The sequence below is a fragment of the Benincasa hispida genome, chromosome 7 (assembly GCF_009727055.1).
Source record: "Benincasa hispida cultivar B227 chromosome 7, ASM972705v1, whole genome shotgun sequence".
NCBI lineage: Eukaryota > Viridiplantae > Streptophyta > Magnoliopsida > Cucurbitales > Cucurbitaceae > Benincasa > Benincasa hispida.
Window position 1 is genome coordinate 22,846,354 of NC_052355.1, and position 72,089 is coordinate 22,918,442.

The following is a 72,089-nucleotide window of genomic DNA, read 5'->3' on the forward strand; positions in this document are numbered from 1 at the left end:
TTAAATATCCTTTGTGTATTAAAAAAATAATTTTTTTTAAAAAAAAAAAAAAAAAAAACCTTCTTTGTTCTATTCAAATAAGTCTAAAATATATTTTTTCAATATACTTTATAAAAATCAATACATAATTAACTACGTTAAGTTGAGCCAAGACTTAAAAGTTATTCTTTTGTTATAATTGTTATTGAATAATTTAGAGTTTAATAGAGACTGACAATTATATCTAACTTGTTAGATAAAAGAATGGTTATTGATACTTCCACGAGAGGTAGAGAGAAGCCAACAGCGTAAAGAATTCATTAAACTATTTCGAATAGAAGAGCGAGAGTGTAATTGGCCATCTATGTTTAGAGCTGTGAATGTAATCCAAATTATAATGAGCTTACATATGTGAGACGACGCCTCAATATTGACAACTAACTTGAATATAGAGGTCAGACAAATACAATAAAAATCTTCTCACAACAATCACGATAATATGGACAATGGAAAAGGTGTGGAACCCGCCATGTATTTGGAGTAGGATGTTTTTCCTAAATCATAAAAAATAAGCCTAAAATAGGTGGCCAATTTACATTAGAAAAAGATGTGAATCATACCAAAATATCTCCGAAGTTGAGATTTTTTTTCTCAATTCAACATAAGTGGAGTTACCGTTGGAGCTGACCGACAAAGGACGATGGTAGCAAGGGCAACCATAGCAAAAGTAGGGCAGAAGATTAGTAAGGATATTTTGGTAATTTTATATATTATCCAAATTAGAGAAATATTAACAATTTAAAACACTCAAAACTCCTTTTTCATTTTTATTTTTTAAATGATTTTAAATTTCGCTCTCCAAACTTATTTTATAATCTCATTTTTTTAAAAAAAAAAAAAAATAAGTGGGTCATTGTCAAACACTACGATGATTTACATATACAATGGTTGAATTCTTAGTCAAATTTCAAAAATAAAATAAAAACTAGTTTTTTAATTCTCAAAATTTGACTTAGTTTTTCAAACCATTGGTGAAAAGTAGATAATAAAGAAAAATTTTTGAAGAGGAAAGTAGTGTTCATAGACTTAATTTTCAAAAACAAAATAGCTATCAAACGAGATCAAAACGATACACATTTTAATTAAATATGATTCATCATCTTATTCATTTCTTTTCTAAGATATATATATATATAATGTAGAGTTGGATCTATGTAAGTGTGCCATATTTCTAGGGAATTATGAGTGATTTCTCCATGATCTATTTAAGTGAGGCATATTTCTAGGGAAGTATGAGTGATTTCTCCATTCTTGTACATTATTGTTCTAATAATTTGCCTAACCACCTGATGTAGGATTTAAATATCTCTATTTTAGATACATAGGATAATAAGTTGTACTCATGAAAAAAAAAAAAAAGTAATTTAGATTATTAGTTTCAATTAAAATGTATGGTAAAATCGAATAGTTCAAAACCCGCAAAAACACCCATAAAACAAACATGAATCTTTTATATCTCCAAAAATTAATCTCAAAACTAATAAAACCAAAAAAAAAAAAAAAAAAAAAAAAAACCAAGTTTATGAGATATTTCCATCCTTACATAGATCTTAAAATAAACATTCCTGAAGAAAAAAAAAAATTGAACCTAGGTCATGTTTACTAAATCATAATAACAATTAGTATAATCAAAATGAAATTTTATTGATGAATCAATGATAATGGACATGAATTACAAACATAATTAGATTGTTTTATGTTTAAGAATTATAAATGTCATATTTTTTATTATTATTACCAATTAAGGTCAAATAGTAACAGTGACAAATTCATACTTTTCATAACAGTAACGGTAACAATAATGTAATTTTCAAACGCAAATGATTTAATCACCCACCGTTCCTCAATTAAATTGGGTTTTTTTTACTACAAATTTGAAAGTGGACTCCATAAGTCAGATTGGGTACAAAACTAATCAACACCAGAGATAATCAAATGGAGCTCACTTTTCAATTTACCATTGATTTATTACCATTCACCAGAGGTAAACATGACCTTAATACAAAATTTCCTCTTCAAACCCCAAATCCAAACAAAGCATAATACTGTTAAAATAGACATAGAACATAAGGCTTAAACTTTAGATCTCGAAGAAACTTGATTTCCCCACCCTCCATATTAAAGAAATCATTTTACGATGAGATTTTCTCCTAGTGGATACATATGCAAAAAGGAGCTTATTGATTTTTATTTTTTTTCCCCTTTTTAATTGTCATCTATAGTAATTTGACTAGTATTTGGAAGCTTCCATTTATGCAATACACATAACACAATAGTTGTATCAATAAGATTTGTATACAACAAGAAACTTGAACAGCATAAATCAGTAACCTACAGTTCTGGCAACGAATGCAAAGATAGAGATTATATAATCTATGAAGCCCGTCTAGATTGACTTTTATAAGCCCCCTAAAAAAATATATATACTTGAAATCTCACCACACCAAAAAGAGCAATCTTTAGACGGGCAGAATCGACACAAGCTTACTTGTATGCTAAATAATAACTGTCAAATAATGATATGCCCCAAAAGGCCAAAACCTCACAACAAGAAGTAAAGCCTAGCATGAACGATCAGATCATTTCATATCATTATAAACGAAGACGAGATCAATCTTTAAACACCGAACACTATACGACGAACATGTATGAAAAAAAAACGAAAAGAAAACTAACTTCAACTCATGCTTGTTTATCCGTTAGAATGTTAACTTTATAACCCCTATAAACCCCTCACAAGTAAATCCCCTAACATGTGTGTACCTTCACTTCTTTTGGTCCTTACCAAGAGTTTTCCCAAGACACATAAAGGTTAACTCCCACAAAATGTGCTTTACATTAAGGTGTTTCCGCGCGCTACAGTCTTCCTCTCTTCGTGCTGCAAGAGGGGCATTTGTACTGCTTGATGTTTTCTGCTTTGGCAGGTGTTATCCTCACACATTTTCCATGGAACCACCTCTCACAGATGTCGCATCCAATCCAAAACTCGTCTGCATTGTAGTTCCCACCACAGCTCCCACAGAGTGTATCACCGTGCTCATCTTCATCCTCTCCATAACTCTCTTCGAGTAGCTTTGGATTGCTGTTTCTGATCGACCCATCTACTGACCTCTGCAAAGATTAAAGAAAAAAAATTGGTTGCTATTCCTAAAGTTCTCAGTCAAGGAAAAAGTGAATAAAATAAAAATGGCAGTACTCGTTGATTTAGAGAACGGGGATAAAAGTAGGGAAAACTTAGACTTCACCTTTGTGCTGTTTCTGGATTTACTTCCACTATCCATGCTGGGTTTGTCTTTAACAGCTTTCCTTCCAGACGCAACTTCAAATAGAGTGGGTAGATCATTGATCATACTAAATAGTCGCTTCCTGTGGAAAGTCAGAGAGCACAAGTTTTGTACGATTAGATCAGATCAAAGCAATTGTTCTGGTTCTAGTCACATGGATGGCAAAAGAAAGTAACAATAAAACGTCACATAGACCAAGGATAATGATAAATTGCCTGAAAAATATGCATGAGGCTCTACACTAGTTTACAGACAAATCTTTAGTTAAATAAAACAATTTCTTTTACCCACAAAAATAGAAAGCATCTAATGTTGGAACTATTTTGTTAAACTTCATGACATGGTACAATCACAGCAATGAGAGAGCACAATGAATCAGATAAATGGCTACAAATATTGCTCTTGAACTCCTACTATAGCACAAAATTGTTAAAACACGGCAAACCAAAAATATGCTGGAAAGTCGAGAAAAATATATGCTTTTAAATGATGCTTGAGCTAAAAAAAATGAACCTTTGCTCATAAATGCAAAGTGCGAGTTTCACAAACTGATCGAATTCTTGCATTAAATATTACAAACTATCAAATTTTCAAGAGGTCTGCTTCCATCCCAAAACACTCGAATATTTCCTTATCTTCTCAATTCTTGTTCTCCTATTTCACTCCCATACGAACATCCCACATGCACACACCACCTATTTCCCCTTTCTTATTTACATGTCTACTCCCATCATAAACGTGGCTATATTCACACTTCTTACTGTCAAGATTCACCTTTCCTATTAGAAACAATGTGATGCACTAATTCTACACCTCGTCTAAAACCGTTAGTGGAGCACAAATGCAGTTCTAGGCATAGTTCCACGCTATTTCCTTAGAAAGGACTTGGATATAAAATTTATTTGGTTTTACAAGGAAAATCTATTGAAACATAAATGATTATATACTAAAACATAACTACTGTCCTCTCATCTTGGATTGTTTTTGTAATTCATTTAACAAGAGAGGCACCTCCCCCTTTATATTGCATGGAATTACATATAAAAAAAAACCATCGAATGCCACATATATAGAAAAGAAATCATACAAGAATTACATATTAAAACTCGAAAGCAGAAATAAGCAAGTCAACTACATCTTTTCACCCTTTTTCACTAGAAGTTTAATATGACCACCCAAACAATGAAAGATGATTAAACTTCATCAGGATAGACCGAAATTGTACGTGATGGAAATGCAACATTGTAGGAAATGTCCTGGTGATTGCTAATTGCTATACTCAATATCCACTAAACAAAAATGTTCATGTAATTAACAGTAATCAAAATTATCAGAATAGTAGTTATTCATCTAAGACAGAATAATTAAAATAAATACAAACTTCAGGGAAAGGCTTTGCATAATATGTTGGTGTAGGAAATACAGGGAGTCTTGGAACAGGCAGGCAACTAGGTAGAAAGCCGATAGCAATAAACTTTGACTTAAGGTAAAGTGAATAAGACATTCATGTAGGCAGAGTTTTATTGTGGAAAAGAAGTATTGAGAAACAATGAAATACTATTATTATAGATATGTTTTGTCTTTTTTTTTTTTAGTGAACATCATAGATATGTTTCTATATGGTCATGTCTTATGTTATCTTATTTTTCTATTCATTAGCCTTGTCAACTAGTCCTGACTACATTAAATCATGGTTATCACAGGGACCCTTGATGGCCCAGGACTTCAAATGCATGGTTGTCTCAGTAAACGAGGATTTTTATCTGGAGGTTTGTGCTTAAGTTTGTTGGATAAAGAAATCTAGTAGGCAGTCTTGAATAGCAGGCTGGATAGTGGATATTATTCATGTTTCCCTAGTGTTTATTTGGAGATCAAAGCTCCCAACAAAAGATTTTACTGTTGCAAATGTCCTACAAGATACTGATAAAAGCAATGCCATTCAAAGAAAAAAAAATCATTTCCCACGGGTATATGTTCAGTAGTGTGGAAGAAGAATCAGCACATCATTTATTCTCATAGTGCCAGTTCACAAGACAGCATTCATTTATTCTCATAGTGCCAGTTCACAAGATGGCCATGCTGGAAGCCTTTCAGCCTGCATAAAATAAGCTTCATCTGGCCATATAAATTCAAGGACCTCATCTTGCAACCACTGTGTTTTTCAGATGCCGTAAGAGATGTAACGTTGTGTTTTTAAATGCCAAAAGATGAGATTTTTGTCAGTTAATGGAATTATTGCCATTTTCAGGAGGTGTAGATGGAAGAAAATAAAAACTTTTTGGAGCTGAGATTTTAGACACGTCTAGGAAATAGGCTCGGGACCACCAACAATTATGTATGTATGAAGTGTGCAATGGGAAGAGGAGTTTATATTGTGGGTTAGAATGGGGGTGGGATCACTATTGTAAATAAATGATGTGACGTATAAGTTGAGAGAAGTCATGGGCGAGTCTAACAAATGTAAGTATCAGTAAGGGGTGGGCTCTTTGTCAGGTCAGGTTAAGGCTGGGGGAGTGAGGGCACTCTCTGATCTACTCCAGGACTGTACCTTTAGTTAATAAATAATATCATCTCTCTAATCATTTTTACAATAATTATTTTTGTAATCATCCTCCCTAGAAGAAATCCAACAGATGATGAAATTGAAGAATGGACCAGCTTACTACTTCTAATCCGCACCCTTGCTCCCACCAATAGGGAGGATCTCAGATGGTAGAATCTCCATCATATTGGGGAGTTTAGTGAGAGAGCAAATATCCCGCAGGTTATAATTATGATAACTTGGAAAGCCAAATTTCCCCAACAAAAAAAAAAAAGGCTTTCAAATTCCTTAATTTCTCGCGACTAGTGTGTTTTTCTTTTAAATATCCGTGAGTGATCGGGCCAACTTACGCACACTTCAACTAATGTGACTGGCAACCCACCTAACCCTACAACATTTGGGTGTCAAGCAAACTCTAGGATATTAAATCCTAGGGAGGTGGCAACCATGGATTGAACCCATGACCTCTTAGCCGTTATCAAGGGGATGTCCCCTTATTTACCTCGACTAACTAGTGCATTTTGTTTACACCCAATCTGGAAAATCACCACCTGTTCTTTAATCATCGGTTTGGCAATGCAAGTAGGGCCACCTTTCTAAATACTTTCAGTTTAAGTTGTTGTTTCCCCTTTGCCTACCAGAGATGCAGAGCTCCTGCACCTGGCTTGTTCTCCTTTCAAGGGGCAAACCTTAGTTCTATGGATCAATTCAGTATGTTGGACTTCATAGGGGATATGGCTTGAGAGGAATCAAAGAGTTCTCGAGGGTTTTTAGACCATATTCACAGGCTTTTGGGACTTGGTGACTGTCTTTGCTTCTACTAGGTGCACTCTCCAGCGTCTTTCGGAAACCTTTGTTGGACAGATTTTGAGTCAAATGAGTGAGTACTAGAGCTTATTTTATTGATGAAGTTATAAACCAAACTTCCATGGAGAAAAAGTGGATGACACCATGGGCATACAAAAAAGACCCTACAAAAAGGAGCCTGACCATGAGAAGGATCCAGTCAAGAGTAGGGTGATCATTCAACCGCAAAAACTGAAACGTTTCTAAAAACCGAACCGAACCGAAAATTCAGTGAAACCGAAAAATTCAATTCGGTTCGGTTTCACTTTCGAAAACAAATTTGAAACCGAACCAAACCATTTTTAATACATATATATTTATTTATATATTTAAAAAAAAAAAAGTAAAACCGAATTTAAAAACCGAACCGAACTGTTTTTAATTAAAAAAAGAATATAATATGGATTTTTTTAAAATGCCAAAACCGAATTTGAAACCGAACCAAACCGCATATATGTGGTTCGATTCGGTTTGACCACCGAACCGAACCGAACCGAACCATTTCCACCTCTAGTCAAGAGAAATAAGATCTGACAAATAATTACAAAATAACTTTGTAACTAATGCTCAAAGAGAAATATGGAATCTAAGGAAGGGAAAAATATCATCACCTAGGGACCTCTCCAACTCTCTAAAGGTTCTATTGTTCCTATCATCCCAAAGATGACCTACAAAATAGCACAAACACCAACATGCCCATGATTTTTTCCCATGGTCGGGCAGTTGGAGAACTCTAAAAACTGACAAAGCATAAGTCAAAACTCCCAAAATAATTTGGAGCCGGAATATTAATGTTGGCCCAAATAGTGTTGAACAGCCTTCCTATATATTTCTCCTCCAGAGCTCCCAAAAACTATCTCTAGCATATAAAAGATGATTAGAGAGTTCGTTTGGAATGGAGGTATGGAAGAGTTGTGTAGCCATCTCGATAAGTGGGGTGAGTTACTGCATCTTATTTGTTATAGAGGACTTGGTGTAGGGGTGCTCTTGCAAAGAAACACAGGACTCCTTATGAAATGGTTGTGGCCTTGTACACAAGAAAACGTCTTATGAAGAAATGTCATTGCTGGTATTTATGGCTTGAAGTTCCATTAATGGCTGCCATCTTTTAACAAAGAGCACAAGGCTGTGCAGAGAAGCACAAGGACCTCATATACAATAATAACACATCGTGCAGAGTTGGGAGTGGTGCTTCCACATTTCTGGACCGCTATATGGAAAGGTATGTCTCCTTTTAAAATGGTTTATCCCCGCCAAAACTAAAAATGCTGAAGTTTGGAATGGAGCCAACTTCACTTACCTATTGTCGAGGATTCAACTCACTAGCCTGCCAGACACTTGGTTCTAGAATTTGGAGGCCAATTGTTTTTCCATAACAAAACCTCTTCTGTATAAACTCTCTCACAGACACATCCATTGATGACATTTTCAAAAAGCTATGGAAGCTACCTTGTCCAAAGAGGATAAAATTCCTATTATGGGAGATTTGTCATTCTTGCCTTAATGGTACAGATCGGCTATAAGTTAGGTGCCCCAGGATGAAGCTCTCTCCTCATTGTGTCCTTTGTCAACAAAATAGTGAATCTTAAAGTCACATTTTATTCCATTGCCCATTTGCACTGTTCATATGGGCCCAACATCTTTAGCAGCTTCAATTGGACATTGATTACTCCTCATGCAACCAGGAACTAGATTAGAATGAATATTTTGGAACATTGTGATGTGGTCTTGCATCATATGTGTGATTTTATCAAAGATTTGGGAGGAAAGAAACATTTGGATCTTCAACAATGGCTCAAAATCATCAAACAACATCCTTGAATCATCCATTTTTAATGCTTTGTTTTGGTGTAAACAATTACCGCCCCTTAAAGATCATAGCCTATGTTTCATTGTTGCTAATTGGAAACTGTTTTTGTAACCCCACTGAATGGGCGCTTTTGTATATACATGGGATTATCTCATTCATCAATGAAATCGTTTCTTAACCCAAAAAAGAAAACTTTTAACAAAAACTTGAAGGATAATAGATTGTTGAGAGAGATAATCAAGGACAAAAAAAACTTCCTCATGTCTAACAATTCCAAAGGTGGATTATTGAAGGAAAATTCATTTCTGATAAGGCTGTTGGGTTGACTCTTTTGGTTTTTTCATTTCCAAATCTACACACAATTTTCCTTAATAAGAATTCCTAATGGCTAAGTGTTTGGTGCCGCAGCAGCAGTCTTCAGACCTTAGGTTGAGAATAGGTCCATTTGACTCGACTCTTACTTGATAAGATTAATGGTTTGATGTTGGGTGGGAAAGAAAAAATGGGGTGGAATCTTGATTCAAAGGGCTCTACCTCAAACTCAGCCTTTATGAAAATCACATACTCCCTAGGAGTGTTTGCTCAATTTGATTGAATTTGAAAACACATGATACCCAAAAAGGGGAAAATGTTTCTTCCGTGACTAGCATATAGAACCCTTAAAAGAAGGACAAGATGCAAGAGAAGTTCCCTGGGTGGAATTTGCCCCCTAGAGTTTGTGTTTGCTGCTTTAAGTAAAATAAGAATTTTGATCATCTTTTCTTGCATTGTCCATGACCTACAAGGGATGGAATTCTTTTATGGAACTTTGTGATGAATGAAATCAGGGTTAAAAGCTTGCATTCCCAAACGAATAGAACATCAAATGAACAAAGCCTTAGGTGCTTAGGAACCTCACAGGAAAGTCCAAAATCCAGCAAGAGGTCTTCTTTGGCACATTGGAGAAAAGCCAAAGAATTTTTAAGATAAATTACTAACTTTTGATTCCTTTTGTAATAGTTGTGATGCAAGTGTCTTGGTGGGCTTCAAAACACCCTAAAGTCTTTTTAGATTAGGGCTTATTTTCATCCTAAGCGATTGGAAGGCCCTTAGTCATTAGTTTTCAGGCGGGGTTCCCTCTACCCCAGCCCTAGGTTGTTCTTGTGTGGCCCTCGTCTTGGTCTTTTCTAATATATTTATCACACTCCTATTAAAGGGAAAAAAAATCCTTTTTTATAAGAAACCTATATATATTAACAAGGGAATATCAATTTTTTTTTATAGAATCAACAACTTTCATTGAGAAAAAATGAAAGAATATAAGGGCATAAAAAAAAAGCCCACAAAAGCACCTCTTCTAAAGAAAGGACTTCCAACTAAGTAAAATGTTACCTAGAGAATGAATGCAAAAAGATTTCAAAACTGAAGCCCAAAGCGAAACATGAAACCTCACCAAGGACCAAACTTCACCTGGATCTCTGTCCAAACCTTTGAACACCCTATTGTACCTCTCCCCCCAAATATCCCATAATAAAGCACACAGCCCAACAAACCACAAAAAATGGCCTTCCTCTCTAACAAGCGGGTGGAGGAGGAACTCCCCAATCACCACACAAATATTCCTCTGGCGACAACCATAACCTCAAACTCTTGCAAGAAACAAATGCACAAAAAAAAAAGCCCACAAAAGCACCTTTCTAAAGAAAGGACTTCCAACTAAGTAAAATGTTACCTAGAGAATAATTGCAAAAAGATTTCAAAACTGAAGCCTAAAGCGAAACATGAAACCTCACCAAGGACCAAACTTCACCTGGATCTCTGTCCAAACCTTTGAACATCCTATTGTACCTCTCCCCCAAATATCCCATATAAAGCACACAGCCCAACAAACACAAAAAAATGGCCTTCCTCTCTAACAAGCGGGTGGAGGAGGAACTCCCAATCACCCACACAATATTCCTCTGGCCGACAACCTAAACCTCAAACTCTTGCAAGAAACAAATGCACAAAAAAAAAAGCCCACAAAAGCACCTCTTCTAAAGAAATGACTTCCAACTAAGTAAAATGTTACCTAGAGAATAATTGCAAAAAGATTTCAAAACTGAAGCCCAAGCGAAACATGAAACCTCACCAAGGACCAAACTTCACCTGGATCTCTGTCCAAACCTTTGAACACCCTATTGTACCTCTCCCCCCAAATATCCCATAACCAAAGCACACAGCCCAACAAACCACAAAAAATGGCCTTCCTCTCTAACAAGCGGGTGGAGGAGGAACTCCCCAATCACCACACAAATATTCCTCTGGCCGACAACCTAAACCTCAAACTCTTGCAAGAAACAAATGCACACAGCCCTCACAAACTGACAACCCCAAAGAAGGTGATCCAGATCTTTCTCCACCTTCCGACAAAGAATACAACAAAAAGAACCCATTAACAAAGTCATCTTCCTAACAAGCCCATCCAAAGTATTCATCCAGCCTAGCAAAACTTGCCAGGTAAAGAACTTTAGTATCTTCATCCTCCAAACCACATCAAAGACCAACTCACTAACGGGAGAAGGATCCAATAACCACCTAAAGAAAGATTTACACGAAAAGCCTTCAAAGAAATATCATTGCCAGCTTGGGCTCTTTTTTGGTAATCCCGTCGTTGTGTGGGATAGCTCATTCCCTTTTTCTTTGCTTCTTTTACATATAGAAACAAGTTTCATTGAGAAAAAATGAAAGAAAACAAGGACATACAAAAAGACCAAGCCCACAAAAGCTACTCTATAGAGAAAGGGGACCAAAAAGTAAAATGTTGCCCATAGAGTAATTACAAAAAGTCTTCGAAATCGATGCCCAAAGGGAAACCTTAAACTTCACCAAGCCCCAAAACATCACTAGGATCTCTTTCCACCCTCTAAAAATTCTTATGTAATGAGCCTTTTCTTATCAATATATTTTATTGTTTCCTATTAAAGGAAAAAAAAAAGTATTCTATCATTGCCAGCTAAGGCTCTTTATCTTTTTTATAATCTAATGGCTGTTCAGGGATAGCTCATGCCCATCTTTCTTTGTAATGAGCCTTTTTTTTATTAAAATATATTTTCTTGTTATCAATCAATAAACAATAATAAAAAAAATAAAAGGAAAAAGAAAACTATTTCTATGATCGTGACTAGTAGGGAAGTCCCATAATAAGAAGCCAGGGGCAGGTAGACTTTGGCTTTTGAATATTTCAATTATCTATGAAATTTATTTTCTAACAGGCACAAAAAAGGGCCTTGAATACAGCCTCAGTTTTTGAACTAGATACCTTGTTTTTCACAATGCTCTCATCATTGCCTCCTATCATTATCCACTTTTACCCTACCTAAATTGGGTGTCAGATCTTTCTTTTCCTCTTACCCAGCCCAAAACCCATCGGCCATCACAGATAGACAATGACCTTCCTTTTCCCCTCATAAAATGTACTATATCTCTACGAAGCCTACGAATTTGGAGCAGGAAAACATCATAACTTGTATCCATCCCTCCCTCCCTTCCAATGGCATTCCCCCACACACACACACAAAAGAGGGTGAAAAGAGCTTGAAGAAAGCTTTGGAAGGGGAGAACCACATAAGAGCGTGAAAATAGCTTGAAGAAAACGCAATACAAACAAATATCCTTCAGTTCAAAGGAATAACAAAAAATCAATACCAAAGAAATCAAAGATGACATCAAAGCATCCATAGGCGTTCAAAGCCAAAGTTAAAAGAACTGGATCCCTCAAATTGGGGAAGACAAGGGCATATGAGAAGATCTCAAAGAAGACAAGGGAAAATAAGACAATGGAGGGCCGTCCTTTTTTTTTTTTTATGGTGATAGAAATCACAACTTTCATTGAGAAAAAATGAAAGAATACAGGGGCATAAAAGAAACCTCTCAATTAAACAAGGACGTAACGTCCTACTAAACTATCGACTATCTTCCAAAAATGAATAACCAGGCTATCCCTACCAAAAGTTATATAAATTTAGAAAAAGAATCAAAACCAGAGGAGATGCCCTTCCAAGGGTTCCTACAAATGCCTTTAGCTACCACCAATTTGTTGGAATACAAAAAAAAATTAGGGGACGCTGATAAAGATTTATTGAAGAAGATTAAGATGACCATCCTTTGAGATCCAAAAGTGATTACCAAAAAGTGTAATACCAATGGTTTCCATTCCATGGAGGCCCCAAAGAAGTGTTGGGTCAGTTCGCAAGCTTGCATCCAAAAGTAAAGAACTGTATCCAAATAAAAAGCTTCACAGTTGATCTAAATTCATAGTGTTGAAAAGATTCAATTAAAAACAGCTTGCCTTGCATAAGAGGATAAAAGGATGATGCCAGCAAATACTGTATGACTGCATGACGAGTGAATAGAGATTAGAGAAGCATCTCCAATTGAAGCCACTGGTCAAACAAAGGAACCATGTAATATGAGTCTGCACACTTAGTGATAAGGGAGGGAGGAGAGTGGACCAGCCATATTAAGACCCTAGGAAGAATTTTGTCTCTAGCTTTGGTTGATGACAAAAAATACTAAAATCGCCTATACTACTGATACAATCCCCAATCATTTTTTTCCAACAATGTCCAAAGCTCTTTGCAAAAGGAATCGCACCTAGGACATCTCAATCCATCACGGTCCACATCAATTTTTTAAAGAGAGTTTGATTGCAAAACTCTTTCTCCTCTTTCTGAGGTCATTGGCAATGAGAGATTCATGCATCCAGCCCCAAAACAAAACATCAAGCCACAAGCTTAACTAGAACACTTATTAGGGAAGCTACAAGAACAATGTCATGAGCCCAAAAACCATACCGTCCATAAAAAATAATTATGACCACTCATAAGAAAATGAAAATGAAAATAGACAATATAGCCATCTATCTCAAAGAGCATTTTATTGGTTGTGATCATCAAGTCAACAAAAACACCAAGACCCTACCAAATAGGCAAATACAAATTCAAATGGCTGTTTTTTCTTAACTTGCAAAAGAAATTTTCTGATATGATTTATGAGTGTTCGAGACAAGGATACATACACACACAGAGTGTGTGCAAGAAAAGGTGGAAGAAGTGAAGCAATTTGGAAGGAAAGATCGCATGCTTGTAACAGTTAACTCAGGGGATTCTATTGCTAACATCTTAAACAAACACATAATGCAACCTGTATAAGAGAGTTTTCGTCACAAGGACATGAACATGATCTTTTCACTTTCCCAACTGACGGTATACAACAACAGAATAATAGATCAAACCCAGGATAAACGGACCTTAATCATCAAACAAATTAGGATAACATAAATAACCAAGGTGCAATTAATTGGAATGCAAGAATGCTATACACATTGTACTAGTGCAGAAGGATGTGAGAGATAATTTTTCAAATAAGAGACCATTAAGGCCACAAGTGGCACACCAAACAGCCTACATGCTTCATCGTGAATTTAGGATCCAGTAGATTTTCCTATATTTACGAAATTATATAACTTACCGCTCATTGCGGTTGAGTTGAGCACCAAAATAGAACGCCACTGAAAGCAACCAACAATCGCTGTGAACAGCCACCAACGAAAGCCAGTCTCTACGCTTCATCCCATCTCTTGCAAAATTGATCCCCAACGCAGGTTCAGGGAGCTCGGATGGAACTTCCTCGGCAGGCAGAGTCACCTCCCAAGACTCATTCGGATGTCCATATAAACACAAATTCTCCTTCTCTGGAAGCGGAAAAACAAAAAAAGAAATTCATCATCAACCAACCCCAACAAAGTTAGGTCAAAAGGCGCACAAAACCACAAGTTTCCCTCACTAATTCCGAGTAATACCCATCAAACGCTCGTCCAAACAAAGAACATGGCAGAACAAAAGGAAGGGGGGGAGGAAACCCTATTTCCACAAAAGAAAACAAAATCCTCGTCGTAACAACGCTACCATTCGCGCTGAATTCCCAAGTCAACCGAACAGGAAAGAAAACAAAATCAAAGAAAGCAAACACTCACCAGGATCGCAAAGCGAGTAGAACTCATCGACATCTGCAAGAGAAGACACGAATGGGAGATAAATATCAAGACCCAAATCATCAAACACATTAAGAAAAAGACCCATCAAAAGATTGGGGTGAAAAAGCAAGAAAGAGAGATCGGAAATCAAAGATCACCCACCATAAGTGAGGGCTCGCACAAGGCCTGTGCGTCGAGCGTTGTAATCTTTGAAGATGTCTTCAACGGAACGAGGGCTAGAAGAGATTGAAGCCATTTGAGTGACGGAGTAAATTGGTATGGAAATTTGCAGAAGTCGAAGAGATCGGAGTGATCACTGCCCAGTGAGCAGCATCGATAAACTTGGAACCTCTTGTACGAATCGTTGTGTTTTGCTTTTGGTTTTTGGCTTTGGCTTCATCCCACTCTATTTATAAATTTTAATCTACTTTTTAACTATCTAATCTCCAATTATTAACATAACCATTTTCTCTCTAATATAATAATATAATTAATAAAGCCTAATCTTTTTTCAAAAATTTTTTCTTTTTTCTTTTAATGCAATTTTCGTAGCCTAACTGTCCGATTCCTATTTTTCATTGATTTTTTGGTTAATTTAGACAAAAAATATTCCTAAATTTTAGGGTAACTTGTAATATGGGTTATTCTAAAATAAAAATAATCATCTATGTTTTAGTTTGGATTATAAGGTTTCTCGTTTGAAAAAAAAATAGAATTTTGGGAACTTTTGACTTTTAGATAAAGATTAAGTTCTAGGGTTGCATTGTTTTTTTATATATATAATCTTTAACCAATAGGGAGATTTGGATTTTCGAAGCTAAAGATTAAAAAAAATTTTAAAAAAAACAAACAAATAAAGAAATAAAATTCTAGAATCTCTATCAATTTTAGTGATATTAGATGAATTTAGAGTAATTCCGACCTAAATTCATTGATTTTCGATTTTTCGATGAATTGATCTAAAATGATGAATTTCAACTAAAAATTAGCCGTGATTAAAATAGGTTGATTTTCTTTGAAAAAAGAAAAAAAAAGTTTATGAATATTTTTCCTATTGTATTTAATGAATGAGGGCATAATCTAATTTTACAATTATTTTTATATTGACATCACTTTTATGTCAAAAAATTAGTTTTGTCAAAAGGCAGGTCTTTTTTAAAAAAAAATATTTAAATATTTAAAGGACTAATTTTTACAATAACCTGTTTTAATAATATCACAACACTTTGAAAACTTTCCTTCAGTTAAACAAAAATGACTTGTAAAACCGTGTTACCTGCGGTGATTAATTACAAAAATAACTTGAAAAAATAATTATAAAATAATATCAAATATTGATGATTAATTACAAAATTAAAGGACGTGAATTATTTGTATACAAAATAATTACAAAAAATAAAAAAATCATAGCATTAAACTTAAATAACATAATATAATAAGGATATAAAAACCATACCATTAAATACAAGAAGATATAAAAAGCATAACATTAAATATAACACAACATAATGAAAAGAATTTAAATATATATATATATATATATATATATATATATAGAACTCGAGAGAAAATGAAAAAACTATTAGAAAACCTCACATCAATTCAAATTTGAGGTGAAACTAAGTAAAATTCAATAGAAGAGATTTTGATGAAATTAAAAATAAATATATGTTATTTTTCTCAATTTTGATTTCTTGGAAATGGAAGTTTTTTTATAGTAAAATAAACAAAAACTCACATCAATTCAATTTTGAGATGAAATGATGTAAAAATTAAATGGAAAGAGTTTGAATGAAGTTAAAAATAAATATGTTCTTTTTCTCAATTTTGATATCTTGATAATGAAAGCTTTTGATGGTAAAAGAAACAAAACTCACGTTAATTCAATTTTGAGATAACATAGTGTAAAACTTCAATGAAAAAAGTTTGAAATAAGTTTAAAATACAAAATAAAAATTTTTATGGTAAAAGAGAAAAAACTTTCATTGAACTAACATAACTTTTGATAATAAAAGAGAAAAAAAAAATCATTGAGCTAGCCTAGCTAATTGCTAAAAAAAATTAAAAAATTCGATGGAAATATCAAAATGCTAATGAAAATATTGGAATTTTGAGAAATTTTGAAAAACCGGGGAAAATCAAGATTTTTCCCTTACCGAAATTCCAAGCCTATCTAAATCTTGAAATTTAAAGATTTCAACCAAAAATTTTGATTATGATTATGGGTTGAAAATGAAAATTTTTAAATGATAAGAGTATGATTGAAACCAACAATATTATCTGGGATGAAATGTTGTTTTGAAACAAATTTAAAGTTTTAAGGGAAAAATCGGCAGTTTAGGAATATTATTGAACTTATCTTAAAGTTTTAGATGAATTTATAATTTTTACCATTTTTAATTGATTTGAAAGGTTTAATTACTTCGAGTGATTTTATCTTTTAGGGTAAATTGTAAAAAACATTCCTAAATTTTATGCTTTATTTTAAAAATATATCTAAACTTTCAAAAATTTCATTAATATGCTTGAAAAAAAGTTCAAAAATACCCCTAACATTAATTTTCAATGGAAATCATTTGTCTTTTGTTAAATATATATATCATTAGTTTTTAACGAAAACTATTAGATTTTTTATTTCAAAAATATCATTGAACTTTCAAAGTTTCATTAATGTCGTGTAAAAAGAAAAAGTTAAAAAAATGTATCGTTATTATTCTCTGTGGAAGAAAATTCTTAGTATCTCGATTCAGCTTTCAAAAGTTATATTGATATCTATAACTTTTGAAAGAATTTTTTTCAAATAAATGCTCTTTTTATTAGTATATATACATACATAGAAATTATTTATATGCACCACCCCATTTCTCTCTCTCTTTTTTTATATGAAAAAGAGTCACTAATCTATGGGTTTTTTAATGATTCTCTATTTTCACTCTTTCTCAAATATATATTTTTTTATTTATAAGGATGAAAACTTTGTTGATTATTTTTAAGTTTTAAATTTGTTTATTTGTTGTGATTGGTTAAGACGGTTATTCATGATTAAATATGATATTTTTTTATCAGCATTTTTTTGTAGTTTGCGATTTATTGTCTTGTTATCACATTCAAGTGTTTTGTTGACTTCTTAACTATTGTTGTAGGTATCACTTTTGTCAATAAGCCTTCCAAGTCGTCTTTTGAAAATTCGTTGAATCGTGATGTCACCACCTTATGCTTTATTGCCTTCATCTAACAACATTTTTTGTTAGCCTCATTAGGATTTCAACATGATTTAAAGTATAAGTTTTGTAATATGCTTCATAAAATGGCATAATATTAAAAAAAAATTATGGTTCAATTATGATTCTTCAAAACCTAAAGTTCCTCATTATCTTTTTGAGATTTGATGATACATCATTTTCACGTAAAGCGAATAAACTACCATATTAGTGTTCAATGATAATAGTCAATATAAGGGATCGTTTGGTTTAAGGTTTTCTAGATGTCTATAAATAAAAGATGTAGAATAGAATGTTTAGAAATCAGAGATGATTGTGTTTGGTTGTTAGGGATAAAAAAAATTTCTCGTGGAACTCCAATCGAAACGGGGCGGGGAATCCCCAATTTGACCGAAGAAAGTTAGACCCTCATCCCTGCCCTGAATATTTTTTTTGTTTTTTAATATATTAATATATTTTAACAACATTTTATATATGTATATATACTGTTATGGATTAATTTTATTTTATATAAAATTATAATTAAAAATAGTTTTAACTCTTAAATGACAGTATATTTTTTAAAGAAAGTTGTAAGTAGTTTGTTTTAGTGTTGATTTTTCTTAAATAATTTTGTAATATAATAACTTTAGTTTTTAAATTTAAAATAAAAAGGCTAAAATATTTGTTAATCATACATTTAAATAAATGAAACGATAATAATATTAACTTATTGCATCAATATTCACAATTTTAATATAAATACCAAAATATAATCGATTTTTAAATAAAATTATAATTAAAATAAAAATAAAAATAAAATAAACGGGGATTATTCCTCGTGTGGACCTGATCAACCAAATGTGTGAGTAACAAAAATATATGGATAAGTTAGGTCTACGTGCAAGCATACATTGTCGAAGAAGTAACAAACTTTGAAATATTCCAAGAATCGAATCCATTGGACTAGTTTCTAAAGTTAAGTTGCTTATGACTATAACTAAATGTCACCAAAGGTAACATATGACAAATTGGGTTTTGAATAGTTGAGAATTTAGATTAAAAACAATAAACAATTATAATTGAACAAGGGTTAACAATGCTTCAACTTTCGAACTTTGTGCCAAAAGTGATGTGGTCGCATCACACCAGGACAGTTAAATATGTATGGGTAGAAATTCACACCTATTCGATCTTGTGTCAAGTTTCTATAGGAGTTCTAAGCAACTACTACCTATGTTCCAATGGGTAGCTGAATATTAGATTAATTAAAGATTGGTTTCTTTACCCTATGGTATCTCTTATGCCTAAGGTGACATGAAACTCCTATGCCTAGGCTCTTGGTTCCATATCACGTGACCTTCGTTTATACCCTAGCCTTCTCAACATTAGAGCTCCATTGGATTGCCAAATTAAAAGCCCAATTTAATTTACCAATGCTAACTTTAAATTCAACAAAAAGAATGCACAGAATCAAGTTGGTGTGAACTGCAACATTACTTAAGCCATAAAGATTCTAGGCATCCACAACGCTGAATCCCTAGAGAAATTTAGCTTATGATAATTGATAAAATAATAAACTTTATGAAATCAAAAATCATAACTACAATATAGAGTTCGATTGGGAGAAAGAAAATAAGATAAGTACAAGAATTAAATGGAAAATAAAAGCTAGAATAATACAACTCAAATGAACTTGGGATGAATCCTCAAGTCTCAAGTCTTTCCCTGGGTAGATCCCTCTTCTTTCAAGGTGAAATCACCCCTCAATGCACACTTTCGTAGGATGAGATAACCTAGAGCCGCTATGCCTCAGAGGAATTTTCATTCTTGAGGCCATTGATTTGAAACACTGAGAAAAGTCTCAGCGGATTGCTGTAAAAATTGAAGAAACTATGAAGGATGGTGATGATTTCAACTATGGCGAGTTGATATCGTGAAAAGAAGGGTTTCCATCCCTTTTGTAGGCCCTAAAATGGTTGGGGCGAATAGGATTTCGTGCTCTAAACGTTTTCGAAGCAAAAATGGAGCTGTCCAACTGATTAAAACATGAAAATTGCAACTATTTCGTGCTCTAAACGTTTTCGAAGCAAAAATGGAGCTGTCCAACTGATTAAAACATGAAAATTGCAACTATTTTTTATTTATTCAAATTCTAAGAATTTTGGGCTCGCTGATGCCAATGCATCACTTTACTGCTGCAGGCGCAACAGATAGAAGAAAATATGTAGATATAGTAAAAAAGAAAAAAAAAAATTGCCAAAATTCACCAGATCAGCACCAAATTAGCAAATAATATCTTTTAAGCATAATTATCCCCTAGTGAGCTCAGTTTAATAGATTATGACTAAAATTACAAGGAAACACATGCATGAATCCATTTTTAACAATAAAAGAGCACCTATAGAAGCTCAATTTCATGCATTTCATGGCATGAATCAAGATCAATCCCCTAACGGGGATTCCCTGATCCCGACCTCGACTCCTCAAAATGAGAAATGAGACAAGGACGATGACGAAAGTGTTAGGGTTGATGCTCTAAATCTTGTGGTCTTGTAGTTTCTGAACTTTATTTGTATAAACAGATTATTTATTTAATAAAATAAGTGTTATTTTTTTTAATTCTTAGTTGCATTATCCCAAAACCAATAAACTAAGATCTGAGTTTATTTGATGTAGCTTAAACATGTACGTGGTGACATACAGGTGGATCATGTTTAAGTAATAACCTGAACGGTCTGTAGTAGATGGATAAGGTTAGGTACCTTATTCTAGTGACACTACGAACACGGCTCACTTTGTAATTGTTACAATTGTTGCAAAGTGTTATAAATGATCTGATCCTGATCATTCATGTGAAGACATGTGTGAGAGAGTATCATATACAAAGTGTTCGTATAAGACCAAACCATAAAATGATTAGTCTCTCTTTATAACGACGTTACTAGAAGAGACTTACATTTCACCAGGATAGCCGTAAGTGACTTGACATTAATCCTGAATAAGTTGTGAACTCCTGCCTATGAGGACGATACTTTGATCCGCATGGGTGAGAGTGGTCAGATTCACCGACTCAATATGCCTACCATCTTAGGGAGCTGGGAACACAGCAACACAAGAAGAAATTCACTTCTTCTGTAGATAAGTTTCTCCCTTAAGGGCTGATTTTTCCGGGTCTTGAACAATGAGCCGCTAAGCCCTCTCCTGCCTTGAGAGGGGTTCAGTTATAATTGGACTATGATTAATTGTTCATTAGAGGGATTAGTGGCACTTGAGGAGTTAGGTGTACCTACAGGGATAAAACAGTAATTCTGACCCAATTGTACTTACGAGCAATTTGTGAAGGACTCACACACTGTTGATTGGTTATATCAAATAGACACAGAAATATATCTATAGTGCGAAGAGTGCAGTTGTCGGTCTTTAATGGAGTGAATGGAAGTTAATGAAGATCGATTAATTTAATTAAAGAGTTTAATTAATTAATCTCGTATCATTGAATCTTCGATCTATAGGTCTACAAGGTCCCTTTATTAGCTCAATAAGGATTAATGAGAATCAAAGTAATCTTTGATTAATTTGAATTGTTCACATTAATTGAAAGGAATTAATTGTATGAGATATAATTAATATAATATATGTGATACATTATAATATAGAGTCTAATGAGAGAAATAAATATTTGAATATGATTCAAATATTAATTAAATGAATTTGATTCATATATAAACTATAACTTAAAATGAATATGATTCATATTAACACTAAAGGTTATATGAAAGAATGTAAACTATGAATTATGTTATATAAGATATAATATAAACTATAGGTTATATATTATATAGGATATAATATATTATTCAATTTTGATAATATCAAATTAGTTAATATTATTATTTGAAAAATTAACTCCTAAGGAGTTATTTTCAATTTATGGAGGGAGTTATCTATTTATGGAAGGAGTTAGCTAACTCCCTCATTTTCTCTAAAAAACGTAATTGACGGAAGGTTGAGGATCACTTCAACATTGGAACAAATTTTGAGACCAAATAGTTCTCTAAAAATCTTGAAATCTTTCATTTGCCATTTTCACATAAGAACTTTCATCTTCTCAATCACTAAAGTTAATCAAGGAAGCCCATACAAACTCCTTGATTCTCACTTCGAGAATAATAGGTAATAGGGTAATCATCGTGGTGGTATCCCATTGCTATCGGTGTTCGAGGTTTCTGCATTCGAGAGAAGATCTGTGTTCGAGGGAGTAGATCTTGCTATTCGTGATCATTCACTAAAAGGAAAATTGAGAAGAACAGTTTCCCAAGGATTAGTGTACCATTTCCCTTTTCTCTCTGTTAATTTACAGTAGAAAAGCATGCTTAGGATTTATATTGTTTATCCTTGTTTCCGTTCTCTATTTTCTTAAGTTTTGTAAAACAAAATTTGAGACATTGACGTTTGTACGCTTCCGTTATGGGAATCCAATCCCTTCAATTGGCAGAGTAAAATTGTGTCTTTGATTTTCATTTTGTAACTTGAAATCAGAGTTTTGGTGGGTTTTAATTATGCATTTGAATGCTTAGTTTACACTTGGATGTTTCAAAAATTGGCTTTAGATTTACTGCTTTAAAGAGTTTAAAATTGTAAGGACCCCGTGTTTTGGCATTTTAAATTTTGCTATCAAGTCTGTAAGTTCACATCGTTTGATTTGCAAGTGTTGTTAAAGATTTTGGTGACATTTAGAGCAAGAACGAAGCAAGACAGACAAGGAAATTGAAGCAGAGGTTGCATTTGTTGGGGTTGATGCCATAAAGTCTCGTGTCATGTAGTTTGTAAACAGTTTGTACGAATGCTTGTGATGTATAATATATGATATTTTATTTCACTTCTTGATTTTGCTCAGTTGAATATTTAATTTGCTTTACCACAAACCAATAAACCTAAAATCCCTGGTTATCTTTATGCACCTTAAACATGTATGTGATGACATACAAGTGAATCATGTCTTAAGGGATAGCCAAAATGTTCTATAGTATATGGATATAGGAGGGAAACTTTTATCCTGATAATGCTACAGATGCGGCCCGCTGTGGAATGGTCACAAGTGTTGTGACTTGTTACAGATGGTCTGATCCTGATCATTCGTGTAGGAGACATGCGAGCGGAGGCTTCCTATACAAAGAGTTTGTATAAGGACTGGCCATGAAGTGTTAACGTCTCGTTATATAACACGTTCATGACAGAGACTTCACTTCACTAGGATGACCATAGGTTTGTTCATCAGAGGGATCAGTGGTACTTAAGGAGTGAGATGTAACTACATGAGAAAAACGGTAAATTGGCATACTTGTACTTACGAGCATATGTGAAGGGTCATCGTACTTATGATTGGTTATATCCAATGGACACAGAAATATATCTGTGGTAAGAAGAGTCCAGTTATCATTCTTTAGTGGAACATCTAGCAATTAACGAATAGTGAATCTCGTGACTAAAGAGTTTAGTCAGCTATTCACGTACTGTTGGAGCTTCGAGGCATAGGTTCATAAGGTCCCCTTGGTAGCTTGGATAAAGTTGAGAATCAGTTTTTGGGTCAGTTTGAAATGTTCAAATTGACAAGAGAGAGTTCGATTATAAATGATATAATTGGACTGGTTAATTATATATGATATAATTGACTAAATGTATAAGATACATTATTTTGGAAGAAACTGGATATAAATATGATTTATATCAAGTAGAGGAGAAAACACTATATTAGATATATGATATCAAACTATAGGTTGAGAATATAATATAATTATATTAATTAATTAATTAATTAGGCGGTTATGAGATAATTGGCCGAGTATTTCTCCGGAAACGTGCGAAAGTGGGAAGTTGGAATTCAGTTCTTGTAACTGAAGAATAAAATGAAAATTGTTTTCATTTTGTAAGAGACGCAAGAAAAATCTCTCACAGTGTGAATCTATACGATCACTTACCGTTGAGAACTTATACGATAGTGCCCATCTTCCTAAACGATCGTACACCCACGCATTAAACGATCGCCCGCGATTTCTAAACGATCGTTTAGCATGTCGAGCGGAACTAAACGATCACTTACCATTTGATGGACGATCGCTTAGCTAAATCTACACGATTGTGTACCTTTTTCTTAACGACAATCACCCGACTATACGATAGTCTTATACTTTCTCCCACTTACTTGTACGTTTTACACGTTCGTCTTTTCCTCCTTCCCTCTACCAATTCCATCAAAGTTCTTCCTTTGGATTCTCACTCCGAGAATACTGAAGGCTTCAAGTGGTGATGTCATCCCCAGTTGTTGTTGGTTCGTGCACTGCTGATCGTATAGACGACCGTGGTGCTGTTAGACGACTGTTTACTGGACGATAAGAAGCGTGAGGAGTTCGCTTCCGCTAGACCGAGTTTGATTGAAGATTTTCTTCAACTGGTAATCGGTCTTTTGTATTTTATTTGTTAAAGCATGTCAGTAATTACTGTTACAATGCATATTTGTATGTTACAATATATGTGTGGTAATTCTATCAGAATGAAATCGGAAAGATCTACTTCCGCTCATCGGCACTCTTATTTAAGAGATCCTTTAGCATTCTACCTTGGAACATAAGACGGTAATTACGTTGCGCATTATGTTGTAAGGCAAAATGCCCAGAGTAGCTACGCTCAGACTCAGCGTTGCGACGTTGAGGTGGAGTGTAATTACACCGCGTGAAACATAACATTATGCTATGGCAAGCTCCAAACCAACTTAACTATGCTCCTTCCGAGCGTGACTCGTGTGCGCATTAATTGCCTCTAGTTCGAAGATTTGAGCCTCTTGGAGCAGTTTTGTACCTATTTTTGAATTTTTATGTAATTTATTGCTTTTTATTTAATTAAATTAATATAAGAGCTATATTAATTTAATTAATTGTTTAGAATGCCAATCTTTGGTCCAATATTGCTATTTATTAATTTATACACATGATGTATGAGTCAATTTTATTACATTATATATTGTATGCCATACAATTAAAATTGCACCATAGGATAGACATAATAAATAACATGTTCATATATCATACTATATTTTAATTGTTATATTATAGAGTTTGTATGATGGATGTGTGTTTATTTTCATTACTTTATAATGTTATGTAATGAAAAAAGGGAATACATGAAGCATGATACTACATAGAAATTATAATTGTTATATTTCATGTATGTCATTAAATGCATGTTTATAGGTTTTAATTGTTTCATTATTTTTTATAAGTGTTATAAGTATAATGAAGTTAGAATTAAAATCTATAATCAAGTGTTGCGTGCAAACATAGGTTAAAAATAATTTTAAATGGTTTAAAATTGGTTTCACATAGACCCATGTTAAAATATTTATAATGAGATTATAAATAAGTTAATCACTCATTGTCTTTTTAATAGGATTAAATTGGATTATAATTGTCTATAAATGACTTTTGTCTTAGGAAGGTTCTGTCTAGGCTGGGATATTTAAGCTGACGGAAACGAAACACCCCTACCTGGGAACCGATCTGGAAGGTGAATTAAATAGTTATATTATAAGCATGCAATAAATGATTAGGTTTATTAAAATGTATAATAAACAAGAATCATGATTGTTGAACTATCCAATATAAAAAGTTAAATTGAGCAACTTAAACAATCACTTAGTTAAATTATTAGTCAGATTTACCTACCCTAGGTTTAAGACATTCAGTGGGAGGAAAATGATGTATATGATATGTCAATTTCCTTTCACGTTCTCCCTAAATAGTTCATATCATGAGATTTATGCTCAGCCTCGAGAAACATTTGCTTGTGTCCCCCTGTGGATGGTGTTTGCATAGGTCAATACCAAGGTGAATGGAGAGAATGTTTATAGTAAATGGGAGAAGGAAGTGTGTCAACACATCCCACGGTCTTATTTATTGGTTTGTAGTAAACTTTTATGCTCGGCCTTGAAGCAGTTTTGCTTGTGTCTCCCTACGGCAGGTATTTGCATGAAATTTTACTCAGACTCCATAAATGGATAGAATTGTTTTAGTTTTTGCCTCAATTGATTTTTTTCCTACGGTTGGCTCATTGGGGCAAAACTATAGAGTTTAAAATGAAAGGTTACATTTACAAGAAATTGTTACGTTAATGATTTCTTGATCGAACAATTGTGACCAATTATTATAAGGATAAGCGTTATTTTGGTGTAATGGTTGGTTGAGGTTATTTCAATTCAGTGAAGAGGTGACTGACCACCCTACGGTGGCTTTTATCCTGACTCGCTGAAGCATCATTACAAAATTAGATGTCACATAGGTTATATTAGAATTTTGCTAAAATCGATTGGTTTCAACTGGGTAATGCCTTAATAACTAATATAAATAATTTGTATGGTTTGAACAATCTTCGAAAATGACTAGTGCTACATTAAACCTTCTAAGTGCTGACAAATTAAACGACGATAATTACACGAGTTGGAAAAACATAATAAATACTGTGTTTATAATCAATGACCTGAGATTTATCCTTGTTGAGGAATATCCTCAAGTACTTGTTGCTACAATATCTCAAAATGTTCGGGATGCATATGAAATATGGGTCAAAGTAAATAAAAAGGCATGAGCATACATTATTGCCAAATTATCTAAAGTTATTGGTAAAGAATCATGAAATCATGGTCACTGCACATAAAATAATGGATTCCTTGCGGGAGATATTTAGATAACCATCCACACAACTTCAACATGATGCTCTGAAATACATTTTCAATGCCCATATAAAAGAGGTTACCTCTATTCGAGAACACGTTCTCAATATGATGGTCCACTTTAACGTGGCTGAAATGGATGGATTTGTCATCGATGAGGCTAGTCAAGTTAGCTTTATTCTGAAAAATTTACTTGAGAGCTTCCTCCAGTTTCGTAGTAATGTTGTTATGAACAAACTTGACTACAACCTGACCACCCTCTTAAATGAATTACAAACTTATCAATCCTTGATGAAAGTCAAGAAGCAAAAGGGAGAGATAAATTTTGCCACTTCCTTAAGAGAATGCTTTAAAGGTTCGACCTCTGGAACTAAGTCTATACCATCTTCTTCTAGCACTAAAAGGTGGAAGAAGAATAGAGGTCAGGGGAATAAATCCAACTCTATTGCAGCCAGAGGGACAAAAAGGCTAAGTTGCTAAAGGAATTTGTTTCCATTACAACCAGGAGAGACACTAGAAACAGAACTGTCCCAAGTATTTGGCAGAGAAGAAGAAGGTCAAACAAGGTAAATATGATTTATCATTTCTGGCAACCTGCATAGTAGAGAATGATGATTTTTCCTGGATATTTGATTCAGGCATTCACTAATCATGTTTGCTATTCTTTTTAGGGAATTAGTTCCTGTCAGTAGATCAGGATTGACGAGATGACTATATGGGTTGGAACTGGGCAAGTCATCTCAGCAGTGGCAATGGGAGGCCTTAGATTGCTTTTAAAGAAATCGTATTTATTATTAGATAATGTATATATAGTTCCTGGTTTGAATAAGATCTTAATTTCGGTAAAATGTTTGCTTCAACAGATATATTCATTAAATTTCAAAGTAGATAAAGTGTGTATTTACAAGAATGGTGTTCATATTTGTTCTACAAACTTAGAAAGTAATCTTATATGCTAAGATCATTAGCATCTAAGGCACTTCTTAATACTGGAATGTCTAAAACTGCAACAACTCAACATAAAAGACAAAGGGTTTATCTTAAAGAAAATGCCTATCTATATACCCAAGACTAGGTCATATAAATCTCAATAGGATTAAAACGTTGGTTAAGAATGGACTTTTAAGTGAGTTAAAAGAAAACTCTTTACCAGTATGTGAGTCATACCTTGAAGGAAAAATGACTAAAAGAACTTTTACTGGAAAATGTTATAGAGCCAAAGAACCCTTACAACTTATACATTCTAACCTATGTGGTCCTATAAATCTTAGGGCATGATGAGGGTTTGAATATTTCATCTCTTTCATAGATGATTATTCTAGATATGGGTATTTATACCTAATGCAAGACTCATGAAAAGTTCGAGGAGTACAAGACTGAAGTTGAAAATTCATTAAGAACCATTAAAACACTTCGAACTGATCGAGGTGGGAAGTATATGGATTTAAAATTTCAGGATTATGTGATAGAACATGGAATTACAACTCAACTTTCAGCACCTGATACACCTCAGCAGAATGGTGTATTATAAAGGAGAAATAGAACTTTGTTGGACATTGTTCAGTCCATGATAAGTTATGCTCATTTACCTGATTCGTTTTGGGGTTATGTGGTACAGGCTGCAATTTATATTTTGAACTATGTTTTGTCCAAGTTTGTTTCTGAAATATCTTTTGGAATTATGAAGTAGTTGCAAAGGTATTTTACGCCACTTCAGGATATGGGGTTGCCCAATACATGTGCTTGTGGAAAATCCTAAGAAATTGGAACCTCTTTCAAAATTATGCCTATTTATAGGCTACCCCAAGAGAACGAAAGGTAGTTAGTTCTACAATCCTAAAGATAATAAAATATTTATGTAAAAAAATGTTGCATTTTTAGAAGAAAATCATATCAAGAAGCATAAACCCCGTAGTAAAATTGTGTTAAGCGAGCTTTCCAATAAAACTACTAAAACTTCAACAAGAGTTGTTGAAGAGTCTAGTACATCAACAAAAGTTGTTGATGTAGGTTCATCTAGTCAAGCACATCCACCTCAACTGTTGAGGGAGTCTCGACACAGTTGGAGGGCTGCGAATCCACCAGCTCGTTATATGGATTTAACAAAAACCCTAACCGTCATATCAGATGGCGACGTTGAGGATTCATTGTCCTATAAATAGGCAATGGAAGATGTGGACAAAGATGAATGGGTCAAAGCTATGGATCTTGAAATGGAGCCTATGTACTTCAATTCAGTATGGGATCTTGTAGCTCAACTTGATGGAGTAAAACCTATAGATTGTAAGTGGATCTACAAGAGGAAAAGAGATACTGATGGTAGGGTACAAACCCTTAAGGCTAGACTTGTGGCAAAGGGTTATACCTAGGCTGAGGGAATGAACTATGAACAAACTTTCTGACCTGTTACCATGTTAAAGTATATCTAGATTCCCATATCTATTGCCACATATTATGACTATGAGATTTGGCAAATGGACGTCAAGAATACATTTCTGAATGGTAATCTTGAGAAGACCATCTATAAGCAACAACCATAGGGATTCATCTCCCAAGGTCAAGTGCAAATAGTTTGCAAACTTAATCAATCCATTTATGGATTGAAACAAACTTCTCAATCTTGGAATATAAAGTTTGATACTGCGATCAAATCTTATGGTTTTGACCAGAATGTTGATGAACTTTGTGTCTACAAGAAAATCATCAACAGTTCAGTAGCTTTCTTAGTATTGTATGTGGATGATATCCTACTCATTGGAAATGATGTAGGTCTATTGATTGGCGTTAAAAAGTGGTAAACGACCCAATTTCAAATGAAATATTTGGAGAGGTGCAATTTATTCTAGGGATCCAAATCTTCAACAATCGTACGAACAGAATGCTAGCCTTGTTTCAAGCATCGTACATTGACAAAATACTTGTCAAATATTCGATAGTAATTCCAAAAGAGGTTTATTATCTTTCCGGCATTAAATTGTCTTGTCTAATGAATAGTGTCCTAGGACACTTCAAGAGGTTGAGGAAATGAAACGGATTCCCTATGCATCGGTTATTGACGATCCAATGTATGCAATGTTATGTACTAAACCTTACATTTGTTATATAGTGGGGACGGTTAGTAGATATCAGTCTAATCCAAAATCATATCACTGGATTGAAAGGATATGCGAGTACCCATAACAGAAACAATCGTGCTCTAATTCCAATTTTACAGAACATACAGAAAACATAAAGGACGAAAACAATATATACATAACAAAATAAGCATGCATTTTTACAGAAAATGAAGAGGAAGAAGAGATCAGAAAATCACTTACCCTTGAAGACTAATCTCTTTATGATTCCTCTCCGAATCTTGAATACAACAAACTCTTTGATCACGAACACCCGAGATACAAAATCCAAGTTGTTGGAATACATAAACATGCAATGGGAGAAAAAGGATCATTTAACATTCTAATTCCTTAATTTTGACATCAAAATAAGCATGTTCATAGGGTATTAAGAATGTTTCAACATATACCTTTGAAGATCCTCTTCAAACATGTATTTGAGCTGCAATCTTATCCAATTAAAGTCGTGGTCCACCAAGAAATCTTCTCTACTATTCTCAGCCTTAAATTTGAGTGGTGGAACTCACAATTGAACTGAATATGGTGATAAAGTTTGAAGGGGTTTTTAGAGAAGAAGAAAAACACCCAGCAGAAAACTAATTTTCAGAAGCCTTCATCTCCTCTTCCTCCGAAATTCTAAGAGTTTTATTCATTTAATTCACGCAAGTATTAAAGTGCCAACAAATTGACACTTAAATTTAGTGTGATTGATGGGCAAGGTCGATAAACATAGGAGGAACACCTCCTATCTTCAAATTGTGGGAATTTCCCACTAAATTCCTAATTTCCAATTTTCTTTAACTTTAATTAATTCAAAATTAATTAAAATCTAAATCTAAATTTCAATTTCTAGAATTGAAATAAAAATGAAAAATTAATTTGATTTTTAATTAATTAAATAACAAATTAATATTAAATATTAAATTAATCACACACCTAGTTTTAAACATGAATCCTATTCATGTAATTAATATTTAAATCAATATTTAAATATTATAAACTCTCCAATTTCGTTTAATTTTAATAAATTAAATTTTAATTAATTATATCAAATATAATTATACAAACATTAATTTGAATTTGAACTATTCAAATTCAAACCCTAAATTCAATTTGAACATTTCAAGTTGGAATTCAATTTGAACACTTCAAATTGATATCATTCCAAATTCACTCAATTTACTAATTCAAGGTGTTCATGTTTTACGAACTAGTAGATGGACCTTATGGACCTACAGATCATGAGCTCCAACGATTTGAGATTAATTGGCTAAAATTTTTTAGATCGAATTAACCAATATTTGTTAACTATCGAGTCGCACCACTATAGCTCAATAGTTGCATTCTCCTCACTATAGATATATTTGTGTCAACTTGATTTAACCATAATCAGTAAGTTGGCCCTTCACAGGTTATTCGTAATAACGGTTGGGTCAAATATTGTTTTACCCCCGAAATTACGTCTTACTTCTTAAGTTCCACTGATTCTCTAATGAATAATTAGTTGTGATCTAATCACTAAACCGGATCCCTCTCGGGTTAATGAGAGGGTGAAGCCCCTTGTTCATTACCTAGATTCAACACTTAAGAGAATAATCTTCCTCATATCCTTTAATCGAGTAGGCGTGACTTCCATCTTGCACCCTATGTCCTCAGCTATCTACCCAGTCTTACTCTGAAATGGGAGGCTTATTGAGCTGGCGCTGTTGAGCCAACTCTCACCTATATAAATTTAAGGATAATCCCGAATAAACAGGAGTTTATAGTTAGCTCAGGATTAAGATCGAGTTACCTAGGTCATCTAAGTGAAATAGTCAATCTTAATCAGTAAATAGTGTTATAAAGTAAGAGCGACTTATTTCTTGGTCTGATCTTATGTAAACTCATTGTATAGGGCGCTCCCATTCCCCATGTCAATACATGAACGAATTAGGATCACTTCGTTTGTAGCACCTTACAACAAATTGCAACAACTACAAAATGGGCCGCATCCGATAATGTTACCAGGATAAGGAACCCAACCTTATTCGTATACTATAGATCATTTTGACTATTTACTCGAACCAGATCCACTTTTATGTCTCTACATAAAGTTCAAGTATTCATATAATAGTCATGGATCTTAGTTTATTGGATTTAATCTTTACAAGTGCAATTTACAAATTCAATAGCAATTTTATTGAAGAAATGTTGAATAACATATTTATTAATAATATAAAATGTTTTAACTCTACAAACTGCGAGTTTTAGGACATACTACCCAACACAATTAACTGGACACCACTACATCTTTTTGTGTACCTTGCTTTCAAACTTATAGGATGTAATATCAATAATTTTCTATTTGTGCAAAACCTTTCTAAGCTAGTCTTTCGTGTGCCCACTAGTTTTGTGTACACAAAGATTCTAACCACATTTTGCACTGAGCCAATGCACTATTATCTAGTTTTTGCCATTTTTTTTTTTTTTGAGGGGTATGGAGGAGAACTTCTGCATTTTGTATACCAATGTAATATTTATTGTGTGAATGTATACAGTATGTATGCTAGGCCTTTGAAAAAAAAAAAGAAGCTAGGATGACACTTCTCCTTTCAAAGTTGGCCATAAAAAGTAGCTAGAAATTGAGCATAATATACTTGTGCTCTCTTTACGCGAAAAGGTTAGCTTGGAAAGTGAGCGTTTTACCTCAAGTGTGACTCTTGCTCGTAATCATATGCTCACAGGTAACTCGCGGGGGCAAGTTAGAATGAACATGAGAGTGATGCTGAGGGTTGTTCCTATGCAAGAAAGAAAAAATAATAATAAGAAAAAAGAAAGAGAAGAAAAAATGTGAAGGCTTGTAAAGTGTAAGCCTTAACGCCTAGCAAAAGTGTAAGTTTGGGGGAAATAGTGAAAAGTTTCTTGTGTAATCCATGTTAGTTTGGTGATTAGATAAAGTTGTGGCATATTTTGAATTTCCCTAGGGTCAATGAGTGATAGCTTAGCTAGTTTGGCATGCTTGGGTGGCTAGTGGAAATGTTGAGTTGTTGGGCAAATAAAAACTCTTGTGAGGATTCTTAGGGAGTTTGTAGTTTCGCAAGGTATTAGATTGGAGACCCCTTCTGAAAGTTTTTTTCTTTGCATTTATCAAACTAACCATGCATGTTTGGGTGATGGGTGTTATTTATGATATTTTCTTGAGGACCAGAAAATGATTAAGTTCGAGGGTGTGATTCGTACCATAAAATTCATGAATTTGAGCTTTTATTTGGACACTTTTACTATGAAAAAATGGGCTCCCGCATGAATTTGCTTTTCATTTTAATCCCGTGCATACATTTGCCTTTAATTTTAGGCATAAATTTTCAATTGAGTTCACTGGAGATATGAGGTTAAATACTATTATTTGTTGTTTTAGAATTGATCTGTTGAATTTTGGAAGGTTTTGGGGTTATTTTTGCAAATTTTGCATTTGATGTACCTAATGCACCCATAACAAAAGTGATGTGCCCGCATCAGTAAGCCCTAAAATTCCAAATTTCAAACTAATCAAGAGTAGATTTGATTTTCACATTTTGATAAGTTAAATAGCTCCGATTTCGCCTGAAATCGTTCCGAGCTTGAAATCTAGTCTTCCCTAACCATTTTTGTGCCTATAAAAGGGACTGAGGCTCTTCATTCACGATATCAACTGTCCATCACTGCCCCCTTCAACACCTTTACATAATCTATCATCTTTACAACAGCTCTTTGGTTTTCTTCTCAACATTTTAAGTCAATAGCTTTAAGAATGAAAGTTTCTCAGTGGATCTAGGATATCTTTCCCCACGGAAATGTGTGTTGAGGCACGATTTCATCTTGAAAAGGGGGAAATTATCCTGATAAAGACTTGAAGCTTGAGGATTTGTCCCAAGTTCTCTTGAGTTGTAATTATCTAGCTTATTTTTCATTTAATTTTTGTAGTTAGTTTTTTCCATCTTTCCACCAATCTACCTACATTATAGCAATAATTCTCGATTCAATGGAAATGTTTATTCTGTCATTTATCATGAGCTAACACTACTACAAAAACTGTATTACTTGATGCTTGCAACTTTTAATTAGTTGAACTCTTTATGAAAAGATGTCAAGTTATATGTAATTTTTAAGAAAGAAAATCAAGAATAATGAAAAAAAGCAGAGGTTCATGGAATTTTTCAGATTTGTTCATGCTACCCTAAATGTAACGACCGGATCCTTACATATTATGGTCCGACCGCTACGACATGCATACTTAGACTTTTCTATTATGAGATGAGTTTTGGTAAAAATCTCAAAAGAACATATCTAAAATTTTATTAATTAGGTAGAAAATTATATAAAAAGTTTATTTTACAAAACACCAGGATCCATAAAACACTGGCGTAGTGATACAAAAATGCATATGCCTATAATAGTGAGTTTGATGGTTGGCCATTTGAGCGACGTCCAGTTCTGCCACCTACGCTGTGTCTTTACCTACAAAGTCTATAAAAATAGGATGAGTATATAATATACCCAACAAGTAGTTCTCATATAGGGTAATGACCAAATACACAATCACATGTAACATGTTCTGAAAACATATGATTAGGACCGAAAACATATAGTAACATGTGATGGTCGGTTATGCTTCTAACGTAAATTTCTCCACCCTAATAGAAAGCTGAGGACTTAGGCAGAAACTAATCCATCTGATGATTAACGGGTCATGCAGTCAGTAGGGCTAGAGTTGCATCCAACATCAACCATTAACATAAACGTAAGATTGGACTAGAGGGGTGCAACCATACATATCCTGTTAGTCTCTAGCATAAACTTGACATAGAATTGAGTCTAGAGGGGTGCAACCATACATGCCTTGCTAGCCCTATAAGCATAACCTTTATCTAATTAAAATTTAATCTTATGAACAAACATAATGCATGAGGTCCCTTGTCGATAAACATATTTTAAACATGTAATGCAACATAACAATAACATAATTATGCAACATATTAAAGGTACACTACCATGAAACACTTAAAAAGAGAGTGAGATAACTACTTACCTTGACTGCGATCCTAGTTATTCCTTATTATTCCTTATGGTTTAATCAGTAGAGCTTTCCCTCTTAAATCAGAAGGAAATTTGGGCAGCACTTCCTTCGCGTTTCCTCATTCAAACTAATAGAATTACTTCACCGTTTTCACACAATTTTTACTACTGAGTTTTGTTTGAACTTCCAGCCCAAAGCCTCCTATTTATAGTCGTTTCCAGCTCTTCTTTGTGTGATAACTCATCCTACAAATGGCTTCTTTAAAATTACTTAGGTTTAAGAATTTCTCTTAATAAGACACATAATTTTGACTAACGTTTGCCCTTATGTCTTCAACCTTTGTTTGTATTCGATTTTAGGGTTCTCCATGTATAATCTATAAGATCGTGGCCAAATTCAACGCATAATCCACGCTTCTGTCCAAATCTCGCTCTCTTTTTTCTCAGAATCTCGCTCTCTTCAGCTTTCTCGTTGGTTTGGCTCTCGTGACTCTCGCTCTTGCTCTCTCCCAATGTCTCGCTGAGAATCTCGCTAGTTTTCACGCATGGGTTGCCTTCACTGCTTGTAGATTTCACTTTCCTTTTTTAACTCTTTCAAATTTTAAGTGTATATGGGAAATTAATTCACCTCCAATTCTTCCAATGAGCAGTGCCCAAACAAAAGTTATCTATTGCCCTTTGTCTCCTGAATAAGCTAGCGTCCAACTTCTAATTAATCTCCCTGATTCTGCACATACATTTAATTTCTTGTAGTGTATGCGTACAAATTTGGGTTGTTACACTAAACTTCATTTTTAGAATGTGAAGTAATATCATGTACAAAAGTTATATAGAATCCTTTATTTTATTTACCATTCTCTTTCTGATTTGTTTTTCCCCTCTCATTTTCATTTTTTTTTAAATAATTAACAAAAATAGGTTTGGGTGGATAATATTGACAAAAATAGGTTTTTTAATCATGTACCCGGTACACGATTACTTCTAAATCGTGTACCCGGTATACGAGTGCCTATGATCTGGCACGCGCAGACTGCCAATGTAGCAGTCATGCAACGTTGACCTACCCTAAGTCATATACCAGGTACACGACTTAGTGGTCCCTTAAATGCCGTAACGCCTTCTTCTTCATCCATCCGAGAGCATTTTATCTTTTCTTTCTCCCCATTACCATCGTAGCCTCTTTTCTTCTTCCATCCAGCCGTGAGCTTTTTCTCTTGTTACTGCCTTCATGAGCTGATCTACCACTGTTGTCTCCAATCTTTGTTGTCGTCCACCTTAGGTAAAGTTTTTTCTTTAATTTTTTCCATATATGTATTTGTTTATAAAAATGATGATCAAGTTCGAAAATGTATAGTTTATGGATCCATGATTTAAATGTATAATCTTCATATATATATATATATTTTGGTTTTTAAAAATACTTTCCCATGTACCCCATTTTTATCAATAATTTGAAAATCCACAATATTTTTTAGCTTTCATTTTCGTTTCCCTCCCTTGAAGATTAAAAAAAAAAAGAAGAAAAATCCTGCAGCCGCAACACACCCCTCGGCCCTCACCCATCATCTTCTTCTTCGATTCTCCCTTCCTCACCCTAACCTTCTTCTTCGACCAGACACCCTCAACGCCGAAGCAGCCACACCCTAACCCTAACCCTCTTCTTCGACCATCTCTGACTCTCGAATCCCAATTTCCATGACGACGATCACGACGACAACGAACCCCACCGCTCTTCTTCTTCTTCTTCCTCTCCATTCTTCTCTTCCACAGTTTCATCATAATTTCATATTTCCATTTTCCTGCAAGTTTTCGAGAGGGAAAGAAAGAAAGAAACCTTCAATTACTTTCTTCTGCTAAAATTCCACCTTGCTCATCTTCTTCCTTCTTCTCACTCTGCTACTTCCTCAACCATGAAATCCTAGCATTATAGTTGCCCAATTTCATTTTCTTCAAATTTGTTCTCAATATTTTGCTCCGAGGAAACTTACCTACTTCCCTCGGCCGGTAATGGCGAGACTTATTCGGAATGAGTCTCCGTTTAACTTCTCCATTTTCAAACACAAGGTATTTTCTCTTTCTTTTACCACTATCTTTATTTCTGCTTTGCTTTACTTTGCTATTCTCGCATTTACTTATGATGTTTCTCACGATTGAAATGTGGTGGATTATGAGTTTCGTAATTTGTGGTTTTGAAAATTTAATAGTTCGATGTTTTTTCTTTTTGTTCCTTTCTTGAGAGGATGTTTGTGTTGATGTTTATTACATGTGTAGGGATGTAGAGTGGATTTTCTTCGAAAGATTTTGAATCTTACTTTTGGGTTTTCGATTTATTTTTCAGGCTATTGTTAACTGAATTCGATACTAAGTTTGATGGTGACTGCTGACCTTTTTTCTGTCAAAGATTCTAAATTCTGCTTCAAAATTGGAAAAGTAAAGAAGGAATAAAAAAAACGGTGATGTTTAAGATAATTTCCTCTATATTGAAAAATCATCACCAAGAGAGAGAGTTCAAACAAATACGGAATATAAGAGAAATTCTAATACATGACAGTACAAGAAAGGCCAAAAATAAAGTAGAATAAACACAAATAATAAAAAACGATTTCAACAAGCAAGCTATGTAGCCTTTCCCCACAACTGCAGAATTTATAGGAGCTCTTGAAATGGCAAGGACTGAGGTACATCTAGAAAGTAAATTTTGACCCTTTTCTCAATCTTTTCAACGTATAAGTGAAGGTCATTGGTTGTCTTTTTTCATTCCTTCTAATACAATTATTTCTATCTTTTCTACAAGTTAAGCAACTGTGGAACCACATTAGAGAGAACAATTGGCAAGACTTCAGTAATAGAAGAAATATTCTCTATGATGATTCCACCAACATGTTTCAAATGAACAAAGCTCTATCCAAGCATATTTGGCCGTTGGAATCAAATGATGGTGTGCTGTGGCTAATATTACGCTACTATTCTAAGATGTTTGGACTTAGCATTGCTTCTAATTGTTAACTAAAACAATTTATTTTAGCTAACTTTTAGTGTCGATCTGGCTTCTATATGGAACCTTAATTGCTATTTATATATTGGTTTTTTTGACTCTTGGATTTTGTTCTTACCATATGTTTTTCCCCTCCCTTGTCACCTGTTAAGACTCTTGGTCCTAACCTCAATCTGTCCAACAAACTATCCTCTCACGGATTAAAATCCCACAGCCAAGAAGAATTAAACCACAGGTAAGTCAAGACCTTCTATTAATATGCCAACGATAAGAAATAAGTAGGAAGAAAACAAGGTCTTAAATCACAAGAGAACAACAGAGATCAACAAAACAAAACAAGGTCTTAACCTCAAGCTGTTAAGTGCTATTTATGTAGATACTCAGCAAGTACAACACATTCCTCCTATCCTGTCAGAAGAGTTCGAACCACAAGTGAGCTCTGAGTTGGTGCTAGGAGTAAGGTGGAATGGGGAGATGGCTGCTCAAGAATGGTTAGTGAAATGGAAGAATCTACCTGAAAGTGAAGCCACTTGTGAGGCTGCACCAGCAATGAAACAACAATTTCCTTCATTTCACCTTGAGGACAAGGTGTATTTCGAGAGGAGCGGTATTGTAAAGCCCCCGATTATCTACACTTATAAGAGGAAGGGTAAAAAGGGAAAGGAGCAAGGAAACTCGGTTATGAAGATTGTGGCGAGGGAAAATGCAGTTTCAGGAGGATTAGTGGGAGAGAAATTCGGTTAAGGGAGGGACCACCAGCAGCGGGTTAAATATCACGATCGGAAAACCAAGAGGGTGTGCAGAAAAATAAGAAGGAGAGTCTTCATGGAGAGATTTCCCAGCTCTCTCGAATTCCCGCTGGGTTTCTAAGGGTTACTTGTTTTGTTTTGTTGATCTCTGTTGTTCTCTTGTGATTTAAGATCTTGTTTTCTTCCTACTTATTTCTTATCGTTGGCATATTAATAGAAGAAGGTCTTGACTTACCTGTGGTTTAATTCTTCCCCTGTGGTTTAATTCTTCTTGGCTGTGGGATTTTAATCCGTGAGAGGATAGTTTGTTGGACAGATTGAGGTTAGGACCGAGAGTCTTAACATCACCATCCTCCACAAACGCCACTGTCTCACTATTTATTCTTTTGAGTGTGGTGTCTTCTTAATCAGTCTATTCTACAAAATTTTGATTTTTACTCAGCTTGCAAACCCCCCCAATGCCCAAATTTTGATTTCATCTTCGGTTCAATAAAAAAGTAAACATGTCCAAGTGAAAAGAAGGTATAAAAGTCAGGTCAATCTCAAGTCCTTCGCTTCTGATGTTTGTTTTTTCCTTCAGATACCATTTCCAAAGATCATATGCCTCTTCCTTTCTTAGTTGTGGAATAAATGTGGTACTTCTATTTTCATTAATGAATTCTTTACCTGGTAAGTTTGATAAGTTAGACTTTTTTACCCTCTTAAATCTTTTTCTAGTTGCTTGAAATTGATTTTGGCATTTGAATTTCTGGTTTCTGCTTAGGTTGGAGCATTGTTGGTAGAATTGAGAAGACTGGGGGATCTAAATAACGTTTGGTAAGCTATTTTAGAGATCTAGTATGCCTTTTTATAGCATTGCTTTAGGCTTAAAAAATATAGTCACATCTCTTTCATTTTCACTATCTACTTTATTTACATTATTGTTTTGTTCAAATGTTCCTTTTTATGATTGATTTTTCTTTTCCTCTCCTCCAAAGATGTAACTCATTTGGGCCTTGGAAGTTTTTAGGAAGTGCAAGATTTGGGAATCTGGATTGTGTTGAGAATATAGTAATTTTTTATGGAGGATTTGGGCTGATAGAATTCTTTCTAAACTAACTTCCAAACTGATCTGTAATAGTTAATCCATTGGGCATGATTATTTGGACCTTTTATTGTGATTGGGAGCCATTTATGACAAGATGGCTTTGACTCTGATTGGCTACTTTGTATTTGTTGGTTAATATACATTCATCGTGTAAAGGAAGTTGAAGTAGCTGACCAATTTTTATTTTACATATGTATAATATATTCAGGGCATAGTATAATATGTATAATTAGTTTTGTTCTGTCTTGTCCTTTACAAGTGAGAACTGTCGAATGTGGGTATTATATCATAAGATATATACTAAAAATTTGGCTAAAGACGAGCATTATCGTAGATGCGATATGCTTTTAAACTACTTATATTGTAACATTATAAATAGTGTAATATGACCAACTTTTATTTTTCATAAAATGTATAAATAGTGTAAAATGTCTATTTGACTTTTTATGTTTAAAATAAAAATGTATAAATGGTGTGTTTGACTTTTTATGTTTTATAGATTGATTTGAGAAGCTCGTACTCGCAACTTGAATTTGATGAAGTACAAGTGGAGTGAGTTGAATTTTTAGGTCGCTATATCTTATAGATGTATATGGAATTATTCCTTTATTGTGTATGTGGCTACATGGGAATGCCCAAAACCTTTTTTGTGTAAATGTTTAGTTCATAGCCATTATAGGTTATATACTTGAAAACAAATGTGTGGTGGGGGATAGAATTTGTAGTCTTGTGACTTTTGGAATAGCATATATGAATTGATCTTGTAATATTGAAATTATCATATTAGGTTAGGTTGATAGAGTATGTATTATTATAAATTTTGGAATTGTTCATATATATGAAAGGTAATATAAGAATGGACCTATTTAGTTAGATATATTAGGCTGATATATAGACTTTAAATGTGCTACTATTTATTTTAGTTGATGAAATTGTCTTATTAGAATACATATAGTGCAAGAAATGAGAATTGAAAAATTGGTATGTTTAATTTGGAAAAAAAAGCATGGATTTGATTGAAAATGTGTTGAGAATTAAATAACTTCGTCCATTATTTTGTGTCAAGATGAAAATATAATTGACCAATAAAAATTCAAAAGTAAACCACATATGATACATAATCAAGGTCAAGAATCACTCAACTTGACATGTCACAAGTGTCAACTGGATTATCTTACTTGACATATAAATTATATCAAGAAATATATAACTTAACATTATTTTGGGATCAAGTTATCACATTATACTTGATAGTTGATTACACGACGTTTTTAAAAGTCAGGTATACTGTTACTTGACATTGCAAAAATGTCACATAACCTAATTTTTGTAGTAGTGTAAATTCCTTTGGGGTTTAACAACGTGGATGCCCAAGAGTCTTTATGGCTTAAGTAATGTTGCACTTCACACCAACTTGATTTATGAATTCTCTAGTATTGGTAAATTAAATTGGTCACTTAATTTAACAATCCAGTTGAGCTTTAGTACTGAGAAGGCTAAAGTGTAATAAGGAGCATGAGAGGGTAAAGAGAACTCTAATTAACCTAAAATTCAACTACCTATGGGAACCTTAGGTAGTAGCTACTTAGAACTCCTAAAGGAACTTGACACAAGGTTAAATAGGTGTAGATTTCTACCCATGCCTATTTTGCTGTCATGGTGTGATGCGGTCGCATCACTTTTGACATAGAGTCCAAGAGACTGAAGCATTGTTGGCTCTTTTCGATTGATGTTTACTTTTCTTTTTCTTTTCTTTTTTTTAATTTTTATAATTTTTTTTAAAAATTCTTGCTCATCACAACACAATTCATTTTGATTACCTACGGTTTTATTAATTTTATAGTCTTGATCAAACTAAAACTACTAACTAGTCCAGTGGGTTCGATACTCGGAATACTCTAGAATTATTACTTCTTCGACAGTGTATGCTTGCACTTAGACCTCACTTATCTGAAATATTTACCTCATACATTTTTGGTTGATCGGTAATAAAGAATACTATTTTTTTTCTAATAAATATGATATGTTAATAATGAATGAAGTAATAAAAATTATTCACTAATTAATCAATTATAAACAATCAATAATGATCATATATTCATAATGAAAGATCAAATTAAAAATAATCCCGATAAATAATTGTTTGATTATAAAAAAAATAATAAGTAATTAATTATTATTGAAAAATAAATTTTTATACTAACTAAATTTGAATAATCCTAATTTACTAATTAAGTATATTTGAGATATTGTTAGCTAATTAATTAATAATTTACGTAAATAAGTAATTGCATTTATTCAATAATTTTTTATTGTAAAAATCAATTAAGTAAATATTTTAATATTTTATTTATTTATTTATTAAAACAAATATTTAGATTTGTTATGGGAAATTTTTATAAATAGAAAAATCTAAAAAATATTTAGCACTTTTAGAACTTTTTGCTATAAAATGTGTATATATATATATATAAATAAATAAAGAGGCTCCATTTTGTTAACTAATTAATTAATTAATATTCAAATTGAAATTATAAATAAAATGAGAAACAGGAGAAGAAGATAAAACTCACAATTTTAGAAGGGAAAAGAAAACCCTTGCTGTGGTAAAATAAGATGCATGAGAATTAGTTATTCCCGAGCAAAATGCTAAAAACTGTGAAACAAACATAAATTTTGGATGTTTATATGAATTTCCATTAAGAAAACCTTAAAAAAAACGACCCCTAAAATCTTTTTTTTTTTTTTTTTTTTTGGTATAAATATGATGTAATTGAATCTAATTTATGCTTTATCTGGAAGTGTAAATAATATGGAAGTATCTAGCACACATTAACCGTTGTTACGAATAATGTTAGAATTGTTGGGATTGGTGTCCTAATTCTCCCAGGGTCTCATAATTTGTAAACTGTACACATTGTTATGAATAAAATAAGAGTTAATTTTATTTGGCACTTAATCATATCCAATAAACAAAACTCCATGGTTATTGTATGTAAACTTAAGCACGTATTATGAGATATATAAGTGGATCATACCTTAAAGTGATAACCTAAAAAGGTCTGTAGTATAAGGATTAAGGAGGGATACTTGATCTTGGTGACACTATGGATATGACCCACTTTGTAGAGGTTTACAAGTGTTGTGAACTACTATAGATGGTAGATCCTGACCATTCATGTGGAGGCATACGAGTGAACGTGTCTGACAAAGATTTTGTATAAGACCGGACCACGAGATAACTAGTCTTTTTATATAACGTCGTTGATACTTGAGACTTACATCTCACCTAAAAAACCATAGATGACATGACCTTAATCTTGAGTGTTTTGGGAACTCCTGCCTTTGAGGGCGGTCCTTTGATTAGTATGGATGAGAGTGACCAGATTGCTTACTCAACAAGCCTACCTTTTTGGAGATTCGTCTGATTTGGGAGTTGGGAACTCAATTACACAAGATGAAATTCACTCGTTTCCCAAAGTATGGATAAGTAAATAGATTGCTCCCTTAAGGGCTAATTCTGGGTCTTGAACATAGTGGTCACAGCTTTTCTTTGGAAGAGATGACTCGTCATAGTAGGACTATGACTTATGTTCATTAGAGGGATCAGTGGTACAAGGAGTTAGATGTAACTATAGGGGCATAATGATATATTGGCCCAGCTGTACTTACGAGCGATATGTGAAGGGTTATAGCGCTTTTGATTGGTTGATATAGACATAAAATATATCTGTAGTAAGGAGAGTACAACTGTCGATCTTTAGTGGAGTGCCCGACAGTTAACGGATGGTGGATCCCGTGACTAAAGAGTTTAGTTAGTTATTCATGTACTGGTGGAGCTTCGAGCTACAGGTCCATAAGGTCCCATTGGTAGCTCAATGGATTCAAGTTGAGAATCAGTTCTTGGTGTTGATTTGAAATGTTTAAATTGACAAGAGGTAATTCGATTATATATGATATGATCAGTGTGATGTATGAGATATATCAAGTAGAGGATTAATGTAAATGTGATTTACATTAATGACCATAAAATAGAAAAAAAACTATGGTTTATATGTTTCATGAGATAAAATATTAAAACTATAGGTTATAAATATAATATGGTAAGTTGGTTATCGTATATATTTTTAATAATATTAATTATTGGATAATTATATTTTTTCTCTAATAACCAATTGAGTGGGAGGTTATTGGTGGTTTTATGGTAACCGTGAGATAAAAGGAAAAATATTTTCCTAAATTTATGAGAGTTGCTTAATTCGGAAAGGAACTCATGGATTGCTGTCAAGTGGAACTGTTTCACTAAACGATAGCTAACAGAGAGACTAAACGATCGTGGAGTGTTACTATACAATAGTGCACTCAGTTGGTTGTAGCTAAACGTTCGCAGGGCATTATCTATACGATAGGTTGTCATCTTTTATACGATTGAGCATTCGTCTATGCGATAGACATTTCTCATCTCCCACTTGCTCAATCATCTACGTGATTGTTATTCCTCCGGTCTCTTCCTCTAACCAAGTCCACACAGAGCCCACACTTCTGGATTCTCACACCGAGAATACCAAGGTAACCATTGTAGTGGTGTCCTCACTCAACTCGACTGAGTTCAAGGCTTTGGAGGCCGTTCATTGTGTGTTCACGGTGTTCGTGTGTTGTTGTCTTGGAGACTAAATGAGCGTTCGTGATCGAGAGAGTTTGAAGCATGAGTCTTCAAAGGTATGTATACTTTATCCCCTGATCTCATCGTAAAGCATGCTGTAATTTCGTATTGTGCATGACCTGTAAGTTTCCGTTTCTTCACTGTAATTGTTAGTGTTCAATATTGAATGGAATTTGGAACGATTATTCCGCTAGTCATGAAAATATTTCAATTGGTATCAGAGCCAGGTTGTTCTAATATTCCAAATTCCACTTCTGTTTTGAACATCTTTTACAGTCGTGGTGGGTTTTCTACATTGCGTTTAAATGTTAAATGCGTTTGTGGATGGTGTTGATGAATATTTACGAGTTAATTGCCTCCGTTTCAAGCTTTCTTTAAAATTAGAAAGTGTTAATTTGTAAGGGCTCTATGTTTTTGGGCATAATTAACAAGCAATCGAGTTTGTAATTCAAAGTATTTGAGTTTTTCGAGTCGTTCGTGATGAAGTTTTGAAGTATGGAGATGTGGTTCTCAGCAAAGAAGAAGACCAAGAGTTGGTCGTATCATGTAGCTTTAAGTAAACAATCGTTGGGATTTGGCTAAACGATCGTGTAAATTTTTCTATGCGATCGTGTAGTATTTACTAAACGATCGTTTAACGGGGTAAAGTGTTTGCTCTATCGCGTAGCGTTGGTTGCCCGATCGCGTAGACATTGGAGGAAAATGATCGAGTGGGAGCATTTGATGCTCATCATTTAATAAAAGATGCGCGCACTAAACGATCGTGTAGTTAGCATGCCTCATCACATAGTCACTGACTACAAGATCATGCGGTATACGATACTTTGGCGCTCGCTCAGCGATCGTTTAGACGATTGTGCTTTACCGCATTGTTGTTGTTTAGACGATCGTTTAAAGTTTGCGTTATGCGTTGTGCGCTATACGATCGCGTACCTCATGCTTCATCGCATAGTAAAAGGTATATGATCGTTGCTAAACGATCGTTTAGCACTGGAAGCGTTAGTAAACAATTGAGTAAAGCATTTACTCTTTCGTATAGGCGATCATTTGGAGTTTGGTACACGATCAGTGGAGACGCGGACTTTGACCGAACGGTTCAAGACCCAATTTGCCTCTTTGAATCGGAGACTCTTTGCTTTTGTAATAGTTAGCTTTAGTTTTGAGGTTTTGAGGCTAATTATCCTAGTTCATCAACTTTTGTTTAATATACATGAGATGTATGTGGTTTATATGGCATAGTGTATGACATATAGATTTAAAACCCATCTTAGGTTGTGCAATTATTCATGCATCATGTATTATAAGTGTTATAATATGGCATAATGAAATTATAAAAAAGCATGCATATACATCATGAAATATAAGAGTTATATTTATGCATGAAGTAACATATTCATGCATCATCTTTATATTCTAAGAGTAATAGTATAAAGGTGAATGGAAGCATGTTTGCTTGATCGTTGCTGTTTTGTATAAGAGTTATATAAAAGTAGCAATGAATGAACATGCATGGTGCATGACACTTAGGTTGTTTATAAGCGTTATGAATACCTTGTATGTGTTTGTTTCGTGTTGTGGTTGATTTTGGTTGTTTTGGTTATAAGCATTATAATGGAAATTAGAACTAAACTCGATAAGAAAGAGTTGCATGTGGACTTAGGCGAACTCATGTTTTAAAAAGGTTTTAAAATTGGATTGAGATAGACCTAAGTTCAAGGTTCTAATGGGATTAGCAACCTAGTTTAATCTTTTTAAATCGGGTTAATAGGATTAAATTGATTGGCATAAACGATTAAAATTGTATTAAATCTATCTATAAGGAACCTTTTGTCTAAGGCGAGTTCTGTCTAGGTTGGGGTATTTAAACTGACAGAAACGGAATACCCCTACTTGGGAACCTACCTAGAAAGATGAATTAGATAGATTTTCTGCAAGCATGCGACAGTTGGTCAAAGACTCCGTTAAAGAGTTTAATGAATGATGATCAAAAGTTGTTCAACTATCCAAGGTAAAAGTTACTATTGGGCAAACCTAAAAAGTCACTTAGTTAAAATTCTTAGCCGTGTTTTTTCTAAGTAAACGAAACCCTAGGTTATAAAATACTAGTGGGAGAAAGAGATGTATATGATATGTCAATGATTCCATTCATGTTTCTCCTTGAATGTTCACGCCGTGAGATTCATGCTTGGCCTCGTGGTGCGATGGTGTTTGGCATGAGTCAAATATCAAAATAGAGAGAGTATTTATAGTAAGTGGGTGAGGTGTGTGTCAACACGTCTAAAGGATTTTATATAAGAGTTTACACGTGAGATCATTCTTACACCCCCTTTGGATGAGTTTTGTGTAGTTGGTCAATATCAAGGTGAACTCTAGAAATGGATAGGGTCACTTTAGTTTTTGCCCCAATCTGATTTTCCCCTTTGGATTGGCTGCTTGGGGCGGAATTCTAGGGCCTAAAATGACGGGTCACACTTACGGGAAATTGTTAAGTAAGTTATTGATTTCTTGACCAAATCAATGATGGCTAGTCGTTATAGGAACAATAGTTGTTTTGGTATTATTGACTGGTTGAGAATGTCTCAATTCAGAGGAGGGATAAATTGACCACCCTTCGACAGCTTTTGTTCTAAACCTTTGAAGCGTCATTACGAAACTAGATGTCACACGAGGTTCATGTTAGTTTTGCTAAACCGTATTAGATGTTATATGTTTTTCAACGAGTATTTGCTTAAAACCTAATGTAGGTCAATATGTTTTTCTTTTCAGCAACATATTTGATTTTCCGTTAAATGCCTCTAGTTTGACCGATTTCATACAGTGGAAAGAGTCTTGTAAAACGTATTTCGTGGTAAACGACCTCAAATTTGTCATAGTTGAGGATTGTCCTCAAGTCCTGACCCTTGATGCACCGCGAAGTGTTTCATAATGTATATGAGGTGTAGATGAAGGCTAATTCATTGGCCCGACTTCACATATTAGCTAACATAACTGATGTTTTGGCCAAAAGGGTTGAGAACATGGTCATTGCACGTGAGATCATGGACTCGTTGCAAGATTTGTTTGAACATCAGTTTTCACTTTTCGAGCACAAAGGGGTGGATGACAAAACTAGTTGTTTCAGTTCCCAAGTTAATCTCCAGGAAGAGAAAGCAAGTGTTGCTAACTCTGTTGAAGTTCATCGACGAGAAGTGTTCTCTGACATGGAACTTGGAGCTTATTTAGGTTTTGATACTGATCCCACTACTCTCCAAAAGAGGAGAAAGTCTAAAGACAGTAAATATGATTTATTGGTCTTGGAGACATGTTTGGCAGAGAATGATGATTCTGCCTGGATCTTGATTCGGATGCTACTAACCACATTAGTTCCTCTTACCAAGGATTTAGTTCCTGGCAAACGTTACCAAAAGGAGAAATGACTCTTCGAGTCCGTATTGGTGAGGTTGTTTCAATTGTTGCTGTAGGCAGGCTGAAGTTATTTTTGGACAAAAAACATTATCTGTTACTGGATAATGTTTTCATAGTTCCTCATATCAAGAAGAACTTAATCTCGGTTTTTTTGTCTCATTGAACAAGGTTATACTGTCTTCTTTTCTGAGAGTAAAGTGTTTATTTTCAAGAATGGGATGGAGATTGGTTTTGGTTCAATGGAAAGTAACTTATATGTACTCAGGCCATTAGTCATAAAAGCCTTGTTTAATACTGAAATATTCGGTACGGCGACAACAGCTAAAAGACCAAAGGTTTCTCCTAAGGAAAATACCTATCTTTGGCATCTAAGGTTAGATCACATCAACCTCAATGGGATTGAGCAATTGGTGAAATGTGGACTTCTAAAGAATTTAGAAGAAAACTCCTTATCGGTGTGTGAATCATGCCTCGAAGGTAAGATGACCAAACGACCTTTTATTGGAAAATGTTACAGAGCCAAGGAAACCTTGGAGCTTATACATTCAGACCTCTGTGGTTCGATGAGTGTTAGGGCTCGAGGTGAGTATGAATATTTCATCTATTTCATAGATGATTATTCAAGGTACGGATATCTCTACTTAATGCAACGTAAGTCTGAAGCCCTTGATAAGTTCAAGGAGTATAAGAATGTAGTTGAAAACTTGTTAGGCAAAAGAATAAAAACACTACGATTTGATCTTTGTGGAGAGTATATGGACCTCGAATTCTAGAACTATATGATAGAACATGGAATTACCTCCCAACTCTCGACCCCAGGTACACCTCAATAGAATGGTGTATCAGAAAGGAGAAACAGAATCTTGTTGGACATGGTTCGGTCTATGATGAGTTATGCTCATCTTTCAGACTTGTTTTGGGGTTTTGCAGTGGAAATTGCATGTTATATTTTGAACAACGTTCCCTCGAAAAGTGTTTCTGAAACACCTTTTGAGCTGTGGAGAGGCCGTAAAGGTAGTTTATTCCACTTCAGGATTTGGGGTTGTCCATCTCACGTGCTTGTGACTAACCTGAAGAAGTTGGAACCGCATTCGAAAGTTTGCCTCTTTGTAGCCTACCCCAGGTAAATGAGGGGTGGATACTTTTATGATCCGAGTGAGAATAAAGTGCTTGTTTCTGCAAATGCTATCTTCTTGGAAGAAGACCACATCCGGGATCATAAACCACAAAGTAAGCTTATTTTACGTGCGATTTCTAGTGAGACTGAGACTACTGAGGATTCAACAAGAGTTGTTGAACAGACTGATAGATAAACAAGAGTTGTTGAGGTCGGTTCATCTAGTCAATCATCTCAAGAGTTGAGACTGCCTCGATGTAGTGGGAGGGTTATGAACCCACCGGAACGCTAAATGGTTTTGATTGAAGCCTAGAACGTCATTTCTAATGATGGGGTCGAGGATCATTTGTCTTATAAGTAAGTAATGGAGGATGTTGACAAAGATGAGTGGATTAAGGCCATGAACCAGAAAATGAAGTCTATATACTTCAATAAAGTCTGAGAACTTGTGGATCAGGCTGATGGGGTAAAACCTATAGGGTGTAAGTGGATCTACAAATGAAAACGAGGTGTAGATGGAAAGGTGCAAACCTTTAAGGCTAGACTCGTGACAAAGAGTTATACCCAGGTCAAGGGAGTATACTATGAGGAAACTTTCTCATATGTTGTCATGCTAAAGTCTATCAAGATACTTCTGTCTATAGCCACATTTTATGATTATGAGATATGACAAATGGACATCAAAACTGCATTTTTTAATGGTAATCTTGAGGAGACCATCTACATGGCTCAACCAGAGGGGTTCATAGTTCCAGATCAAGAGCAAATAGTTTACAAGCTTAATAGGTCTATTTATGGGTTGAAACAAGCGTCTAGATCGTGGAACATTAGATTTGACAGTGCGGTCAAATTACTTGGCTTTGATCAGAACGTTAATGAGCCTTGTGTTTACAAGAAGATCATCAACATCTCAATAGCTTTCCTGGTACTATATGTGGATGATATCCTACTCATTAGGAATGATGTAGGATTTTTTACTGACATTAAGAAGTGGCTAGCCGCCCAGTTCCAAAGGAAAGATTTGGGTGAGGCGTAATATGTTCTAAAGATCCAGATCATTCAGGATCGTAAGAACAAGAGGTTAACCTTGTCTCAGGCATCATACATCGATCAAATGTTGATCAGGTACAGGATGCAAGATTTTAAGAGGGGTTTGTTACCCTTTAGGCATGGAATCGTTTTGTTTAAGGATCAATGTCTTAAGACACCTCAAGAGATTGAGGAGATGAGGCAGATTCCTATGTTTCAACTGTTGGAAGCTTAATGTATGTAATGTTGTGTACCAGACCCGACATTTTCTATGCAGTAGGGATTGCCAGTCGTTATCAGTCCAATCCAGGATTAGATCACTGGACGATGGTCAAAACAATTCTCAAGTACCTTCGGAGAACGAGGGACTACATGCTCGTGTATGGAGATAAGGATTTGATCCTTACAGGATACACAGACTCTGACTTTCAGACCGATAGAGATTCTCATAAATTGACATCAGGGTCAGTGTTCACTCTGAATGAAGGGGTTGTAGTGTGGCGAAGTATCAAGCCTGTCTCTTATACACATCTAGATGTGTGTGCGATGAAGCATCAAGCAAGGATGCATCGCAGATTCCACTATGGAAGCCGAATACGTAGCCACTTTTGAAGCAATTAAGGAGACTGTTTGGCTGTGGAAATTTCTTACAAATTTGGAAGTTGTTCTAAATATGGATTTTTCGATCACTCTCTATTGTGATAACATCGGAGTTGTGGCAAATTCGAAGGAACCTCGAAGTCATCATAGAGGTAAAGCACATCAAACGAAAATACCACTTGATTAGGGAGATTGTGCATCGCGGGATTGTGATAGTCACGAAGATCGTGTCGGAGCACAACGTTGCTAATCTGTTTACAAAGGCTCTCACGACTAAAGTGTTCGAGGGTCATCTGAAGAGTCTAGGTTTATAGGACATGTGGCATCTTGTCTAGGACAAGTGGTGATGATATTGGGGTATAGTGTATGCCTAAGTTTGTTGTATATTGTACTTGTATTTTTCATGTATTGTACATTAGTTTCCTGAGGCATTAGAACAAGTGGGAGATTGTTGGGATTGGTCTCTTAATTCTTGCAGAGTCTTGTAGTTTGTAAACTGTACACATTGTTATGAATAAAATAAGATTTATTTTATTTGGCATTTACTCATACCCAATAAATAAAGTTCCATGGTTATTGTATGTAAACTTAAGTATGTATATGAGATATATAAGTGGATCATGCCTTAAGTATAGCCTAAAAATGTCTGTAGTATAAGGATTAAGGAGGGATACCTGATCCTGGTGATACTACAGATACGACCCACTTTGTAGAGGTTTACAAGTTTTGTGAACTACTATAGATGGTAGATCTTGACTATTCATGTGGAGACATGCGAGCAGAGATGTCCTATACAAAGAGTTTATATAAGACTAGACCACGAGATGATTAGTTTATTTCTATAACGTCGTTGATACTTGAGACTTACATCTCACCTAAACGACCATAGGTGACATGACCTTAATCTTGAGTGTTTTAGGAACTCCTGCCTTTGAGGGTGGTCCTTTGATTAGTATGGGTGAGGGTGGCCAGATTGCCAACTCAACAATACATTCTTCAACGTCTTCAAAGAATCGTATTTGTGACATAATAGGTTCAACAATCTCCAACTATTTTTAAGATTTGAAAATAAAAATGCATAGATATAAAAAGCCAGCATTTTCCATCTTATGGCTTTAGTTTCATCTTCCTCAATGATTTTATAATTTACCTGGTCTAATCAAACTTGTATTACATTTGATAATGCATAAACCTCAATTAGCAATTGATATTGCATTTGTTATTGCTGATAGATGAGTGAAATCATCATAAACTATTAGTTAAAAAATAATTAATTTAAAAGTACAACAATCAAGAGAACTTATTGAGTTATTTGGCACCTCACTTCAAAGGTGCAACAATCAAGAGAACTTGTGTAGTAGTTAAGATCTCTTGTGAATCCCTAATTGCTAAAAAATATTTAAAAACGGTTTATTCTTTAACACTTTTGAAAGAGGACTTGATCCCCAAGTCAATTAACGGCCCCTTTTCCACTCCAATTTGATAGAGGGGGTGGATTGGTAGTTAAAAAATAGAAAGCAAATATTAAAAGTAAAATTTAAAAATATCCAACATATTATAAATATCACAAATTATGCGTAAAATCTCTCTATACTCTATATATATAGTCATGTGTCTTGTAAATACTCATTCTTTGTGTCTATGTAATCTACCTCCTACATGCCAAATATTAGCTATAAATAATGTCGTTGGTGGGTTTTAAAAAACACACATTGGACAAAATCCATGAAAATTGGAGAAAGTTGAGATTTTAGAGAAATTTCTTATTTCTTATTTTACTATTTTATTTTATTTATATATTATGTTTTACTAATTTTAATATTTATTTATTTTATTATTATATTATATTATATTTATTTTAATATTATATTTTATTAGTATTTGTATTCCTGTTATGCTTCTCAAGTTCATAACACGTTATCAGCAGAGTTCCTATCGTTTTCCTCGCTAAAGGTAGGTCGGTTTTTCTCTTTTCGTTATAATTAATAAATTAAATGTTGTTTTACATATTTGATATATATTAAAATTCTAATATAAATATAATATTTTGTAATAGTGTTATTATGAAAATATTATAAAATTAGAATTTGTAGCATTTGATATTAATGGTTTGTCATTAGTGCTTGATGTCAAAATACACCTGGATGCCATAAAAATGTGATCATTAGAAACAATTTTTCTTCCTAAAGCTTGTCGTAAATGGATGCATTCGAGCCTCCAAAATTTTGAATCAAGATATTAGAGGAGACATTTTTCTACATTTTGGATATGGCCCTACAGTAGCAATATCGAGAGGAAAATTTTAAACAATATTTTGCATTAATGTTTTCTCGTGGCTGGACAAAATAACGAGTTATTGATGAAAAATCATGAATCTCAACCAAATGGAACAACACCATTTCCTAAAGTGAATATTGTGAATGTTAATAGTCGTGGTCGAGGTCGTGCCCGTGGCAGAAGAAGAGATAATTTTTATTTTCGTGGTGGTCGTTCTAATCATTCAAATTTCAAATGAACCACGCAAAATGATAATCACAAAAGAAAAGTTCAACAAGATAAGAGTTCAAAAAGTGTTGAAAATAAATGCTTTCGATGCGGAATGACTGGGCATTGGTCACGTACCTGACGAATGTCAAAATACTTAGTTGATCTCTATCAAGCCTCCCTGAAGGAAAAAGAGAAAAAAATGTGAAAGAAAATTTTGCATACCAGGATAATAACATATTTGACCTATTTCATATGACAAATTTGGATGTAGTGTATTTTTTTAAATCTTCGGAAGAGAAAATCTGCAGAATTGATGGAACATCAAGTGTTTCCTTTGACTTTGAAAATATCTAGCTTTAATGTTGTTTTTTTTTATCCATCTCCATGTTTTTTTCTTCTCTTAGTAGATGATAACCATTGTACATTCCAATTGTTGTTTTTTATTGTAATTATTTTATTTTAATAAAGAAACTTGAATCATTTTCATATGTTGGGTAATTAAAAAATGAGTGAAGAAGATCTATGTCTGCAAACAGTGCAACTACATACACAATACTTACAAGTAAGAAATATTATTCCAAACTGACACTGCTGGAAGCAAAAGTCAAAACAATATCGGGTTCTGCAAACTTGATTGAAGACTTTGAAAAATAAATGTTATTTTGCCTAAAGGAACAAGATTTACAATTGACAATGCATTGTTCTCTAGTCAATCAAAGAGAAATCTACTTAGTTTTAAAGATATACGTTACAATGATTATCATATTAAGACTGGCAAAAAGAATAATATGGAGTATCTTTATATCATATCTATTGTCTCATATGAAAAAATGTATATTGGAAGAGTTGCATGCTTTATCTTATGGGTTATATTATACTCATATAAGAGTAATTGAAACATATGCAACAATGAACCTGAAGTTAATGAATCTAGACATATTTACAATTTGGCATAACAGATTAGGTCATCTAGGGTCTATAATAATGAGAAGAATTATTGATAATTCAAATGGGCATCTACTGAAGAGTCAGAAGATTCTTCAATCTAATAAATTATCATGTGATGCTTGCTCTCAAGGAAAATTGATAATTAGACCATCACCAGCTAAAGTGGAAATTGAATCATCTACATTTTTAGAACTAATTCATGGTATTATATGTGGACTTGCTAACCCACCAAGTGAACCATTTAGATATTTTATGGTATTAATATATGCTTCCAGCAGATGGTCACATGTGTGCTTATTATCAAGTCGAAATCTTGCATTTGCATGATTATTTGCTCAAATAATTAAGTTAAAAGCAAAATTTCTTGATTATACAACTAAGAATATTCTTCTTGATGCTGGTGAATTTACATCCCAAGTTTTTTATAATTATTGTATTTCAATTGGGATAAATGTTCTGTTGGGATTGGTATCCTAAATCTCATTGTAATCTCGTAGTTTGTAAACTTTGTATAAACATATTGTTGTTAATAAAATAAGTGTTAAATTTCTTGATTATACAATTAAGGCTATTCTTCTTGATAATGCTAGTGAATTTACATCCCAAGTTTTTTTTTATAATTATTGTATTTCAATTGGAATAAATGTTCTATTGGGATTGATGTCCTAAATCCCATTGTAATCTCGTAGTTTGTAAACTTTGTATAAACATATTATTGTTAATAAAATAAGTGTTATTTTATAAGCATATACTTAATCTAATAAACTAAGATCCGAGGTTATTTCATATAATTTAATCAAGTATGTAGAGACATACAAGTGGATCTTATTTAAATAATAACCTAAACGGTTTGTAGTAGATGGATAAGGCTGGGTACCTTATCCTGGTGACACTACGGATACAACCCGCTTTGTAGGTATTACAAGTGTTGTAAAGTGTTACAAATGATCTTCTCCTAATCATTCACGTGAAGACATGCGAGCGGGGGTATCCTATACAAAGAGTTTGTATAAGACCAGACCATGAAATGATTAGTATCTTTATATAACGCTGTTAATAATAGAGACTCACATTTCACTAGGATGACCATAGGTGACATAACCTAAATCTTGAGTGAGTTGTGAACTCCTGCTCATGAAAGCGGTGCTTTAATTTGTATGGGTGAGAGTGGCTAGAATTCCAACTCAACAAGCTTACCATTTTGGGGATTCATCTGACTGGGGAGTTGGAAACACATTTACACGAAATAGAATTCACTCCTTCCCCGATGCAGGGCCAAGTAGATAAATTACTCCCTTAAGGGCTGATTTCGGATCTTGACATAGTGGCCACGCCCTCTCCTAGCCCGAGAGAGACTTGGTCATAGTTGGACTATGATTTATTGTTCATTAGAGGGATTGGTGGTACTTAAGGAGTTAGATGTAACTATAGGGGTAAAACGGTAATTTTGGCCAAACTGTACTTACGAGCAATTTATGAAGGTTCATGTACTGTTGATTGGTATATCCAATGGACACAAAAAATTTATCTATAGTGCAAAGAGTGCAGCTGTCGATCTTTAGTAGAATGACCAACAGTTAATGGATGTTAGGTAATTTAATTAAGGAGTTTAATTAATTATTCAAGTACCGTTGGGAGCTTCAATCTACAAGTTCATAAAGGTCCTCTATGTAGCTCAATAGGGATTTAATTGAGGGAATTAATTACATATGATATAATTAGGCAAGTTAATGATTTCTTGACCGAATAAATGATGACTGATCATTATAGGAATAAGAGTTATTCTGGTGTAATAATTAGTTGAGAGTGTCTCAATTCAGTGAAGAGACAATTGGCTACTCTTCGGTGGCTTTTGTCCTAAATCACTGAAGTGTCATTGCAAAACTAGATGTTAAATGGGGTTCATTTAGATTTGGCTAAAACTGATTGGATTTTTAAAGAGTTATGCTAAAATCTAAATATAGGTCAATATGTTTATTTTTCAGCAAATATGTCAAATAGCATTTTTTTTTCGTTAGTTTCCTTTTCTAGTTTGATCGATTTCAATTATACGATGTGGAAAGAATCCATTAAAACGTTTTTCGTGATAAACGACCTGGAAATTGTCATGAATCGAGGATTGTCCTCAAGTCCCGACCCCTGCACCACATAATGTTTGTAATGCATATGAGGTGTGGACAAAGCTAATTTGAACGCCTGGGTTCACATTTTGGCAAGCATACCTGATACGTTGGCCAAAAGGTTTGAGCACATGGTCATTGGACATGAGATAATGTAAACAATCAATGCGAGAATTGTTTGAATGAAAGTTCTCACGATTCAAGAAAAACGGGATTGATGACAATGTTACCAGTAATATCAGTTCCAAAGATAACCTCCAGTCCATATTGAATGTCAATGGACTAACAGAGAAAGCAATCGTTGCCAACTTTAATAAAGTTCACCAATGAGGATTGTGCTCTGAGATGAAACTTGGAGTTTATGACTTGGGTTCTGGAGCTGATCCCACTACTTTCCAGAAAAGGAAGAACTCAAAAGAAAACATATCTAATTTATTTGTCTTGAAGACGTGCTTAGTAGAGAATGATAATTCTCTTGGAGTTGATGCTCTAAAGTCTCGTGTCCTATAGTTTGTAAACAGTTTGTACGAACGCTTGTGATGTATAATATATGATATTTTACTTCACATCTTGATTTTGCTCAGTTATTTGTTTTATTTGTTTTACCACAAACCAAAAACCTAAAATCCCTGGTTATCTGTATGTAACTTAAGCATGTATGTGGTGACATACGAGTGGATCATGTCTTAAGTAATAACCAAAATGGTCTGTAGTATATGGATATAGAAGGGAAACCTTATCTTTGTAACACTACGGATGTGGCCCACTTTGTGGAATGGTCACAAGTGTTGAGTCGTTCGTGAAGAAGCTCAGAGCAAGGGTTGCTGTTCTTTGAGGAAGAAGACGATCAAGGGTTGATCGAGTCGTGTAGACGCTGGGGTAAGCGATCGTTGAGTATCGGACGCTCGGGTTTCGTTTAACGTGCACGTGACTAGACGATCGTTTAACTCAGCAAGCTTCATTGCTTAGTAACTGACTAAACGATCGCGGAGTAACGCACGATAAATCGTTTACCTTTCGTCGCATTAAGCGATCGCCTAGAGGCTTAGGCTTCGCAGCCTTGTTGTCATCTAAGCGATCGTTTAGCTTTTGCGCTATCGTCTAGTGAGTGCTAAGCGATCGTTTACCTTCGATGTTTACTAAACGATGGAGTTCTCCTGGCGATTCAAGACCCGATTCGCCTGAGAATCGGTTTACTCGATGGAAAATATAATAGATAGAGTTATTTCATTCTGGTTTTGTAAAGGTTCATCCCGGTCCATTAATCCTTGGTTTATTACATGAGATGTATGGTTTTTTATATGTCATATGGGATGCACATATAGTAAATCCCACCTTAGATTGTGCATTGGTTATGCATCATCTCTTTATTGTAAATGTTATAATTTAGAGGAATATGATTTAATTATGTAAGAGCATGTTCATCATCATATAATATAAGAGTTATCATCAGTGAGTATTTCGAGATTTTGGTGTTCCGTGTACCGTCAGTACGAGCGGTTCTTTCGGGCGAGAAGCGGGCATCTCCCACAACGCAAGCTGCATTGTTCGCCACTATCCGAGAAGCAAAAGATTCGAGAGTCCAGGCTGAAAATACATGCATAGATAGTGGTCTAATGACAAGGGCCGACGACGGAAGCTCGGGACGGAGCCGTATGATGCGGAAGTCTCACGTACGGTTCCCTGAGAAGGGAGTGGCTACCTATTGGAGTTTCGACCAACTACCATCTTTATATTATAATTGTTATAATACAAGGGTGAATGGAAAGCATGTTTTCTTGGTTATTATGCGTATATAAAAGTTATGTATAGTATTGACCGGACATTGCATGAAGCATGACACATAGGTTTCTTTATAAGCGTTATAAACACCTAGTTGTGCGCGATGTATTTTAGTGGTTTCTTTTTAAAGGTTAAAGAGAAATTAGAACTAAAAGCAATAAGAAAGGCATGCATGCTTACTTAGGTTTAATTTATGGTTTTAAAATGTTTAAAACTTGGATCACATAGACTTAAGATCACGGTTCTAGTATGATTAGCAACCCTAAGACTTTAATCTTTTAATTAGTTTAATAGGATTAAATTGACTAATAAAAGGTTAAAGTATAGCAAATCTATCTATAAGGGACCTTTTGTCTAAGGTGGGTTCTGTCTAGACTGGGGTATTTAAGTTGACAGAAATGTAACACCCTTACCTGGAAAAGTGAATTAGATAGATTTGATGCATGTATGCAAGTTAAAGACAGTCCATTAAAATGTTTAAATGTGACTACTTGAACTTGTTCATTTTTCATACACAAAAGTTGTTTATGAGCGGACTTAAAAAGATGACTTAGACTAAAATCAGTAGCCGGATTGTCTAGGTTAATGAACCCCTAGATAGAACATTCAGTGGGAGGTGCTTGGGGCATATGATGCTTCATTTAAACCTTTCACGTTTCTCTTATATAGTCCACACCGTGAAATCTACCCTCGGCCTCGTGGCACCTTTGGCGTGTCCCCCCTAACGGATGGTGTTTGGGTAGGTCAATATCAAGGTGGATGGAGAGAGTGTTCAAAGTAAGTGGGAGCGGGAAGTGCGACAGCATATCCCTCGGTTTCCCCCATTGGATTGAATAAAGTTACTGGCATCGCCTTGAGGCACCCTGGGATTGTCCCCCTATAGGATGGCAGTTTTGCGAATTTCTTTATTTAATCTCCTGTAAGAGGATAAGGTTACTTAGTCTCTTGTCCTAATCTACTTCTTCCCTACGGTGGGCTCATTAGGGCGGGACTCTAGCATCGAAAGCGAGGGGTCACACTTACGAGGAATTGTTAAAGGTTAACAGTTCTAGACCAAAGAAATGGTGGCTGTTAGGTTTCAATTCCAAAGAGTTGGTTCTGCCAAATGGTTGAGAATGTCTCATCCGAGTGAAGGGCCATCTAATCACCCATTGGTGACGTTTGTCCTGCTTCATGATAACGGGCAGAAAATGCACATTATTACAGCGCTAAGTTATAAAACAATGCAAGATTGCGATGGTAAAAATATACAATATTGCGTCCAAAAGCACTAAGTTCACAACATTGAGATCGCATGCATCCATCGCATTAAAACAACTAACTTATGTATTTTATGCAGGAAAATGCGTTAACGCAAGGCGGAAATGCGATCCGAAGAAATTAACGTTCGAACGCATAAGAGATTGCGGGTTTGCATTCGCGAAAATCTACTCAAGAAGGTGGCTGCATAGAGCGGCATCAAGGTGGACGCGTCTGGGTGAAGCTTAATTAAATCACGATGGGATAGAAAGTTGATGATGGTCGATTCTGAATTAAGTTGACAAGCCGTTAACGACTTACTGTAGCAGGTACACTCAACTTTTCGGTGACAAATATTCGGTGCATCAGACAAAGAATTAATGCCATCCCATCAGTGCAATCATAAGAGAGAAGAAGCTTCTCACCCTGAAGTTCTATAAATACCGAAGGCCACCTTTAGTGACGGAGTTCGCTCAGTTTACAGAATTTTCCATATAGATAGAAGTAGCCTTGTTCATAGTTTTTCTTTTACTTAGAAGACGGAAGCAAGTAAAGGGAGATTACACCGAGATATCATCCCGGTAAACTTGGAAGAGTGCCGGAAGCGTCGAAATTAGAGAGAGGGCCAACTCTTATGGAAGCAAGAACATCTTTTTGGCAGAATAGAGATAACAGTGTAAAAGCTTTGGGAAGCAAGATATTGCTATCAAGCTCTCTACCCTTATTTTCCATTGTCATTTTGTACTCTGAACTTATTTATAGAAATGGAAATTGCATCTTTATATCTGTCCACTCTCTGTACATTACGCATGAGTAGCTAAATCTGTCGAATGGGTTGAGAAGCACTTTGCTAGCATAACCTGAGATCTTCATTCTATGCGATTATCTTGTATTATGTATGCGTCATTTGTCCATTAGAGATACTCGGGTGGGTAGTCTAAGGATAGAATCTAGGCTTAGAAAAGTCAGATTAGAATCTAGGTTCGAGAGAGTCAGATTAGAACCGCATAATCAAGGGATAGAAGCTTAGGAATAAACTCTGTTTACTATTAATGCATCGCATGCACCCTAGAGATAAGTTATGATTGTATGCGGTCATCTTGTCTGTATGTGCATCTTGCATCATCGCATAGGCAAGAAGTAGAGACTTAGGAATAAGCTCTATATACATTATCGCATTCATCGCATGCGTCCTAAAATTAGGAGTCATCGCATTTGCATTGGAAAATGATTTGCTGTCACATGAGTGTAGCATGATCACATAGCTTGAACGCATTCTCGGGAAACGCTAGCTAAAGACCTTCTCAACCCGTTCCTCCGCATACTCAGTGTGCCTGTCGCATAATTACTCTTTTCTCAAATTCGCCGTTTTTATACCTTAAACAACAAACTAACCAAACCATTGATTTAATTGTTACCGCAAAGTGATCTAAAATTACCATCGCATATTGTTTTCCTTAGTCCCTATGTTCTACCCTGAGCTTACCAGGCAACTCAGTAGGATTTATACTTGGGTCTTATTGAGAAAACTTGCATGCTCAACGCATATTCCACCATTGCATACCTCTCTATTATTTCATCGCATAAAATAAAACGCATCACCTCACTGGGACATCATTGCAAAATAGAAATGTTGAAGGAACTCTTAAACAAGAGCATCCATGAGCGCATTCAGATATTTCCTATTTCATTGTGACCGAATTACCACACACACATTCTAACAAACAGATATGCAGTTTAACACTAATTATAGGCATGCTTTGATAAATAAAGTACAATAGATTGAGTATACGCACCAGTTGAAGACTGTCTTCACTTCGAACTCAACCCAGCGGAAGAAACTCCCTACGGTCTTTATCACCCAGCAATCAGTCGGCTACCAGCAGAACGATTGTCTACACGAACGGCAGCGCACGAACAAGCAGGAGCGGGGACGACACCACCACTTAGAGCCCTTGGTATTCTCGGAGTGAGAATCCAAATAGTGATCTTTGATGGAATTGGTAGAGGAAGGAGGAACGGGTTGATCGTGTAGAACGACAAGCAAGTGAGAGAAGGCTATCTTATAGCGGATGTTTATCGTTTAGAGAAAGTTACAGATCTTGTAGGTTTTACTAAGTGATCGTTTAGTAAAGAGTAAACGATCGTTTAGAAAACTCGGCGTGCTAAGAGATCATTTGGAAAAGCTAAGCAATCATTTAGAGAACGCGTGCGATCGTTTAGTACGCAAGGTGTGCGATCGTTTAGGCGATAAGGCGCTGTCGTATAGGCTCTCAACTAAGCGATCATTACGTTTTCACACATTGAGCGATTTTTTTGAACTCTATGCAAAATGAAACAAATTTTCATTTTATTCTTCAGTTACAATAACTAAAATAAGATTTTCCCACTAACACACGATTAAGGAGAAGTTTTCGGCCAATTATCACATAATTAACCAATTAATTAATAAAAGAAAATAATCATATTATATTCTTAATCTATAGTTTGATATCATATATCCACTATAGTAATTTCTCCTCTACTTGATATAAATCATATTTATATCTAATTTCCTCCAAAATAATGTATCACATACATTTTGTCAATTATATCATATATAATCGAACTCCCTCTTGTATATTTGAACATGTCAAACTAACCCAAAAACTGATTCTCGACTTTATCCAAGCTACCTAGGGAACCTTATGGACCTGTGGCTCGAAGCTTCAACAGTATGTGAATAGCTGACTAAACTCTTTAGCCACGAGATCCATCATCCGTTAACTTCCAAGTATTCCACTAAAGACCAACAGCTAAACTCTTCTTACTACAGATATATTTCTGTGTCCATTGGATATAACCAATCATGAGTACGATGACCCTTCACAGATGCTCGTAAGTACAACTAGGCTAATTTACCATTTTGCCCTTGTAGTTACATTTTACTCCTTAAGTACCACTGATTCCTCTAATGAACAATACAACATAGTCCAATTATGTGTGAACACCTCTCGGGCCAAGAGAAGGTGTGTGACGCCACATCGTTCAAGTCTTGGAATCATTTCTTAAGGGAGCTAGCTATCTACTTGCCCCTGCTTCGGGGAAGGAGTGAATTCCATTTTGTGTAGTTGAGTTCCCAGCTCCCAAATCAGAAGAATCCCCAAAATGGTAGGTTTGAGTCAGCGACCTGGCCACTCGCACCCATACAAATCAAAGAACCGCCCTCAATTGCAGGAGTTCCCAACTCACTCAGGATTGAGGTCATGTTACCTATGGTCATCCTAGTGAAGTGAAGTCTCTGTCATGAACGGTATTATATAACGAGTCGTTAACACTTCGTGGTCAGGTCTTATACAAACTCTTTGTATAGGACGCCCCCGCGCGCATACCCCCCACGAATGATCAAGATCAGACCATTTGTGACAAGTCACAACACTAAAGACTATTCCACAAGAGTTGTGACTTGTCATATATGGTTTGATCCTGATCATTCGTGTAGGGGACATGCGAGCGGGGGTGTCCTATAGAAAGAGTTTGTATAATACCTGACCACAAAGTGTTAACGTCTCGTTATATAACACCGTTCATGACAGAGACTTCACTTCACTAGGATGACCATAGGTAACATGACCTCAATCCTGAGTGAGTTGAGAACTCCTGCCATTGAGGGTGGTTCTTTGATTTGTATGGGTACAAATGGCTAGGTAGCCGACTTAAACCTACCATTTTAGGGATTCGTTTGATTTGGGAGTTGGGAACTCAGCTACACAAGATGGAATTCACTCCTTCCCCGAAGTAGGGGCAAGTAGATAGATAGCTCTCTTAAGGGTTGATTCCAGGGCTGAAACGATGTGGCGCCACCACAACTTCTCTTGGCCTGAGAGGTGTTCACACATAGTGGACTATGTTGTATTGTTCATTAGAGGAATCAGTGGTACTTAAGGAGTAAAATGTAACTACAAGGGCAAAACGGTAAATTGGCCTAGCTGTACTTACGAGCATCTTGAAGGGTCATTGTACTCATGATTGGTTATATCCAATGGATACAGAAATATATCTGTGGTAAGAAGAGTTTAGCTGTTGGTCTTTAGTGAAATACTTGGAAGTTAACGGATGATGAATCTCGTGGCTAAAGAGTTTAATTAGTTATTTACGTACCGGTTGAGCTTCAATCCACAAGTCTATAAGGTCCCCTAGGTAGCTTGGATAAAGTCAAGAATCAATTTTTGGGTCAGTTTGAAATATTCAAATTGACAAGAGGGAGTTCGATTATATATGATATAATTGAACTGGGTAATTATGTATGATATAATTAACAAAATGTATGTGTTATATTTTGGAGAAAATTAGATATAAATATGATTTATATCAAGTAGAGGAGAAATTACTATAGTGGATATATGATATCAAACTATAAATTAAGAATATAATATGAATATTTTTCATTTATTAATTAATATGTTAATTATGTGATAATTGGCTGGAAACTTCTCCTTAATCGTGCATTAGTGGAAAAATCTTATTCGGTTATTGTAACTGAAGAATAAAATGAAAATTTGTTTCATTTTGCAAAGAGTTCGAAAAAATCGCTCAAGGTATGAAAACGTAACGATCGTTTAGCTGAGAGCCTATACAATTGTGCCTTATTGCCTAAACGATCGCACACCCCGTGCACTAAACGATCGCTCAACTTTTCTAAACGATTGCTTAGCTTCTCTAAACGATCGCTCAACTTTTCTAAACGATCGCTTAGCATGTTGAGTTTTCTAAACGATCGCTTACTAATTACTAGACATCCCTTAGTAAAACCTACACGATCGTGTAGCTTTCTTTAAACGATAAGCATCCGCTATACGATAACCTTCTCCCAATTGCTTGTTGTTCTACACGATCAACCTTTTCCTCTTTCCTCTACCAATTCCATCAAATACCACTCTTTGGATTCTCACTCCGAGAATACCAAGGGCTCTAAGTAGTGGTGTCGTCCTCGTTACTGCCTGTTCGTGCGCTGCCGTCCGTGTAGACGATCGTGCTGCTGGTAGCCGACTGATTGCTGGGCGATAAAGACCGTAGTGGGTTGCTTCTGCTGGGTTGAGTTTGAAGTGAAGACAGTCTTCAACTGGTGTGTATACTCAATCTATTGTATTTTATTTATCAAAGCATGCCTATAATTAGTGTGAAATTGCATATCTATTAGTTAGAATGTGTATGTGGTAATTCGGTCACAATGAAATAAGAAAGATCCGAACGTGCTCATGGATGCTATTGTTCAAGAGTTCCTTCAGATTTTGCCAGGATAGTTAATTCAGGAGCTACTAACCACGTGTGTTCTTCCCATCAAGGATTTAATTCCTGGAAACAGTTGGAAGCTGGAGAGATGACTCTTAGAGTTGGTACTGGTAAAGCCGTTTCAGCTGTTACCGTAGGCATGCTTAAGTTATTTTTGGATATAAACAATATATGTTATAAGATAACGTATACGTAATTCCTCATATCAAGATGAACCTAATTTCTGTTTCCTGTCTAATTGAACAAAAATATTCCATATCCTCCTCTAAGAATAAAGTGTTTATTTTTAAGAATGGAATGGAGTTAGGTTTTGGTTCAATGGATTATATATACTAAAGGCGTTAGTCATAAAAGTTGTGCTCAATACTAAAATGTTCAAAACAATAACAACTGTAAAAAGACCGAGAATTTCTCCTAAAGAAAATGCCAAATTTTGGCATCTAAGGTTAGGTCACATCAATCTCAATAGGATTGAGAGGTTGGTAAAAAGTGTATTTCTAAATGGTTTGGAAGAAAACTTTTTTACCAGTATGTGAGTCATGCCTTGAAGGCAAAATGACCAAACGACCTTTTACTGGAAAAGGTTATAGAGCCAAAGAAACCTTGGAGCTTATATATTCAGACCTTTGTGGTCCTATGAATGTAAGAGCACGAGGTGGATATGAATATTTCATCTCTTTCATAGATGATTATTCTAGATTTGGGTATCTATACCTAATGCAACATACGTCTAAAGCTCTTGAAAAGTTCAAGGAGTACAAAACTGAAGTTGAAAACTCGTTAAGTAAAAATATAAAAACACTACGATCTAATCGTGGTGGAAAGTATATGGACTTGAGATTCCAAAACTATATGATAGAACATGGAATCACGTCCCAACTCTCAGCCCCAGGTACACCTTAGCAGAATGGTGTATCAGAAAGGAGAAACAAAACTCTATTGGACATGGTTTGGTCTATGATGAGTTATGCTCATCTTCCTGACTCGTTTTGGGAATATGCAATAGAGATTGCATTTTATATTTTGAACAACGTTCCCTCAAAAAGTGTTTCTAAAACACCTTTTGAATTATGGAGAGGTCGTAAAGGTAGTTTACGCCACTTCATAATTCGGGGATGTCCAACCCATGTGCTAATGGAAAACCCCAAAAAGTTGGAACCTCGTTCAAAAGTGTTCCTATTTGTAGGTTATCCTAAGGAAACGAGAAGTGGATATTTCTATGATCTAAGTGAGAATAAAGTGTTTGCATCGACAAACGCTACCTTCTTGGAAGAAGACCACATGAGGGATCATAAACCACGAAGTAAACTAGTTTTAAGTGCGATTTCTAATGACTCTACTGAGACTTCAACAAGAGTTGTTGAACAGGTTGATACATCAACAAGGGTTATTGATGTCAGTTCATCTAGTCATCGATCTCAAGAGTTGAGATTGCCTCGACGTAGTGGAGGGTTGTAAACCCATCTGTACGTTACATGGGTTTAACAGAAGCCCAAAACATCATAATTGATGATGGACTTGAGGATCCATTGTCTTATGAACAAGCAATGGAAGATGTTGACAAGGATGAATGGATTAAAGTCATGAATCAAGAAATTGAGTCTATGTATTTCAATTCTGTCTAGGGGCTTGTAGATCAACCTGATGGGGTAAAATATATAGGTTGTAAATGGATCTACAAGAGGAAAAGAGGTGTAGATGGAAAGATACAGACCTTTAAAGCTAGACTTGTGGCAAAGGATTATACCCAGGTTGAGGGAATGGACTACAAAAAAACTTTATCACCTGTTGTCATGTTAAAGTCTATCAGGATTTTCTTATCCACAGCCACATATTATGACTATGAGATATGAAAAATGGATGTCAAGACTACCTTTTTTAATGGTAATCTTGAAGAGACCATCTACATGAATCAACCAGAAGGATTCATTGAACAATATCAAGAGCAAAAGGTTTGCAAGCTTAATCGGTCCATTTATGGACTGAAACAAGCATCTCAATCTTGGAATATAAGATTTGATGATGCGATCAAATCTTATGGCTTTGATCAGAATGTTGATGAGCTTTGTGTTTACAAGAAAATCATTAACAGCTCAGTATCTTTCCTCTGCTGTATGTGGATGATATTCTACTCATTGGGAATGATGTAGGTTTTCTGACTGATGTAAAGAAATAGCTAGCCACCCAATTCCAAATGAAAGATTTGGGACAAGCGTAGTTTGTTCTAGGGATCCAGATTATAAGGGATAGTAAGAACAAAATGTTGACCTTGTCTTAGGCATCGTATATTGACAAGATGCTTGTCAGATATTCGATGCACAATTCCAATAAGCGTTTATTACCTTTCAGGCATGAAATTATATTTTCTAAGGAACAGTGTCCTAAGACTCCTCAAGAGACTGAGGTAATGAGACGAATTCCCTATGCATCGGCTATTGGTAGCCTTATGTGTGCAATGTTATGTACTAAACTTGACATTTGCTATGTAGTAGGGATTGTCAGTCGATATCAGTCCAATCCAGGATTAGATCACTGGACGGTGGTTAAAACGATCCTCAAGTATCTTCAGAGAACGAGGGACTATATGCTCGTGTATGGAGATAAGAATTTGATCCTTATAAGATACACAGAATATGATTTTCAGACTGATCGGGATTCTCGAAAATTCACATCAGGGTCAGTGTTTACTCTGAAGGGAGGAGCTATAGTATGGCGAAACATCAAGCAAGGATGCACCGCCGAGTTTGGAAGTTGTATGGCTTAAGAAGTTCTTTACTGATTTGGAAGTTGTTCCAAATATGTCTTTGCCCATCTCACTTTATTGTGATAACAATGGTGAAGTGGCAAATTCTAAGGAACCTAGGAGTCACCAAAGAGGCAAGCACATAGAATGGAAATATCATTTGATTGGGGAGATTGTGCATCGAGGTGACATGATTGTCATGAAGATTTCTTCGAAGCACAACGTTGTTGATCCATTTACTAAGGCTCTCATGGTTAAAGTGTTTGAGGGTCATCTAAAAAGTTTGGGTATACGGGATATGCGACAATTGTCTAGGGCAAGTGGGAGATGTTACGGGGGTATAATGTACGCCCTAGTTTATTGTGATTTTGTACTTTATTTATATTGTATATTATGCTGCCTAAGCTCTAGGACAAGTGGGAGATTGTTGGGATTGGTGTCCTAAATCTCCTTGTAATCTCGTAGTTTGTAAACTTTTTATAAACATATTGTTGTTAATAAAAAAAGTGTTATTTTAAAAGCATATACTCAATCTAATAAACTAAGATCCGAATTTATTTCATGTAATTTAAACAAGTATGTAAAGACATACGAGTGGATCTTGTTTAAATAATAATCTAAACGGTCTGTAATAGATGGATAAGGCTGGGTACCTAATCTTGGTGACACTACAGATACGATCCACTTTGTAGGTATTACAAGTGTGCGACAAATGATCTGATCCTAATCATTCATGTAGAGACATGTGAGTGGGAGTATCCTATACAAAGAGTTTGTATAAGACTAGACCACGAAATGATTAGTCTCTTTATATAACGCCGTTAATAATAGAAACTTACATTTTACTAAGATGACTATAGGTAACATGAGCTGAATCCTGAGTGAGTTGTGAACTCTTGCTCATGAAGGCAGTCCTTCGATTTGTATGGGTGAGAGTGGCCAGATTGCCAACTCAACAAACCTACCATTTTGGGTATTTGTCTGACTGAGGAGCTGGGAACACATCTACACGAGACGAAATTCACTCCTTCCCCGATGCAGGGGCAAGTAGATAAATTGCTCCCTTAAGGGCCAATTCTAGGTCTTGAACATAGTGGCCACACTCTCTCTCTGGCCCGAGAGGAACTTGATCATAATTAGACTATGACTTATTGTTCATTAGAGGGATCAGTGGTACTTAAGAAGTTAGATATAACTACAGGGGTAAAACGGTAATTTTGACCTAGCTGTAGCAATTTGTAAAGGGTTATTGCACTATTGATTAGTTATATCTAATAGACAAAGAAATTTATCTGTAGTGCGAAGAGTGTAACTATCGGTCATTGTCTTTATTGGAAGGACCAACACTTAACAAATGTTGGATAATTTATTAAGAAGTTTAATTAATTATTCGAGTACAGTTTGAGCTTCAATCTATAGGTCCATAAGGTCCCCTCTGTAGCTCAACAAGGATTTAATTGAGAATTATTTTTGGATTAATTTGAAATGTTCAAATTAATTGAGGGAATTAATTATATATGATATAATTAAATTAATTATATATGAGATATAATTAATATAATGTATTTGATACATTGTAATATAAGGTAATATGAGAGGAATTTGAATATGATTCAAATACTAATTATATGAATGAGATTCATATAATCAAATTTAATATAAATATGATTTATATTAAGAGGAATTAAATATTTGGAAATGATCCAAATATCAACTATATGGATGAGATTCATATAAGTGAATTTAATATAAATGTGATTTATATTAAATTTCATGTATTGTTGAGAGAAAATAAAATCTATAGGTTATGTTGTATTTGATGCGATATAAAACTATAGGCTATTTGTTATATATATATATTAATTTAATTGAAATTAATTAAAGGGAAAGAGTTACAACTCCCTCCCCTCATTTCTCTCAATTATTTTACGTGGGTTGTGGAAAAGATTGAGGTGGTTAAAGATTCATCTTCTTCCTCAATTCTCTCTGAGAGAAAGCTCTATCTGAAAAAAACTGAAAGGGAAAAGAAAAGTTCTTCTCATCCCTCTCTTCCTCTCCATCTCCTTTCCCTCTTCCAAGGATTCAATCAAAGCCCACAACTCTTGCTTAAATCCTTTATCCCAAGAGAATACAAAGGGTTCTCAAGTGGTGGTGTCCCTTTTTGAAGAAGAAGTTCCGTTCGTGACTTGTTCGAGGGATTCTTGGAGAAAGTGTTCTTCAAAGATAAGGATTTCTGAAACCCTAAGTTTTCCTTTATTTAAAGCATGCTATAATTATGTAAATGCATATCTTGTTCTTGTTTTATTATAAAACTTATATTAAATGAAAAATGGAAATGGGGATGATCTTGCTTCCGCTCAAGGATCTCTCATCAGTTAGTGTTTCCTTCATGTTCAACATTCTGTAGCTCACGTTCATACACAAAATGGTTTAGCAAAATCATTCATAAAACATTTGCAGTTAATTGCTAGACCATTACTTATGAGAGCTAAGCTTCTTACATCTGTATGGGGACATACTATTTTACATATAGCATCACCTGTACGCATTAGGCCAGTGGCTTATCATAAGTATTCGTCATTATAATTAGCTTATGGCCATGAGCCAAATATTTCCCGTCTGAGATTTTTTTAATGTGCAGTATTGTTGGAATTGATATCCTAATTCTCTTGGAGTCTCGTTCTTTTATAAAGATACACATTGTTTAATGAATAAAATAAGTGTTATTTAATTCTGGCATTTACTCTTATCCAATAAACAAAGCTCATTGGTTATCTTATGTGAACTTAAGCATGTATATGTGATATACAAGTGGATCATGACTTAGTGATAACCTAAATAGGTCTGTAGTATAAGGATTAAGGTGGGATACCTGATCCTGGTGACACTACGTATACGACCCGCTTTGTAGAAGTTTGCAAATGTTGAAAACTATTACAGATGGTAGATTCTAACTATTCATGTGGAAACGTGCGAGCGGGGGTGTCCTATACAAGAGTTTGTATAAGACCTGGACCACGAGATGACTAGAATATGTATATAACGTCATTGATACTAGAGACTTCTATCTCACCTAAATGACCATAGGTGACACGACCTCAATCCTGAGTGTTTTGGGAACTCCTACCTTTGAGGGCGGTTCTTTGATTAGTATAGGTAAGAGTGGCCAGATTGCCAACTCAACATGCCTACCTTTTTGGGGACTTGTCTGATCTGGGAGCTAGGAACTCAATCCATAAGATGGAATTCACTTATTTCCCGAAGCAGGGATAAGTAGAGAGATTGCTCCCTTAAGGGCTGATTCAGGGGCTTGAACATAGTGGCCACAGCTTCTCTTTAGAAGAGAAGACTCAGTCATAGTAGGATTATGACTTATGTTCATTAGAGGGATCAATGGTACTTAAGGAGACAGATGTAACTACAGGAGCATAACGGTTATTGGCCTAACTGTACTTACGAGCGATCTGTGAAGGGTTGTCACACTGCCGATTGGTTAAGATGGACACATAATATATCTGTGGTAAGGAGAGTTCAGTTTTCGGTCTTTAGTGGAGTGCTTGGCAGTTAACGGATGGTGGATCCCGTGATTAAAAAGTTTGGTAAGTTATTCAAGTACCGTTGGAGCTTCGAGCTACATGTACATGAGGTCCCCTTGGTAGCTCAATGGATTCAGTTGAGGATCAGTTCTTGGTGTTGATTTGAAATGTTCAAATTGACAAGAGATATTTTGATTATATATGATATAATCAGTTTGATGAATGAGATACATCTAGTGGAGGATTGATGTAAATGAGATTTACATTAAATACCATGGAATAGAAAAATAACTATGGGTTATATGTTCGTGAGATGAAATATTAAAACTATAGGTTATAAATATAGTATGATAAGTTGGTTATCATTTATGTTTATAATAATATTAACTATTGGATAATTAATTCTTTTTCTTTAAATAACCAAATGAGTGGGTGGTTATTGGATCACGGTAACCGTGAGTTTAAAAGAAAAATGGTTTTCCTATTTTGAAAGGGAAGTTTTACAAAAGTTTGAAAAATTTTTGAGTTTTCTCTCCGCGCAAAAGAAACTCATGAAGTCATCAAGTAAATTTGGATTTACTAAACGACGGTTGGGCGAGCTAAACGATCGTGCAGTATTTACTAAACGATCGCATAGTTTTACTAGACGATCGCTGTCCCAAGGTAAACGATCGTGTAGTGTCTGTAGGCGACAAATCGAGCTAAACAATTGCATAGCTTTATCTAAACGATTAGGCATCGACCTATATGATAGGTCTCCACCATCTCCCACTTTCCCAGTCGTGTACGCGATCGGTGTTTCCTCCTTCGTCTGCCTCATACCAAGTTCGAACAGAGCTCACCCTCTAGATTCTCACACCGAGAATACCAAGGTTGCCTTGTTGGTGGTGTCAGACTCAACTCGACACAGTTAAGGTTTTCTGAAGGCCGTTTGTGTTGTGGAGAAGTTCGTGACCGAGGAGATCGTTGAGGACGAGCTCGAGGTGTTCGTGCTGCTGTATGCGATCATGTAGATCGAGTATTCGTGGTTGTTGATTGTTCGAGCGATCAGAATGCGCAAAGGAGCGTGAAGACGCTTCTGCCATTATGCGTAGAGTTTTTCCTTTATGCATTTGTATTTATTCATGCTGTAATTTCTGTATGAATTGTATAATCGCTTGTTTGAAGTCAATTGTAAATATATGTTCATTCATGATTGTAATTTGGAATAGTCTTGTTTCTGCTGCTCATGGAAATCTCAGTTCCGATTTCCTTCAAGTATATGTTCCAATTGCTCCACCACAACACACTAAGATGGGTCCTCAAAGGAGGTTAGGAATATATATTGGACATGCATCATTATTGTCTCATTTAGATCCCCGTACAAATCAATGTGAACTTGAAGTTCAAAAAATAATTCATTTGCAAAATATAGCAAATCGGTTACCAGAGACATTTATAGATGCAAATAAAGTAACTAAGTCACATATACCAATTGCAAATGTTTCATCGAAAATTGATATCTCAACACAGCAAGTTGTCACTAATGAGTCTGGAACACGTCGGAAGCATGGTATATTAGTGGGTTCGAAAGATAAAAATCCTCAAAAAAGAAAAATAATAAACAGTCAATAAGACTTGGTTGATGATATAAATACCCATGAAGAAATCCTTGACATGACTAGTGAGGAAGATGAAATACCTAAAGATAATAATGGGATTTCAATAATCTATGTCATGATAGGAAAAAG

The 72,089-nt window shown here is 34.9% G+C and overlaps 1 protein-coding gene and 1 long non-coding RNA gene across 7 annotated transcripts; one reads left to right on the plus strand and one right to left on the minus strand.

The window, feature by feature from the left end:
* Nucleotides 1–2,601: 2,601 nt before the first annotated feature.
* LOC120081970 (PHD finger protein ALFIN-LIKE 2-like) lies at nt 2,602–14,910 on the minus strand. The gene is made up of 5 exons (XM_039037156.1): nt 14,679–14,910; nt 14,517–14,549; nt 14,012–14,234; nt 3,285–3,405; nt 2,602–3,150 (listed from the first exon to the last, which is right to left on the minus strand). The coding sequence occupies exons 1-5, from the start codon at nt 14,770–14,772 to the stop codon at nt 2,896–2,898; spliced, it is 726 nt and encodes a 241-aa protein (XP_038893084.1). The 5' UTR covers nt 14,773–14,910; the 3' UTR covers nt 2,602–2,895.
* A 21,150-nt stretch (nt 14,911–36,060) lies between these two features.
* On the plus strand, nt 36,061–40,294 carry LOC120082120. 6 transcript variants are annotated; one of them, XR_005483063.1, is made up of 4 exons: nt 36,061–36,652; nt 36,927–39,001; nt 39,096–39,148; nt 39,919–40,294. It is a non-coding gene; the product is annotated as an uncharacterized LOC120082120 (long non-coding RNA). The 6 variants fall into 6 exon arrangements; XR_005483065.1 differs by lacking the exon at nt 39,919–40,294 and adding an exon at nt 39,310–39,641; XR_005483067.1 differs by lacking the exon at nt 39,919–40,294 and having other exon boundaries at nt 36,062–36,652; nt 36,927–37,279; nt 37,383–39,001; nt 39,096–39,641.
* Nucleotides 40,295–72,089: the final 31,795 nt, after the last annotated feature.

Bases quoted from the DNA above. Each gene is read 5' to 3' on its own strand.
- LOC120081970 (XM_039037156.1), bottom strand. From the start codon at position 14,772: ATGGCTTCAATCTCTTCTAGCCCTCGTTCCGTTGAAGACATCTTCAAA. The intron at 14,235-14,516 runs GTGAGTGTTTGC...TTCCGCTTCCAG, and splicing joins CTACTCGCTTTGCGATCCTG to AGAAGGAGAATTTGTGTTTA. The intron at 3,406-14,011 runs GTAAGTTATATA...GACTTTCCACAG, and splicing joins CAACTCAACCGCAATGAGCG to GAAGCGACTATTTAGTATGA.